General features: G+C 32.0%; 1 protein-coding gene across 1 annotated transcript; it reads right to left on the bottom strand.

Moving 5' to 3' along the window:
- Positions 1-46,760: 46,760 nt before the first annotated feature.
- Positions 46,761-54,426, bottom strand: LOC129319577 (adenosylhomocysteinase-like). The gene is made up of 5 exons (XM_054964677.1): positions 53,890-54,426; positions 53,598-53,756; positions 53,258-53,549; positions 46,950-47,222; positions 46,761-46,834 (listed from the first exon to the last, which is right to left on the bottom strand). Exons 1-5 carry the CDS (start codon positions 54,424-54,426, stop codon positions 46,761-46,763), a joined length of 1,335 nt encoding a protein of 444 aa, XP_054820652.1.
- Positions 54,427-72,089: the final 17,663 nt, after the last annotated feature.

Here is a 72,089-nt window from a genome sequence, read left to right as displayed (position 1 = left end):
TACCCGTAAATTTTAACTATCACAACAGCTTATCACAAGCTTCCTTTCTCAACTTACAAATTCAATATGCTAATCTAAACACATTTGGCACATTTTAGTCATTTGGTTAATTTTGACTAAAAACACATATTTACTACTTAGGGCTATATTTAACATTAAACTCTTTTTCATTTATCCATTCTAGGTCTATTACTGCTCAATTACTACTTTACATCACCTCAATAGGTCTTATTTCACTTAGATCAGATTCTCACCCCTTTTTCTCTAAAACTTAGGGCCACATTGAGCCTACAGGTTTAAAGCTTTACCGTTCAGCTTTAAACCAATTGGAAAGCTCTAATTTAACTTTTGAGAACCTTTTTATTACTACTAAGAAAGAATCAAACCCCTCAAATTCCACTGATTCAATTTTCCTAGAACTTATTTTTAGAGAAATTTGTGTAGAATGGAAGGTAAGAGTTATATGTTGCTTACTTGCTAGGTTATCGATCAAAAGCACCTTCCAATGACCTAAAATAGGTTGCCCTAGCTCCTCAACCCTTCTTCTCTCCTTCTCTCGTGTGTTTCTAAATCTCACTCCTCTAAAATTTTTAAAATTTCACAACTTAAAAAGTCATTTTCTAGTCCATGCACCGCGGCACATGCAGTACAAGTTGCGATGTATGGCATAATAAGATTTATTCTCACTACATGTACTTGCTTTGACCTAAAACGCTATCCTTCCATCATATTTGTTCATATAACATACCAACAAGTCAAACTATCGAGTAATCATGTAAATCTCTAATCCCATACTAATTGCCACTTTACCCTCAGTTAATAGCTAATTACGGGATTAAGAAATTCAAGATGTTACAGATCTCCCCTCCTTTGAAGAATTTTGCCCCCAAAATTCATAAAATATATAAACACATACCTAATGAAATAGGTAATGATATTGTCACCTCATTTGATCCTTTGTCTCCTAGGTAGCATCACCAGGAGCTATGCCTTGCTAGAAAACCTTAACCATTCATATGGTCTTGTTTCTCAGTTGCTTTTCTTTCACATCTAGTATCCACTCTGGCTCAGCCTTAAAGGGGTCAAATTCTCTTAGAGTTCAATCTCCTCCAATTCTATCATATGTGAAGGATCAAGCTAGTAATTCTTAAGTTGCGACACTTAAAACATGTCATGCACACTAAACAACTTCGATGGCAAAGCAATCTTATAGGCAATTAGTCCACTCCTTTTTAAAATCTCGAAAGGACCAATGAATCAAAGAGTTAATTTCTTAGCTCCTATCGACCTCCCAATTCCTGTCACTGGCGTAACCCTTAAAAATACATGGTCTCCCACCAAGAATTCTAACAGCTTCCTTTGCCTATTTGTGTAACTCTTTTGCCTACTCTGAGCTGTCAACAACTTTTGCTTTATAAGTTAAATCTTTTAAGTCGTCTGATACACAATATTAGGTCCCAATATCTTCCTTTCACTCAACTCTGTCCAACAAAGAGGCGACCTACATTTTCTCCTATACAATACTTCATATAGTGCCATTTGGATACTGGAGTGGTAACTGTTATTGTCAATAAAATCAACTAAATGGAGATGGCTATGCTAGCTACCTTTTGACTCTAATACACAGGCTCTCAACATATCCTCTAGGGTCTATACAATCCACTTTGTCTGCCCATCTGTCTGTGGGTGATATGCCGTATTAAATCTATACTCAGTACCCATGGCACGCTACAAAGCTCCCAAAAACTTAAAAGTAAACCTTAGATCTCTATCAAAAATTATATTCTTCAGCACACCATATAGCCTCACTACTTCATGGATATAAACTTTGCCAACTTCTTTAAGGAATCACTATTCAAATCACTAGGAATTGAGTTGATTTCATGAGCTTATCGACTATAACGCAAATGGCATCATATCTTGATTGAGTTCTTCGCAATCCAGTTATGAAATCCATAGAAATACTATCCCATTTTCACTTAAGAATATCCAATAGTTGCAATATTCTTGCTGGTCTCTGGTGCTCTATTTTAACCTTTTGACAGGTTAAACACCAAGTCACAAACTCTGTAACATCCTTCTTCATACCAGGCCACTACCAATATCGCCTTACATATTGGTACATCTTCGTAGCTCCCGAATGGATTGTGTACTTACTACAATAAGCTTCACTCAATATAACTTTCATTAGGTCTATATCATCAGGCACACAAATCCTGTTCTAGTAAATTACAAACCTATTATCATTGAAACTAAAATCAATAGCTTGATTATCTTTGATTTCTTTTCAGATCCTCAGAAGACTCTCATCTTCTTATTATTCCATTCTCAATTCTCTCCAAAAATCATTATTGACCTTTGTAGAATAGGCACCAACTAATGCCTTTAATGGCGTATCTTGCTGCAATTCAATAAAAGACTCCACAATCTGTACTCTCGCACCATTAGACTTGCCACATGTATAGTCTTTTGAGTTAATGCATCAGCAACCACATTAGCTTTACCTGGATAGTACTTTAACTCAAAGTTGTAATCCTTAAAAAGCTCTATCTATCTCCTTTGCCTTATATTCAGATCCTTTTAATCTACCAGGTATTTCAGACTCTTATGATCTCTAAACATAATGAATACTGCAGGTAATGGCACAATCTTTATAGCAAACACCACTACTGTAAGCTCTAAATCATATGCTGGATAGTTTTCTTTATGCAGTCTTAATTGCCATGAAGCATAAGCTACAACCCAACCATCTTGCATAAAAACACAACCAAGATCTCTCAAAGACGCATCTACATATACCTCGTAAGGTAACCCTGGATTAGGAATAATTAACACTGGTGCTATGGTTAACTTCTCTTTTAGCTTCTAAAATGCCACTTCACACCTGTCATCCCATATGTAAGGCTGATCTTCCCTTGTTAAATTAGTTAAAGAAAAACCTATTGAGGAAAATCCCTAGATAAATCATCGATAATACCCAACTAATCTCAAAAAACTACTTATCTTTATGACTGAACTAAGACATTCCCACTTCAACACTGCATTAACCTTATGCAAATCTATAGAAATTACATCTGCTGACACCACATATCCTAAAAATCATACTTCCCTCAACCAAAACTCACATTTACTGAGCTTGGCATACAACTTCTTATCTTTTAAAATCTGGAACACCATCCTCAAATGCTTCGCATGCTACTCCTCATTCTCAAAATAGATCAGAATACCATCTATAAAGACCATTACAAACTGATCCAAGTATGGCTTGAATATGTGGTTCATATAGTCTATGAACACTATGGGTACATTAGTCAAACCGAATGGCATAACCATGAACTCGTAATAGCCATATTGAGTTTTGAAAGCTGTCTTGTGTACATCTACTATACTAACTCTCAACTGATGATGCTTTGACCTCAAATCAATCTTGAAAAAGATTGAGGCACCATCCAATTAATCTAGAAGATCATCTATCCTTGGTAAAGGATACTTGTTCTTCATAGTTACCTTGTTCAACTATTGGTAATCGATGCAAAGATGTAGATTACCATCCTTCTTTCTCATAAATAATATTGGCAATCTCCAAGGTGATACACTAGGTCTAATAAATCCTTTGTCCAGTAAGTCTTTAATTTGTCTCTTTATCTCACCCAACTTTGATGGTGACATTCTATATGAGGCCTTTGATATTGGTTTAGTTCCAGGAACTAAATCAATTGAGAACTCAACTTTCTTTTTAAGAGGTAATCTAATCACTTCATTGAAAAATACCTCTTAGAACTCACTTACTACCCTAATGTCTCGATTCCACCATCATACACTATGCTAGTTGCAAAGAATACCATATAAGAATCATAACCTTGCTGAATCAACTTTTTATCACTCACTACTGAAAGGAACTTAAGCTGTTTTAAAGAATCCATTCCTGCACCTAACACTGGTAGTGAAACTACCTTTTTAGCACAATCAAGCGTACATTTTTCACTGCTAGCCAATCCATGCTAATGATTACATCTATTCCTTTAATAAGAATACAAATTAGATTGATCTTGAAAACTCTGTCCTCAAACTAAATCTCCATATTCTAACAAGCTTTACTCATGATATTAGACAATCCAGAAGGCGTCATCACTCTAATGAACACAAGAAATTCTTACAATGACATACTTAATCTATCCACACATTCCTTAGACACAAAGGAATGAGTGGAACCTAAATCAAAGAATGCCTTTACTTTATGATCACTAACAAAAATCATACCTCTAATCAGGTTTGAAGACACTCTGGCCTCTTTCTGTGTGACTGTAAATACTCAGCTAGGAACTGTAGATCTCTACTTAGTCCTCTCAACTCTACCCTCCAAGAACTGTCTAGTTATATAACCTGACTTGCCACACTTGAAGCAAGCCCAATATCTTCCCAAATGAGATCTATTGTAAATGTTACACTGAGTATCCTTCCAGTACTTAGAATTAGAGTTGGAACATTTGATGCTTGCCTCAAAGATTATGGAGACCTAATTCTCACATCCCCATCTCGCTGCATTGATTCTCTCTATATAAGTTGAGACTGAGATCCTCTACTAAAATCTCTCCTTTTAAAAGAACTGAAATTGCCTGCACTAAACCAAAGTCTCTTTAAAATTCTGCCCATTAGACCCAAAAAGGATGACAACCTTCCTATACCATCTTGTCTCCTCTCAGCATCTACCATGCCTAGTCTGCTACTCTTAGCTCATGGCATATCTCCTCATAAGTCGTCATATCAAGCAGTGTTATTTGCTAATGATACTCGAGTCTCATCTTTTCCATCAACCTCTCTACCTTCCACTTTGAATCACTGTTATGCTGGAGATATGTGGAATAAGTCGATAGCTCATTAAACCTTTGGATAAATTCTTCCTCGTCGAGATCTCCTTGCTTGAAAGCATGAAATTCTTCATCCTTCTCGATTCTGAATGAGATTGGAAGTATTGATTGAAGAAAACCTTCTTAAATCCATCCTAACTCAATCGAATACCACTAGTCGACCTCATAAATTCCCACCACCTCTTAGCAGCACTAACCAACTACATTATGGCTAGGATAATCTTCTGCTCAGGGGTATAGATTACCATGTCAAAGATGGTTTCCAATCATTCTATCCACAACTCTACTTCCCCCTCTCTTATGCTACCATCAAATGTTGGCAGGTTAAACTAAACAAACATCTTCCAAGCACGATAATGCCAAGAATCTCTTGCTTGCTATTCAAATCTTGATACGGTTTAGGTCTATTATGCACTTCCTTATGTACTAGAATATTTTAAGCCTCAACTCTATCTTCTTGTTCTCTTCCTCTTAGGATCGTGTTATGATCCCTAACAGTGTACCCTATATCTACTACCATATCTCTGAGCTCCTCAAGCAGCTCATCATGTCTATCCCTTCACAATTAAACTGGTTAAACTTTTAGTACCTGATCCTCCTCAACAATCTATCTAAACACAGCACTAGAATGAGTACCTTTCCTCACACTATACTATTTTCTCCCCTCCTAAGGACGAAAATAAGAAACACAAAGGACATTGGGGAATGAGTTGTGTAAGGGACAATTTTAAATTGTCATATCTCTAACTGCATGCACCAACCATAATTAGGTCTCGAAACTAGATAAACTAATACCAAAATTGTAACGTCCTCCTATATTCACTCAATATAGGAAAAGATTAACAGAATCATCACATCACAAATTAGCACAAGAATCAAATATTTTATTTAAAAAGCTTTGGCCAAAGATTTATTTATAAAAGCCATCCAAAATCATACTATATCAGAGAATACACAGTGAAAGTAAATTGCACATTTGTATAATGCATAGTGGACATAATCCATAAGCATTCTTATATTGATTGCATGTATTTAAATCACAAAATCAGGTTGAGAATTGGTTCGTGCACTACAGCGTGTAATACGTGTGCCGTGGCATATGGCATAGAGCCACACTTTTAAAATAGTCTTCCTTAATGGACATCTACTTAAAAAAGTGTACATGACACAACCTGAAAGCTTTATGCATCTAGAGGACTCTGAAAAGTGTTCAAGCTTCAAAGATCCATTTATGGATTATGGCAAGCATCTCAAAGCTGGAAATATCATTTTGATAAAGTAATCAGAGAGTTTGGATTCATTCAAAATATCGATGAACCTTGTATTTACAAAAGGGTTAATGGTGGCATAATTATATTTTTAGTGCTATATGTAGATGATATCCTACTTATTGGGAATGACATTCCTACCTTGAAAAATGTCAAATCTTGGTTAAGAAGGTCTTTCTTGATGAAGAACTTAGGTGTAGCCACTTGCATCCTAGGGATTAGGATTTATAGAGATAGATCTAAGAGGCTGATAGGCCTAAGTCAGAACACATATGTAGGCTCAGCATACAAGATTCAAAGAGGTGTTATGTAACATCCTAAATTCCTAACTCTTGTATTAATCCTAATTTAGGGGTGAGTTAGTAATTTATGTGACATTAAGATTTGGATGATAAAGTAGTATTTTAACTCTTTAGGATGTTATATGAACAGATGGAGTGGCATTGTGAAGTAGAGCGAGCAGATAAGGATTACTGTACTTAGAATTCTGGTGCATAAATACGTGAGGGCTTGTGAAAATAGAAAGAAAATAAAGAAAAGAAGCACAAGAGGGAGAGGAAGAATGGAGGCTCTTTTAGGGCAAGAAATATCGGGAGCAAGGATGGCATTTTTGACTTGTTACTTATCAAGTAAGTCTCGTACTGCCTTAACCTCTAATTCTACCCTATTTTCTTATAGTTTGAACTGGTAAGAAATTGAACTCAAAAGTTTTAAGGAGTTGATTTCTTACCCCATAGTAATAGAAAGGTTCTCTAGAGTTGAACGAAAATGTTGTGACTTGTTTGAATTTAAACAATAAAGCTTTAAAGCTACAGGCTCAATTAGTTAGATTTAGAGAGAAAAAGTGGGTAAGATTTGAGAAATAAGAATGTTAATGTTTGTATCTAGTGGTGATTAGGTATGATAGGTGGGAATGGATTGAAGATTAATAGTTAAGATTGTTTAGGCACCTAATTGTTACAATTGGCGCTTTTAGTCAATAAAGTAATTGACTCAAGATGCCAATATTATGTAGATTGTTATGTGATTCGTGAATCGAGTAGAAGGAGTACAATTGATCAAGTGAATCATGAGTAACCCTTTCTTGTTAACAAAAGGGTTAAGATATCCATATAGTTTGTTATGTTTATTAGCAATTATAAATGTGTAAAAGTAAATGTGTAATTATGAATTCATTGCTTTATAAGTTTTCTATGCATGACTTTGTAATGTAAATGGTTTTAGCATAATTGATTTGTAAAATGAATGTTGAATGATTACTGGCTTTGATTGATATATATATATGGTATAAAGTATGAAAGGTGGTGCTTTTATATGTGTAAGCATGATCATAGGGGGTCAAAGTTTACCCAGGGTATGTATGGATATGTGCGTGTAGAGATATGAGTGAATAAATCTATATGATTAGGCTGGCACCATAAGACATCTAGTGTAGTATTATATTGAGACTATTACCATAGGACATCTAGGCTGTCTGGCAACTCCTTAGTGCTTGTTTGGGTGCGGTTAGGAGTCAACGACATCTCTATCACAAGTGTGTGAGATGAGGGAAGCCATAGTCTAGAGGTAGGATAGAATACCTTTAACTTGGTGTTTCTACCACTGAAGGTGTACTTGGGTCAGTATGCAATTGATCTAATAGAACTTGTAGTTTTAAGTTGTGGAGCTTTAGAGGATTGGTGGATAGATGATCATGCTAGTATTTGAGAATATGTGAAAAAGGTTTCAAAAGAGAAAAGCTATAAAAAAAGCTTTGTTATAATTAATAGATACTATTAATTTATTTTGTTTACTTGAATACAGTTATTTATGTTAATTAACTTTAAATGAGCTATTTGTTTAGTGAGATTTTGATCTCACTTATGGTTATTTACATTTTTCAATCTTTGGTAGTAATGGTACGGAGGGAAAGGAATTGGCTGAGAGTTGAGATTTCTCTAAAAAGCCCATTGTAAGATGGTGTAATGAATTTGTATGATAGTAGTTAGGTACTTGTATATATATAAGTTGAGGTGTCATTGACTCTAACACCATATCACACAGATACTAAGGACTCTCAAATCTCCAATATCGTACCTCAATGGGCACTAAAGAGATTTTCTCCAACACTTATGGTTATTTACATTTTTCAAGCTTTGGTAGTAGTGGTATGGAGGGAAAGGAATGGGTTGAGAGTTGAGATTTCTCTAAAAAGCCCATTGTAAGATGGTGTAATGAATTTGTATGATAGTAGTTGGGTACTTGTACATATATAAGTTGGGGGTGTCATTGACTCCAACACCATATCACACAGACACTAAGGAATCTCAAATCTCCAATATCGCACCTCAATGGGCGCTAAGGAGATTTTCTCCAACACTATACCTTGAAAGGCACTAAAGAGGTATAATTCTCCAATACCACACCCTGTCAGGCACTAAGGAGAATGTGCCATATGGTCTTATCACCATCTCTTTACTCAAGTGAACTCCCACCCTTATGATCAAACTTTTGAACTATTAAGGTCCCTTATCACCACTTTTCATTTCTTCTCATACATAACACATATAGATATACCAACCATATGAAATCATATTTTTTAATCCTTTTATCCAGTCAAAAGTCATTTCATGCAATATTCATAAAATGCTAAATCATGCTTAGTTGAAAACTATTTCTTGTACTACTTAGCATACTCACACACATTTACAATAAATAGTCAAACATTACCTCAACCATTCTATTAATAGAAAGATTACTTGTGGATTTCAACCACCACTATAGCTTATCACAAGCTTCGTTTCTCAACTCACACGCTCAATATGTCAATCTGAATACATTTCGCACAATTTAGTCATTTAGTTTAATTTGACTAAAAACACATATTTACTATTTATAGTTATATTTAGCTGTGTATTTTTTTTCATTTATCCATTCTAACTCCATTACTACTTGATTACTACTTTACATCACCTTAACCGATCTCATTTTACTCAAACCAGATTTTCATCCAAAAATCTCTCTCTCTTAAGGCCAAATTGAGCCTACAGGTTCAAAGCTCTATCATTCAACTTTAAAACCAGTCGTAAAGCTCTAATTTAACTCCTGAGAACCTTTTTATTACATTAGGCAAGAATCAAACCCCTAAAACTTTACCGATTTAATTCTCTATAACTCATATTCAGAGAAATTTGTGTAGAAGAATGGAAGGCAAATAATATATATAGCTTACCTACAAAGTAATTGATTAGAAGCCCTTCCACAACTCTAGAATCTCTTACCCTAGCATACCCTTCACTTTTCTCCTCTACTTTCGTGTGGTTTTTTAGATTCTCCCTCCTGAAAATCACCCAAAATCCATGACTTAAATGGTCATTTTCTGGTCCATGCATCGCAGTGTGTGCAGGAGGAGCCATAGTGCATGGCATAATAAGAAGAATTCTCACCACGCACACTTGGTTCAACCCAAAACATGATCCTCTCACCTATATCTATTCATATAACATCCCAACAAGTCAAACTATCAAGTAATTATCCAAATCTCTAATCCCACACTAATTGCCACTTTACGCTCAATTAACAACTAATTATAGGATTAAGAAATTTAGGATATTACAATCCTCCCCTCCTTTTAAGAATTTTGTCCCTAAAATTCACAAAACACATAAACATGTACCTAAAGAAACAGGCAAGGATATTGTTGCCTCATTTTATCCTTTATCTCCTAGGTAGTATTACCAGGAGCCATGCCTTACCAGAAAACCTTAACCAATTATATGGTCTTATTTATCAATTACTTCTATTTCACATCTACGATCCGCTCTGGCTCAGCCTTAAATGTCAAATTCTCCTAGAGTTCAATCTCCTTTGGTTCTATCACATGTGAAGGATCTGCTTAGTACTTCTTAAGTTACAATACATGGAATACATCATGCACACCAGACAACTGTGGTGGCAAAGCTATTCTATAAGCCATTAGTCAAATTCTTTATAGAATCTCAAAAGGATCAATGAATCAAGGAGTCAACTTCTTGGCTCTAATCGACCTCTCGATTCCCATCACTGGTGTAACCCTTAGAAACACATGGTCTCCCACTAAGAACTCTAATGGCTTTCTATGCCTATCTACATAACTCTTTTAGCTACTCTAAGCCCTTAACAACTTTTACCTAATCAACTTATTAGGTCCTAACATACTCCTTCCATTTAACTCTATCTAACAAAGAGGCAATATGTACTTCCTTCTATACACACCTCATATAGTACATTTGAATACTGGAGTGGTAATTATTGTTATAAGCAAACTCAGCCAAAGGGAGATGTCTATTCCAATTACCTTTCAACTCCAATACACAAGCTCTCAACATATCCTCTAGGGTCTTTATAATCTGTTCCATTTGCCTATCTAACTATGGGTGATATGCCGTACTGAATCTCAACTCATAACCTATAATTTGCTGTAAAGCTCCCCAAAACTTGGATGTAAACCTGAGATCTCTATCAAAAACTATACCTTTTGGAACACCATACAACCTCACTACTTCATAGATATAGATCCTACCAGGTTTTTCTAGAGAATGACTTATCTGAATTTCTAGGAAATGAGCCAATTTCATGAGTTTATTGACTATAACCTATATAGCAGCATGTCCTGACTGAGTTCTCGATCTAACTCAATTATGAAATCCATGAAAATACTATCCCATTTCCAGTTAGGAATATCCAATGGTTGTAACATTTCTACTAGTCTTTGTGTACTATGTTAACCTTCTGATCTGTCAAACATTGAGTTACAAACATCGTGACACCTTTTTTCATACTAGGCCCACCACTTAATACCGCCTCATATCCCGGTACATCTGTATAGCTCCCAGACAGATCATGTACTTGCTACAATGACCTTCACTCAATATCACTTTCATTAACTCTATCATTAGGCACATAAATCCTATCCTAGTAAACCACAAAACCATCATCATTAAAACTGAAATCAATGACTTGATCCGCTTTAATCTCTTCTCTGGTCCTTAAAAGACTCTTGTCTTCTAGTTGTGCCATTCTCAACTCCTTCCAAATTCATTACTGGCCTCCATAGAATAGGGACCAACCAATACCTTCAAGGGCGTATTCTATTACAACTCAGTAAAAGATTTTATCAACTTATACTCTTACACCATCAGACTTGCCACGTGTAAAGTCTTCTAGCTCAATGCATCAGCAACATGTTAGCTTACCCTAAATGGCATTTCAATTCAAAGTTGTAATCTTTAAGAAGCTCCATCCATCTCGTCTGCCTCATATTCAGCTCCTTCTGATCCACTAGGTATTTCAGACTCTTATGGTCTCTAAACATAATGAACACTACACTATACAGGTAACGACACTCAATTTTCAAAGCAAACACCACTGCTGCAAGCTCTAAGTCATGCGCAAGATAGTTCTCTTTATACGGTCTCAATTGTCAAGAAGCATAGGCTACAAACCGACTATCTTGTATCAAAACACAACCAAGACCTCTCAAAGATGCATTTATGTATACCTCGTAAGGTAACCTTGGATTAAGGATAATCAATACTAATGCTGTGGTTAACTTTCTTGTAGCTGCTGAAATGCCATTTCACACTAGTCATCCCATATATAAGGCTAATCTTTTCATATTAGTTAGTTAAAGAAGAAGCTACCTAGAAAAATCCCTAGATAAATCATCAATAATATTTAGCTAATCCCAAAAAACTACGTATCTCTATGACTAAACTAGGATGCTCCCACTTCAACATTGCATCAACCTTATGCGAATCTAAAATCCTATCTGCTAAAACCACATGTTCTAAAAATTGGATATCCCTCAACCAAAACTCAAACTTACTGAGCTTGGCATATAACTTTTTATCTTTTAAAATTTAGAGCACCCAAACCAGATCTCAGAACTAATGAGAATGAATGTAATAGACACATCACCAAAATGAGAAACTAATACCAAAATGTAATATCCACCTTGACATTACCAAAATCACCACCCAATCACAATAAACAATTATAATTAGGAGCAAGAATTGCTCCTAAGCTCACATTATCCATATAAGAGTTAAAACTAATAATCTTTTAAAAATAATTATGAAATAATTGGAATCCCATGAAAACCCTTTAAATTGATAGTTTGAGCTTAAACTTAATGATTTATAAAGGTATTGGAAGCATGGAAAAGTTTTGGGAAGCAAACCACTTCAAAACAGGGCCAAAAAATGTCATTTTTGAGTATTTTAGTGCATATGCCGCCACTCGTGTCCATACGCCACGGCATGTGGCATAGAAAGACAAGTTTCCTCACTGTACCGTGCACGTGGCTTGTGCGAAATGCGCCGCAGCGCATGTGTCCATGACAGCATTGCTGTCATGGTAGCTTTTCTGGATAAACTTTGAACACGCGCCATTTTCACGTCCGATGTCCGATTGGAATGATTCAAGCACCCACGCAAAGCTTATTCAATAAGCTAACTAATGGTACAAGTTTGTTACAATCTGACACCGTATGAGAATTTTAGACACTCAGATGCAGAAGTTAATTTTTAAAGAAATTTTCAACCATCCAAGTACCCAAAACTCATAACTAATACCATTAACCCATTGTGAGGCTTAAACTAAGTCCAATGGACCAAAATACACTTAAGTGACCAATCAAACACATAAAAACATACCAAACACAAAATTTGGCCACTCAATGGCCATTTTGCCTAATACATCCAAAGTACCAAATCAATATCATATATGCTATTTGGCTTCTATTACCACATAATACATTACATATACCTTGTCACCACATAGATAAAACATTCCTTGCACTTGTATTAGTATTTTAGCCCATCACCACAAAAATTCCCACATATTCACGTCATATACAATATTGGGCTAAAATACACAATAACATAGTGTGAAACAGTGCAACAATCAAAATGATATGCATTCCTAGTTGGCAACATATAATATCATATAACAAGTTTATGTACACCGCTCAAACTAAATCAGGCATTAGTATTTGATGTAGCAAATCTACAAATCCTTGCCCGGTTCCTTCCTTCCTGGCACAGTCTCACTGGTGACACCTATAAAATGTTAACCATGGGGTGAGATAAAAATCTCAGTAACTAAGATAATCTACATTATTGATTAACAAGCTAAGTTATAAACAAGCATTAAATAAGTAACATAATCACATCATATAAGATCACCGCAAATTGCATGCATGATCCCTAACCATCTGGTCCTCTAATACTCCCACCTGAAGTAGTAGGTTATTTCACAGAACCAAACCATATGTATGGTCCCCAAGCTCCCCATTTATGGTAGGACTACCCAGCCAAGGTGTCATAAACCACTTCTGGACTACTGTTTCCCCCTATTACAAGTAATTGGGGTGTCGTTACTCCAACAACCCACCGCATCCTACAGATGCTAAGGAGCATATTCTCCAACTCTACACCCTTTTGGGTACTGAGGAGACTAAGTCTCTAACACTGCACCCATATCCGGGCACTAAGGAGAGTAAGTGCTGCACCTAGCGTCCCGAGGTGCCAGCAATGCCATATGGACTTATTCTTCACTATCTCCACTAGGGTGACCTCCCACCCTCTAATATGCCACAATTCACTACATATCTCCACTTGACCATGCGTAAACAACTTTCCAAATAAATATAACAAATTTTATCATTTACTTCAAAAATATAGAATTTTACAAACCAATACTCCACTCATTTTGTAAAATAGTTAACCTTTAAAGAATTTATGCATATATACTCAACAAATCATACAAAAGCAACTTGAGAATAACTTATATAAGGTAATAAACAATGCAAATTATCTAGTTACTTAACCCTTTTGTTACTAAAAGGTTTACCCATGATACTAAATTTCTTTTGTGTCAAGATAAGTCTTCCCACACTACAATCTACATCAACAAGTACTATATATTAATTTTCAATTAACACAAGCACCATTAACTAATAATAACCTCCCAATTCTCCCACTTCTCACTCAAATTCTCAACAAGAGGCTTGTTAAGATTAAAATTTATTCACCACCATCCCTTTTAGTCTCTTTCTAACTCTATCAAAATATAAAACTTAGTATCTCAACTTATCACACTTCAACACCTTATAATCAAGTTAGGGCTTAATCTAAAATTCACCAAACAAGAAAATAGCTTCCGATTACCACATATCCAAGATCAATAAACCTAAATTAAACCTTTAGAGTCAATAAAAACCTTCAAAACATTGACTCATGGCTTAATCCAATCAGACCAAATTCTCACTCTCCAAATCCCATGAAAAATGAGATGAAAAGGTAGAGGAGAAGGTAGGAAATTTACCCAAGAGTTTGGAGACTCAAATTATCTTCAAAATCCTTCCAAAATTGATGCCTTAGCAGTGCTCAAAGTTTTTCCCTTCGTGCTTTAGGTTTTCCACCCCAAAATCTGCTAATTCTGATCATTTTAAAAATTTAAGTTACCTGTTGTGTCGTGCGCCGTAGTGCATGTCACACAAGCCGTGGCTCATGACGCAGCAAGTAACAAGTGGATTTTGCTCCCCTCGATGTCTCCCGACTTGATCCGACTTTCATCCTACTTTCATCCTATCTCAATTTAGAGCCAAATAAGACCCAAAAATCCAATTAGCCACCCAAAAACATAATTAAATAAATTAATCATATTTTTAACTAATTTATTCCTTAATTAATCAACTTTTCTATATTTAAGGTTTTAGGATGTTACAATCCCCAAGGTGATATACTCAATCTAATAAATCCTTTATCTAGCAAGTCTTCAATTTGTCTCTTTAACTCAACCAACTTCGATGGCGACATTCTATACGAGGCCTTAATATTGGTTTCAGTCCAGGAACCAAATCAATTGAGTATTCAACTTCCCTTCTAGGAGGTAATTCAGTTACTTCATTTGAAAACACCTCAGGGAACTTACTTATTAAGCTAATTTTCTAGATTCCACCATCATACACCATGCTAGCTATAAAGAATACCATTTACGCCCCACAACCTTGCTGAATTAACTTCTTTGCACTCACTACTAATAGGAACTTAGATTGCTCTGAAGCATCCATTACTCACCTAACACCAATAGTGAAACTACCTTTCTAGCACAATCAAGCATAGCATTATTCACTGTTAGCCAATCCATGCCAATAAGTATGTCTATTCCTCTTATAGGAATACAAATAGATCGATCTTGGAAATTCTATTCTCAAATCGACTCTCCACAACCCTAATAAGCTTTACTAGTGATATTAGATGATCCAGAAGGCATCGTCACTCTAATGAGCACAGGTAATTTTTATAATGCAAATTCATTCTATCCACAGACTCCTCGACACAAAGGAATGAAGAGGCAGTGGCCCAAATCAAACAATGCCTTTACTCTGTGATCACATGCAGATCAGAAATCATACCTCTGATCAAGTTTAGAGACACTTTGGCCTTTTCCTATGTGACTATAAATACTTGACTAGGAATTGTAGATCTCATCTCAGTCTCCTTAACTCTACCCTCCAGGCACTGCCTCACTATATGACCCGACTTGCCATACTTTAAGCAAGCCTAACATCTTCCCAGATGAGATCGGCCGTACATGTTACACTAGGGTGTCTTTCAATACTTAAAGTCAGAGCTAGAACATTCGACACTTGCCTTGAAGATTGTGGAGGCCCAATTCTTACACCCCCACTTCTTTACATTAACCCTCTATGCATAGGTTGAGATTGAGATCCTTTACTGAAGCCTCTCATTCTAAAACAACTAAAACTATTGATACTATACCCAAGCCTATTTGAAATTCTGCCTGTCAAAACTAAAGGGGATGAAAATCTCCCCATACCATCTCACCTCCTCTCGGCATCTGCCTTTTTACCACGTCTTACTACTACTCTCAGCATACGACACATCTCCTCATAGGTTATCACATCAAGCAGTAGTACTATCTGCTGCCGATACTCAGGTCTCATCTTTTCCAGTAACCGCTCAGCTTTCCACTTTATATCACTACTATGCTAAGGTACGTAGAGTGAGCTGATAGGTTATTAAACCTTCAAATAAACTCTTCCTCATCGAGATCTCCTTGCCTGAAAGCATAAAACTCTTCTTCCTTTTCGGTTCTAAATAAGACTGGGAAATACTAATAAAAAACATTTTTGAACTCATCCTAGCTCAACCGAATACCACCAATCAGCCTCACTGACTCCCACCACCTCTTGGCAGTACTAACTAGCTGCACCGTGGCCCAGGATATGCTTAGGGCATAGATCACCACCTCAAAGATGGTTTCCAATCACTCAATCTATAGTTCTGCTTCCCCTTCTCTCATACTATTGTTAAAAGTAGACGAGTTGAGCCAAACAAACATCTTTCAAGAACGATCAATAGATGGATTAGTGCCAGGAATCTCTTGTCTACTACCCGAACCCTGAGATAGTCCAGGTCTACCATGTGCCTCCTCACGCACTGGAATATTCTGAGCTTCAACTCTCTCTTCTTACTCTCTAACTCTCATGATAGTGTCATGATCTCGAACAATCTGCCTTATGTCTACCACCATATCTCTAAGCTCCTCAAGTAGCTTGTTATGTCTATCCCTTCATGGCTAACCAGTTGAACTTTTGGCTCCCACTCCTCCTTAACAATCTATCTAGATACGTACTAGCACGAGTGCCTCTCTTCATACTGTACTATTTTCTCCCTTCCAAGGACGAAAGTAGAAACATAAAGGACATCAAGGAAAGAGTTGTGTAATGAAACAATTATAAGTTCCCATATCTTTAATGAATACATCAACCACAAGCAGGTCTCGAACTTGAGAAACTACACAAAAAATGTAACTTCTCCCCTATTTACTTGATATAGGAGAAGATTAACAGAATACCCACTTAAACACACTAATCCATAATCAAAGAACTCATCTAAAAAGCTTTGGCCAAAGATTTATTTCATAAAATCATTAAAAACCATAATACATTTGAGTAACACATAGTGGAAGCAAATTACAAATTTGTATAAAATGCAGTAGACACAACCCATAAGTATTACTATCTCAATTACATGCATTTAAAATTATAATATCAAGTTGGAAAATCATCAATGCACTACGGCGTACAATGCATGCATCATGGCATGTAGCACAAAGCCACACACTCAAACTTTCTGTGACATGCACTAAGGCATGTGACACTATACACCGCGGCGCCATTATTTGAAATTTTTGCTATCATTTTGATAACAAAATAATAAATTTTTCGCATGCACTGTTTTCACCTACAACGTCCAATCGAAGTGATTCAAGCACCTACAAGAAACTTATCACATAAGGTAGCTAATGAGACAAGTTAGACATAATCTAACGGTCTGATCAAAATTTAGATACCTGGGTGCAAAAAGTCACTTTTTCTAAAAATTGTACGCACTTAAGCATTCAAATCGATTTCTTTCTCTCATTATACCACATAAGGCCTTGAATCAAGTCTAAAAAGACTTAATATACCTAATTAACCATAACATATCACAATTATGCAAATATATCAAAATTTGACCCCTTAATGGCCAATTTTCACATTTCATATTTTTTTGCAATTTGCCATTACTTGGCACAACTTGGCTCGCTTAGGCTTTTTTCAACACATATTCACATAAAATCACATTTACTACTCAATCTTAGCCCCAAATTACTCATTTCATCATAATTTCAAACTGGGCTTAAGATTCACCGACATTTATAATATTTTTAACACATACACATCTAAATCTTAGCCCTTAATTCAATTTACCATATATATACACAATTGGGCTAAGATTCTACAAAATCACTACTTAAAATATGCATGCAACACCATGGCAACTTAAATACACATTATCTATAAGAATTTTAGTTCATTACACAAACTCAGGGATTCACACGGCTTCTCAACTCTGAGCCAGCCTCAGTAATAAAATAACTCGCTCCTATTAACCAGTACATGCAACTTTATGAAAGTAAAGCATAATATACCATTCAAACCTTATTAAAATAGCATTTATATCACATATCTCATTTCAATTCATATCAATATAGCACATGTAATCACTTTCATTGCTTTTCAGCACTTTTCTAACATAAGCATGATCTCTACTGTTGGAACCTCCAAATCACCCCGACCTAATACTATAGGCTCGCCTTAGACTAATGTATACTCTCATTAGTCTTGAACTCACCTTAAGTGGTAGGATCACCAAGCCAAAGGTGTTCTATCTCACTTTAAAACAATAGTTTCTCCCAATACACATAATGGGGTGTCGTTGACTCTGACACCATATCACACAGACATTAAGGAGTCTTAAATCTCCAACACTATACCTCAATAGGCACTAAGGAGATCTTCTCCAACACCACACCTTAAAAGGCACTAAGGAGGTATAATTCTCCAACACCGTACCCTGTCGAGCACTAAGAAGAATGTGTCATATGATTTTATCACTATCTCTCTACTCAAGTAAACTCCCACCTTTATGATCATGCTTTTCGAACCATTCAAGGTTCGTCATTACCACTTTTCATGTCTTCTCATACATAACACACACACACATCTATATACCAACCATATGAAATCACATTTTTCAATCCTTTTATCTAGTCAAAAGTCATTTCATGCAACATTCACAAAATACTATAAATCATGCTTAGTTGAAAACCATTTTGTGTACTACCTGGCATACTCACATACAGTTATAACAAATAGTCAAATAAAAAAAGTTATTTAGTTACCTCAACCCTTTTATTAATAGAAAGGTTACCCGTGAATTTCAACCACCATTATAGCTTACCACAAGCTTCATTTCCCAATTCACACGCTCAATATGCCAATCTAAACACATTTTGCATAATTTAGTCATTTACTCCAATTTGACTAAAAATATATATTTACTATTTATGGCTATATTTAGCCGTGTATTCTTTTTCATTTATCCATTCTAGCTCTATTACTACTCAATTATTACTTTGTATCACCTCAACCAATCTTATTTCACTCAAACCAGATTTCCACCATAAAATCTCTCTCTCTTAGGGCCAAATTGATCTTATGGATTTAAAGCTCTACCATTCAACTTTAAACCAGTCACAAAGCTCTAGTTTAACTCTTGAGGACCTTTTTATTACTATTAGGAAAAAATTAAACCCCTAAAACTTCACTGATTCAATTTCTCTATGACTCATATTTAAAGAATTTGTGTAGAAGGAAGGTAAGTGTTATATGTAGCTTACCCGCTAAGTAACTAATCAGAAGCACCTTCCATAGCTTACGAATCTCTTCCCTATGTGCATTGTATGTGAACTTGAGAAAGTTATTTAGGATGTGAATCTTGGTTGTATATATAAATATGCTATTACATTGTGCTGAGGTTACCCCTGAGGAGGGTGTACGGGTAGGCTAAAATATGAGACAAGCAAGTATATGTTGTATTATAACTTGTTCCACTAGTATATATATGTGTTGAATATGGTTGATTGTTGTGAATTGAATGCGTATTGTGATATGAAATGTGAATTTGACACAAATAGCAAGAACTTGACATAAATGGTAAGGGGAGCCCCATTTAAAAGAGTCGATTACATTTATGATTCCCAACTACATGGTGAGGTAGAGCCTAATATGTAAGACTCAGAAGGTTGAAAGTGAATCAAGTCTAGTTTTATATATGAATTTATGCTATATATGTGATTTCCTCAAATAAGACCACAAGTATGTAATGTGACTTTGAGAGACCAAAATGGGCTATTGATGTGATAAATGTGAAATTGTTATGTCAATTAGGTGTATGTGATCCTTTTGGACTTAGTTCAAGGCCCGAAGTGGTCTAATGGAATAAGGAATGAGAATTAAGCACTTAGGGTGTAAGTTTTTAAAAGAAAAAGTGACTTTTTACACCCAGGTATCTAATTTTAGATTGGACCATTAGATCGAGTCTAAAGTTATTCCATTAACTAGTATATATTATATGCTTTGTGTGGATGCTTGATTTACTCCAATCGGATGTCGGATGTGAAAATGGTGTACGTCGAAAGTTTATCATTTTTGCTATCAAATAACAGTAGAATTTTAGACAGGCACGCCGTAATGCATAGTTCTGTGCCACATGTCGTGACGCACCACTATTGTGCATGGCTCAGTTTTAAGTTAAGAAATTATGACTTTTTGAGTCGTTTGATATGTGTACGCTTTCGTTAGCCCTCTTATTTGAATATATGTTTTTAAGAAGTCAAGATCCCATAATTTTGAAAATAAATAAAGGGCTATTACTCTATTTTTTTTATTATTGATTGTGTGGTATAGAATGGTAAAGCATGAGTTATGACAGGACTTTATAGTTTGGACCTAGGGACTTTATAATCATGCTATATACTCATGTTAGAAAAGTGATGAAAAGCAATGAAAGTAGTGACATATGCTATATTAATGTGATTTAAGTGAAACTTATAATATATGTTATTTTTAACAATATATATATGCTTTACTTTCATATAGTTGCATGTAATAGTCAATAGGAGTGAGTAATTTCATTACTGAGATTTTTATCTCACCCTTATGGTTACATTTTTACAGGATAAAGCAATGATCAGGGCAAGGAAAAAGAGTCAGGATCGGCTTAGAGTTGAGAAGCTATGTGATCAGAGACTTTATGTAATGAACTGGACTTGTAAATAATGTGTAAATAAGTTGCCATAGGAATTACATGCATGCTTTGCATAGTAAAATAGAGAAAATGTAGTGATTTTATGAATTCTTAGCCTAATTGTTGATATATGTGGTGATATGAGAATTAGGGGATAAGACTTTATTGTGTATGTGTTGTGAATGTTATGAGTTTTGGTGAATGTTAGCCCATATGTGATATTATGATGAAATGAGTAATTTGGGGCTAAGATTGAGTCAAGATTATGTCATGGATATGAATAGATGTGATTTTAGTGAGAAAAGGGTCAAGTGGGCCAAGTTGTGCCAAATTGTAGCAAATTATAAAAAGTTGAGAAATGTGAAAATTGGTCGTTAAGGGGTCAAATTTCAATATGTGTGTGTGTGTGTTATGTTGTGGTATGCAAGTGTGTTGGGTTTATTTTGGACTTGATTCAAGGCCTTGTGTGGTCTAATGAGAGAAATGGATCGATTTGAGCATTTGGATATGCAAAATTTTTAAAAAAAGTGACTTTTTACACCCGGGTATCTAAATTTTGATCAGACTATTAGATCATATCCAAACCTATCTCATTAATTAGATTATCAGATAAGCTTCGTGCAAGTACTTGAATCACTTCGATCGGATGTTGTAGGTGAAAACGGCACATGCTGAAAGTTCATCATTTTTGCTATCAAATAATAGTAAAAAATTCAAACCGACGTGTAATGCCTTCACTGACATTTCCATACGCTCTACTGTAAAATTTCTAATTACTTCGGATATTTGAGTTGAAATTGTTGAAAGCATTGGGATACCAATAAAATATTTTTAGAAATCTTTATATAATTTATACAAGTATAAATCTTATTATACACAGCGAAAGCAATAAAGCATTGTGCATCAAAGATCTAGAAAACATGTACATCACTAAAAAATAAAGTAAAAATTGACACCGTGCACCACAGCTTGTGTCACATGCGTTGCGGCATGCGAATACATACGCCACAGCACACACACCTGAATTTGCTATCAAATGGCAGTTTTTGATACGAAATTCAAATGCGCGCCATTTACACATACGAAGTCCGATTGAGATAGTTCAAGTGCTCACACAAAGCTTGTTTTGAAATCTGACTACTGACATTGGCTTCATCCCAATTCAATATTTCTATCAAAAATTGGACACTAAAGTGCACTTTAACCATTTTCTGTCAAATTTTTGTCACTTAAGTACCTCAATTTGAAACTAATTGTCATTAGCCTTTTTTTGAGCCTTAACTAAGTCCAAATGGACAAAACACACTTAATTGACCATACACATGCACAATATAACACATATATACAAATTTGGCCTGTAAATCGCCCATTTCTCCTTTTGGGCCAAATTCACATTTCATTTCTTTAATCTCATATATGACTAAAACACTACAAATAATCTCCACCCATCTCATATTCACACATAATTACATCCATCCACTAGCCTAACCAGTCATTTCATCTTTGACACATGTACAAGGGCTAGGAGTTTAAAATCACAAAACATACCATAATCATATCTTATGCACATGTACAAATCCTATATCAACTTATACATATAAAGGAGTAATATCAACCAAATTCATTATACCATATCTTATAAAGATTTAGGCAAGAGATGTCAACTCAACCTATATCCTTTCCCTTTAACTTATTAGTAGAACTTGAAAAATGTAAATAATTATGAGTGAGATAAAAATCTCAGTAACCAAATATAGTTCATTAAATGTCTATTACCACAAATAACCATGACAAAGTAACTGAAATCATCATATAGCACATATTTACATAGTATATTATAACTAAATTATCACTTTCACATATAAATCACATTTCAAATACTTTTACACCTTAGTATGATTAACTATCCACCGATCCTCTAAAGTTCCTTGACACGAAACCATAGGCTCTTCTTGACCAATCACTTATTGATTATGGTTAAAACACCCGGCCAAAGGTAACCTATCCCATCTATAGATTATGGTTTTTCCTCTTCACACACTTATGACAGAGGTGTCAATGTACCTAACTGCACCCTAACGGGCACTAGGGAGTTAGCAGACGGCTGGATATCCCATGGTAACAGTCCCATAATATGTTGTACTAGATTACCCATGGTAACAGCCTGTATAATGCTGCACCAGATCTCCCATGGTGTTAGCTCAACCATATGAATTTTTACACTCATATCTCCACACACATACAACCCTACAAATCCTAGGTGAACTCCTACCCCCTATGGTCATGCTCTTTTACAACTTTCACTACTTATGCACCTTTCCACAACATGTGTGTGTGTGTGTGTGTTGTGTGTGTCTAATGAAATCAATAACTTTTCAAATTTATTTCACAATACAAAATTCGTACTAAAGCCATTTCAATAACAATCATGCATAAAACTCATAAATTCACAATTTATCATTTGATATTCACTTCTACAAAGTTGTAATAGTTAATAAACATAATAAAATATATGGTTACATTAACCCTTCTATTCGATAGAAAGGGTTACCCATATAACATTAACCCTATTCAAGCTCTTTTCTCATAATTTATGCATCACATACTATAATCTACACAGAATTAACATCCAGAGTCAATTCCTCTATTGACCAAAAGTGTCAATTATCGCATTTAAACACTCAATCGTTATCAAATCCACATTTCATACTCGATTATGCACATTACCACTAATCACCCCTCATTTCAAGCTTTAACATTTTCTAGCAATTTCTTTCACTACTCTCTCTCTAAATTAGGGCACTTCTTGCCTAAAGCTTTAAAACTTTATTGTTTCAACTACAACCAATCACAAAACACTAGTTTAGTTTTAAAGAACATTTTTATTACTATTGGGTAAGAAATCAACTCCTTAAAACTCCTGAATTCACTTTTCTTTGGTTAAAACTAAGAGAAAATAGGGTATATTCAGAGGTTAAGGCAGCACGTGACTTACCTAATAAGTAACTAGTCAGAGACACCGTCCTTCCTCCTGATTTAGCTTGTCTTAGTAGATACTTTTCTCTTCTCCACACTAAACCTTCCCTCCCATATTTATCCCTTCTATTTTTTGAGTTGGACATATCCCTATTAATTTGATTTCTGCTACATGCATCGTGACGCATCTATCACCCGCCTCAGTGTATGGCATAGTGAGGGAAATCCTCACTATGCTCACACGCTCTACTTCTAAACTCTGCTCTTCTGCTCATATCTATTCATATAACATTCCAATGAGTCAATATAAAACTTCACCACTCAAAACCATAATCGCACATTAAATTACTAATTCATCCCTAATCAGTCATTAACGCAAGATTAGAAATTCGAGATTTTACACAACGCACTGCGATGGTGTCACATGTCGCAGCACATATACTGAATGCTGCAGCGCATAGCCCATATTCCAACTTGATTTTGTAATTTGAGATGCATACAATTGGTGCTATGAATGCATGTGAATTGCTTCCATTGTGTATATCTCAAATGTGTTGTGATTTTAATAGTTTTGCAAAATGAGTCTTAGGCCCAAGCTTTTCAAATATATTCTTAATTACTTATTGTTATGATTAATATGGTGATTGGGTTAACTTTCTCCTGTATTGAGTGGATATGGGAGGGGGTTACAGAAACACCAAAGGTAAGTATCATACACCTTAATCTCTGATTCTCTTTCTCATTTATAAAGTTTTCTTGTTAAGATTTGGTAATGGGGGATGATTTTTGATCCATATAAGTTATGGATTTGAATCCATTAACTCAAATAGAGTTAATGGGAGTATATTTGAGTATATAATGCTAGAAATATTAAGTTTTTATATCTTTAGTTGTTGGACCTCATTAATATGTGAAATTTGTAATCATAAGGGTTGTTAGACGAGTAGTAATGTCATTAATGAGGGTTTAATGGCTCATTAATGTTATAAGAAATTAAAGAGAGTTAATAAACCTACTAGGTAAGCCCAAGGGTGAAAATTATGAATGTTGAGTATTGTAGAAGTGGAAAATGAGAGTGAAAATATTGATAATGAAGCTTAGATTTGGCTACATGTAGATTGAGCTCTTACACACCATTATGGAAACCTTTAACCTCTTAAAGATTCGAGGTAACCGGGAGAACCCTACTCTAGGTAGTTATATGTTAATTGAAATGTGATGTGACTTATTTGTTTAAAAAGTAAATTATGATTTTTGAATATGTATAACATGCTATGAAACCATATGATTATGTAATTGCTTTGGGTTGAACTAAAGATGCAAAGAGATTTTGAAATGAATTTTTGAATTTCATTATTATGGTTAATTAAGTTATTGATAATGATTGAGAATGATAATGATGAATGTGCTATAATTGAAACATGGGTAATATTTGTGATAAATGTAAAGATGAATGAGATTTGATGCTTACTTGTATAGCACATGATCGTGAGCCCAAAGTGTTAATTTGAAAACAAAATTATGAACAGTGAGTGAGCATCGTACATGGCATGATCAGTGGGTGGGAGTTCGCTTAAAGAAAGAAGTAGAGAAAATTCATATGGTATTTTGGCTACTCTTTGATACACAGAGGTATAGCCTTGTCCTATAATTTATTGAGAGACTAAAACCTAGCTAAGTCCACCAATTTATCAAGGAGATTAGCTTAGGGTATACGACACCTAAGAGATTCGAGAAGTGGGAAAGTCATGGTTTGAGAGTGAGTCATGTAATCTTTAGCCAAGTCACACCTTATAATTAGTGAGCTTGAGTAGTCCAGCTACACGAATGGAGCCCTATTTAGTATTATAGCCCATGGTTTCAATCGAAGGAAATAAGGAGGGTATAAGGATGATTGATCATTACCTATGTGATTGTATAATGTGTCACATGATTAAGTTATTGCAAATCGAGTTAATATATTGGGTCATGGTCACATGTCTGAATGTCTTGTGACAAGATACCTTGTGTTAAGATGAAAATAAGCTAAATGAGTAATGATAAGTTGTGTGCTATGTGTTCAAGCATGTCCTAAGAAATTTGTTTCATATCCACATGTTTATTACAATTGATATATTACTGCATAGGATAGGTCTTACCTTAGCTACTAAGTGGCTAGACTCACCCCTTTCCTTTAACATCTTATAGGCTCTAGCTCTGGTGCAGAGAGGGACAAAGCTCAGGAGGCTTAGAAATCTATGCATTCCTAGTGTAGGCTTTTAAGTATTGTTTATTTTATGTAACAGAATTTTATTTCCAATTCTAGGATGTATTTTCTTTATACTTGCACTATAAAGTTGTTTAAGGTGTCTAGATTATATTTTGGGCCCTGAGTAGTTATGTATGATTAGTTATATATGTTGGTAGGGCTAAAATGCTAATACAAGTATAGAAAAGATATTTTAATCATGACATGATTGATTTTTAATCCAATGCACTGAAATTACCTCCCCTTTCTATCTTTAGGATTAAAGGGGTTGAGGAGTGATTTTGTGCTATACTAGTATTTGAGTGTATGTGATGTGTTGTACTAGTAATCTTAGGTCCAATGAATATGATCTAGGTGTTAGGAATGGCTTTTGGAACTTGTTTTGGGTTTGGGACACCCTTTTATGTGAAAGTTGTGAAAAGTGGTATAAATATGTTTGGGTGTCCAACTTCCTGGTGTGATATGGGTTGGAAGTAAAATCCATGCCATTAGCTAGATTATGAAAAAAGCTTTTCATAAACACTTAGATCATGGCATTTAGAGTCGGACAAAGAATTAGGGCACATCAAAAGTTGTCTGATTCTACTGTCATGAAAACATGCAACACGTCGCGATGCATGGCACCTAAGCCATGGAATGTGGCACAGGGAGTAACAAGCCACCACATGGAGTGCACAAACCACAGCGCAATGCTCTGTTTTCCAACAAACTATATGTTTTTGAATTGTTTTTAATTTCTTTCACTCCTCTAATGTATCCTATGCTTTTATAACTTGTTTTTACTCTGATTAGAGAATTAATGGATAGATTTGACTCATTTTAACTTATGAAAAATTAAGATCCCTATTTTTCTTAAATCATGACTTGGTAATCTATTATGAGTTAATTACTTGATTACCATGCTACATGGTTTTAATTGGTGTACGGATAAGGTGGATATTGCAAGAGCACTTTTGAAGTACTCCTATAGCCAACACTCTCGTGTGCACAGGAGTACTTTTAAAGTACCCTATAAGGTGGGCCTATGGAAGCACTTTTGTTTCAAAAGTGCTCCTGTAGTCATCATAAACAATAACGCAAAATAAATCCTTACAAGGCCTACAAGAGCACTTCTTTACAAAAGCGCTCTTATAAAGCCCTACAGGAGGGCTTTGCATTAAGGAGCGATTTACCTAAAAGTGCTTCGATAGAACTACCATACATGAGCACTTTTATAGAAAGCTCTCTAATATGTCTAATATTTCAAATTGTTTTTAAATTAGAGTGCTCCAATATGTTTTGCTTCTTATTTAGGAGCACCTTTACATATAAGCGCTATGAAATGGATGCTCTTAGAAGTATTTTTTATAATAGTGATCGTGGCTAGCATCAAGCATCCTACATTTATGAAGTCATTGAGATCCTTAGTATAGGCATTCCTTTGGGATCTTAGAGCACTTGGTTCAAGCTCCTTAAGAATGGATTTAGTTAGGCCATATGACTTTCTCTCTTACTTGAAAACAATTCTTAAGTTCCTAAACTAGTCAAGAAAGTTAGTCCTATTGAGTTTGTCCTTCTTAAAGACTAATCACAATAATAATGTAATAAAGTTATTTGTTGACATGGTTCTACAACAAAACAACACAATGTTAATTTAATAATTTTCCATTACAATTGATAACCCTCAAAATATAACAATTAGTGGGTTAAGATCCATATTTCACTTAAGTCTATGTTTGCTTTGGAAAGATGTAATGTCCTACATTTCAAGCATCAGATTAAGGTATAAAGGTGCCTAAGTATAGTACTATTTACTATAAAGTAAGTTGCAGGTGACTGCACTCTTCATGAAAAGTCTCTAGTGCACATAATGATGAGTAAAATTAGTAGTGCACACTTTATGAGGTAAGAAATTAATGAGAAAAAAGAAAAGATAATTTAATGAACGTTTTACAGTACAAAAAGATAAGTATTTATGTGCAAGAATGAGAGAAATAAATATTATTTTAATGCATATAATATAAGTACACATTTTACAAGGCATCCAAATCTTCTGATAAGGACTTAAACGAGTATAGTTTTTGGAATGCAAAATGAGGTGAGGTCCAGCTTGAGTAGAATGTCCAACAAAAATTATCCAAATTAAAATTTATGAATGTAATGTAAAAGTATACATCTAGTGTGCATGATTCCCAATGAGTACAATAAAAGATAACAGTTAGCCCATACTTGATAAGTGTTCCAAGAAGTTAAAGTGGACCCTACAACTTGTATAAGGACATACCACATGTCATTAAATGAGTAAGGTAATTCAAAATTCATACTTAAACTAAATAAAAGCAAGTAGGAAAAAGGATTAAAAGAAGACACCTTGCAAATCAAAATACAAAGTATGCCATTAATGAAGCTTATCAAGGAAGCCTTGTGTCTTGAAGAGAAGATCGTTTCTTCTTCTCCCATTATCTATTTTCATCTAGCACCTTAAAGAGAGAGGAAGAGAGGGTTTTAGAGAGAAGGAGAAAGTGGGAGATATTGAAGCTCTAAGTCAAAACTCAAAGGTAAATCATGATTTTTTTTTTCAAGTCATCTTTTACTTTCTCTTAGTTTCCAAGTATGCATGTAAGCTTTGCTAGCTTGATAGCTTTCTCCACCATGTTAGGCATAGGTTTGGGTGATGGAAATTGTAGACAAGTATGTGTTTAAGTTGTATATGGCATTGCATGTTGAGAATCTTGGTAGAAACCATAAAATTATAAGCTTGCATGTGGTTTTTGGCTTGGGTGTTATTCTATCTAAAATCTCTATTATATTTTTTGGAATTTATTGAAGTTTTGAGATATAGGAAGTGTTTTTTAATGTTAACTCATGTGTGCATTTAAGTCTATAAGTGTCTAAGAAAATGTATGAGATTTAAACCCTAAGTTAATCTGAGATTTAAATACAAGTTCATCACTATCCAAATTCAAGTTTGCATTATTACATGGTGGATTTATAAATTTATATTTTAAATCTCACCACTAAATTTGTGACATTAACAAAGGACATGTAAAAATTTAAAATAGTCATATTTTTTCTAAATCAATAATGTATAGAATTAGTATGGATTTTACAATTTAAGGCTAAAAATTTGGAAGTGACAGGAAGAGATTTTATAAAATTGAAATTTGCATGCTATTCTAAAAACATATGTATAATGGATTGTCTACTTTATATTTTTCTCAAATAATTGAGCTCATGGAGTTTAAGTGGACACTAGAATTATTCTCATATGATTTTTAATGAATACATTATGAATTTTCAAATTTTGGGTTGGAAATCTAGAATGAATGTATGTGCAAATCTAGAATAGTGTGATTCTCAAGATTTTAAGTTTTTTTTTTTACGCACAGGTTCTCTTGAGAATTATTTTTCCTTTGAAGAGGATTTCTCAAGGATTAATTAGAGACCCAGAATAGGCCCAAATGATGTTTCTAGAGTTAATTATGTTTTTTTTAAGTTAGAGTAAAGTTCAAGAAAAAATGATGTTATGTCTTGAGAATTCACTAATCCAAAGTTAATGGGCTTAATGTTCCATAATTTGGCCTAGACTAAGCTTGAATTTTAAGGGCATTTACTACTACCTAAAGCTAGTCTTGATGGACTAAAGAAGTTAAGATGAAGTTAAGTTCCCTTTAAGACCAATGATCCAAGGAAAGTGTGTCATGAATGTTCTACAATAAAGTTACGTAACCTCAAGAATAGTATCCTAGAGGCCTAAGGAAGTTGTGCAAGAGATTAGTACATGACATTTTCTAGCATTAACTTGAGGTTAAAATTTATCTTTTCATGGCTTCAAAAGTTAATGTAATACATGCAAATTCATGTGTGAGTCCTGTGAGAGCTCTAAGGGGCCTAAGGAACAAGTACTTGGCCAAGAGCATGAGGCCAAGATTATGATTTCTAAAGCTTTTTCTATGTTAAAGAATGTCTATATATTGCTTATGTTATTGGATTGTGGGTTATTAATGAATGATACCTAATCTGATCACTTACAGCATGACAAGCTTGAAAAGCATGTAAGAGAATTTTAATAAGATTATAGGTTGAAAGAGAACTCTCCCTTAAATCCATGTGCTACCAAATCAATTGCTAGTTAGAATTAAATTTGTAATGTCATGTTTAATCTCATGGTACAATCAAGTATCCATATGCCTGTATAGGTCACCTAATTTAGTCCTTAAGTTAAGTAAAGTCGAGGTAGATTAGGGTGCGTTCTTTAATTATTAAAGAATTTTTATGTTAATGTTAACCGTAGTATTAAATTCTTATGAAAGGATTTGATACTTGTGAACATAACTTGAGGTTAGAGACTTAAGAGGAAGTAGCTGAGACCGGTAACAAACTATTATGAAAGTCTTGTATTTATTTCATGAGTATGTTATAAGATGATATACTTGCCATATATGATTATGAATGTTAAATTCATAAACTGTTTGTGATGATGATGATATGTTGGATTCCTTAGCCAATGTGATGTTCCATGCTATGATTATGATCTATATCTACATGGCTTTGAATGTTTATGAAAAGTATATCAAGCTTTAAATACTTGAGTTATATAGTTTACTGCTAAGATTCCCTCAACTTTCACCCCTTCTAACTAACCATTCAAGCACTAACGGGACTAAAAAGGAAAATTTTGAGCTATAAATTAGGTGGCTTGTAAGCAAATAGGAGTCTACTAATAGCTAAGTTTGTATGTAATAAGGGGACAATTAGTCTACCTATCCTTTAGACACTAAGGTGCCATATAGTTTATAGCATAAAGATGTTATGATATTTATTAATGATTGTATCTTTGTGCATAAGTATTGTAATGCCCTTTACTGATATTACCATACACTCGACTACAATCTTACTAATCAAACCAAAATCATTTACTTTGAAATCTTTAGGATCCTACTAAAAGATTTTCAGATATTTTTTTATAAATCACTTGAGTTATAAAACCCCACACACAGTGGAAGCATTAAGTACATGTGCATTAAAAACTAAGAAAACATGTGCAAATCAGAAAAACAAAGTGAAATTTAGCACTGTACACCATAGCTCATGCTACATGCACCACAACATGTGGTATAGGGACTACAGCCATTCACTCTATGCTGTGCCCCGTGGCATGTGGGTACATGTGCCATGGTGCACACACTTAAAATTGCTGTCAAAATGTAGATTTTTGATATGAATTTCAAAGTGCGCCATTTCTACATCTAATATCCGATTAGGATGGTTCAAGCAACTACACGCAGTTTGTTTCAAAATCTAACTAATGACACTAGCTTCATCTCAATCTAATATTTCTATCACAAATTGAACACCCAAGTGTATTTTGACCATTTTATGCCAAAACTTGGTTACTTAAGTGTCTCAATTCAAAATCAAATGTCATTAACCATTTTTTAAACCTTGACCATGTTTAAATGGACAATACACACTTGATTGACCATACACATACACATATTTGGCCTGTAGACTGCCTATATCACACTTTGGGCCAAAACAACATTTTCATTTCTTAATCTCATATATGGCCAAATCATCACACATACTCTTCGAACATCTCATATCCATACATAAGCATATTCATCCACTAACCAATTCAATCATTTCACCATTTACACATATACAAAGGGCTAAAAAGCTTAAAATCATCAAACATACGATAAATATAACTTTATGCACATGTATTGAATCCTATGATAACTTATACACATCTAAGACTAATAATCTACAAAGTTATTACACCATATCTTACAAAGACTTAGGCGAGAAATGTCAACTCAGCCTATGTCGTTCCCCTTCAATCCACTAGTATCGAAACCTGAAAAATGTAAATAACCATGGGTAAGATAAAAATTTCAGTAACCAATATAATTCATTAAATATTTATTTCTACAAATAACCATACCAAAGTAACAAAACTAAAATAATATCAATTATATATCAACATATGAAATAATTTCATCCTTTCAAGGATTTCCATGTAATTATACACTAGCATGATCATCTAGTTGCCGAACCTCTAATGCTTCCCGACACGAAACCATTGGCTCTCTTGGATCAACCACTTTTTGACTCGAACACACTTTAGGTGGTAGAAATATTCAACCAAAGGTAATCTAACCTACTTACAGACTATGGTTTCCTTCTTCACACACTTATGATAGAGGCATCGTTGACTCCCAATTGCACCCTAACGGGCATTAGGGAGTTTCTAGACTGCTCGGATGTCCTATGGTAATAGTCCTCTAATATGATATACTAGATTACTCATGGAACCAGCCCATATAATATTGCATCGGATGTCCTATGGTGCCAGCCCGACCATATGGATTTTTCACTCACATATCTTCACACACACACACATCCCCACATATCTTGGGTGAACTCTTACCCTCTATGATTATGCTCTTTCACAATTATCACTACTTTTCTCCATATTTTCATAGCATATATATATGTATATCAACTGAAATCAATTAACCTTCCAGATTACATTTTACAAACCAATGTGCATGCTAAAACCATTTTCAGTAACAAATCATGCGTAAAACTCATAAAACCATAATTTCTCATTTGGTATTTACTTCTACATAGTTCTAATAGTTAATAAACATAATAAACTATATGGTTACCTCAACCCTTTTGTCCAATAGAATGCTTTACCCATGTAACTTTCTTACTCAAATCTATTTTCGCTTATCTACTTGTCACATACTAGAATCTACACAAAATTGGCATTCAAAGTCAATTTTGCTATTAAGAAAAAGTGTCAATTATCACAATTAAGCACCTAATTGCTATCAATTCCATAATTCACACTTGATTACATATATTACCGGTAATTACCTCTCATTTCAAATTTTAACCTTTTATAGCCAACGTTCTCTTAATACTCTCTCTCTCTAAATTAGGAAAAATATTGCCTATAGCTTTAAAGCTTTATCATTCTAACTCAGACCAATCACAAAGCATTAGTTTAGTTTTGAAGAACCTTTCTATTTCTATAAGGTAATAAATCAATTACTTAAAACTCCCAAATTTAATTTCTCACTAGTTAAAACTAAGAGAAAATAGGGTACAATTGGAGGTTAATGCAGTACGAGACTTACCTAATAAGTAACAGGTCGGAAACACCATCCTTACTCCTTATTTTGCATACCCTAGCAGATGCTCTACTCTTCTCCATGCCAAAACTCTTCTATCACATTTCTCCCTTCTATTTCACTAGCTAAACATGTCCTTATTAATCAAAGTTCTGCACCATGCACCACAACGCATCTATCCCCTACCGCGGCGCATGATATAGTGAAAGATATCCTCACTATGCTCATACACTCTACATCAAGATTCCACTCTTTTGCTCATATCTATTCATATAACATCCCAATAGGTCAAAATAATACTTCACTATCTGAAACCCTTATCCGTTAAACCACTAATTCATCCACTAATCAGTCATTAACATAGGATTACAAATTTAGGATGTTACAAGTACACCATAATGTTATAAGATGATAAAGGTGTATGGTGAGAGAAAGAGAGTGAGAGGTCACACTAAATCATGAAAGAACGAGATAAGAAAGATAAGGATGAAAATCTCACTAAGGCTTAAAGGACATGATTAAAAGTAAAAGAAGAGTTCTTTTTTAAAATTTTGTCTTGAGCTGGCCAGTGATTCATTCTTCTTGTCTATCTCCTTTGTGAATTACATGCATCAAAAGATGTAAATAAGAGTTTTAATTAATCCAAAAATAAAAGGATATAGTTTTAAAGAGCAAATAAGCAAGAAGTTTATTTTAAAGAGTTTTGTTGTATATGCTTGTAAATGCTTTTACATTTAAAAATGAAAGAAGTGTTCTCGTTTAAAATGTTGTGTGAGCTAGATGTAACTTGGACTAGCTCAACTATGAGAGTTATAGGTTAAGAGTGGTGAAATTAGGGTGCATTTTATTTAAAAAGTACTTATGTTAAGTTGAGAAATTAACATATGATATTTACTATTGTAGATTGAGATACATGGAACCTTTTTAAGGTTCAAAAGGAGATAGTAACAATCTTATACTATAGGTAACCCTTTTAGTAGCAAAAATGGTTGAGGTAACTAGATAATCTATATTATTTATTAGCTAGTAAAGTTTTCAATTAAAGCTGGTAAAGTTGCTTACAAGGGAATAGCATGCGCATATTAGATAATTTTTATGTGTGTGTGTGTGTGTTTTACAAGATTGGGGAGTTTTTGAAAAAGAGTAAAGTTGCATGATATAAATTATGAATAAAGTAGAAGTTATAAACATCTGTTATATATGATTTTAATTTTAAGAGCATATCATGACATGTTTTTATCTAATTATGTGGTGAAATTATGTAGTTATATAGTTACTTTATTTGCATGATCTAGTAGTAATATCAAAATGCATAAGTTGTGAAAATCATGATATAAGTGGGAGTGTGGTGACAAATCTATATGGTCCAAACCGCTCCATAGACATATGACCGTTATAATATGTACTCTACATTCTTGATAAAGTTTAGAGATTGAAGGATAGGTGGCACCCCTTGAAGAGGTTCGGGATGATTCGTATATATAATACCCTAATTATAGTATTAGAGGAATTCGTACTCTAAAAGTGAGAGAGAGCCTTTGGCTGAGAAATCCTCCACTGAAGGTGGGCAGATCAGATAAGACAAGCTAGTTCTTTGGTGAAACCTATGTATTTAATCAAAAGTAGTAGAGGTTCGGATACAAATCATGATCATGCATCTTATAGTAATGATATGACTCCTTACATGTATATGTGGTTATTTATCAATTAAAATTCCTTGTTTATAGCTTTGCATCTTAATTGATAATGTAGATTATCTTGGTTACTAAGATTTTTATCACATCCATTATGTTGAAGACCAACAAAGTACAAGGGAAAGAGCGAGCCAGAATTGGGTTTCTAGCTATCAGTTGTAATGCTCGTGTACCTTTTGATATGTGTATATTTTTGTAAATATTTAATAGCTTGTTTTACTAATAAAGAATCATGTCATTTTGATAGTTGCAATTGTATGTTATTATGGACATGTTGTATTTTAGCCCAAGTATGTATATGTAGTGAATATGTGGTGATTTTTATTGTAATAGGCTAAAATATTAGTATAAGTGCGAGGGCTGTTGTGTATATATATATATATATATGGTGATAATGTAAATTAAGTGTGATATGTGGCATTAAGTTGACCAAGTAGTGATTGTTAATGATTATATGAAATTAGGCTTTGAGAAGCCAAATTTTGTGTTTGATGTTTTATCTTGTATTTAAATGTCCAATCAAGTGTATTATGGTCCCTTAGACTTAGTTCAAACTCCATTCTTATAAGGTTTAGAATTTAGGTACTTCAAAGTATAAAATAGTTTAAAATTTGACTTTTTGCATCAAAATGTCCAAAATTCACATACAACATCATATCACAATAATCAAATTTCATTTTAAAAGCTTCGGCCGAAGATTTATTTTATAAAATTAATCAATTCACAACACAATCAGACAAATCGACAACGAAAGTAAATTATACATTCTTCAAATATGTAGTGGATATAACCCACTAGCATTCCTATCCCGATTGCATGCATTTCAACAAAAAATAAAACTGAGAAATGGTATGTGTGTCGCGACGGGCAGTCCGTGCACCATGGCATATGGCATAGAGCCACACACTTGCCCTTTCTGTGCTATGCACCGCAGCATGTGTTACCATGCGTCGCAGCACACCTATCTAAATTTTTGCTGTCATTTTGATAGCAAAAATGACGAACTTATGATATATGCCATTTTCACATACAACATCCGATTGGAGTGATTCAAGTGCCTACAAGAAGCTTAGCTTGTATACTAACTAATAAGATAGGTTTGAATATGGTCTAATAGTCCGATCAAAATTTAGACACTTAGGTGCAAAAAGTTACCTTTTCTAAAAATTTTACGCACCCAAGCGCTCAAATCGATCCCTTTCTTTCATTAGACCACACTAGACCTTAAACTAAGTCCAAAAGGATCTAATACACCTGATTGATCACAATTAGTCATAATCACACTCATATATTGAAAATTGACCCTTCTACAGCCAAATTCTATAATTCACTAACTTCACATACTTTGCCATTTTTTAGCAAAACTTAACCCACTTGGCTATTTCTCAACCCATACATATACAATCATATTTATAATATAATCTTAGCCTCTAAATTTCTCATTTCATCCTAATTTATCCCATGGCTTAAGATTCACCAACACAACCAACCATATCAACACAAACATACTCAAATCATAACCCCTTTGTCTCATTTCAACACATATACATATAACTAGGCTTGACTTCTCAAAAACTCAATTCAATACATGCATGCAACCCTATAGCAACTCATATACACTTATATATACAATCTTTCAATTTAGCTCATTACACAAACTCAAAGTGCACGATTTCACGACTCAAGCCGGTCCAGACTCTCTTCCCTTAGCCTGATCACTTCTTGACCCTGTAAACATGTAACCATGAGGGTGAGATAAAAATCTCAGTAATAGAATAACTCACTTCTATTGACTATCACATGCAACCATATGAAAGTAAATATAGTATATCATCAAAACCTCATAAAATAGCATTTATATCATACCTCATTTCCTTTCTCAACTTTTCCTCAATCACAAAGGATTCCATGTTATCTCAATATATTTCATCATATCACATAACATGCGAGCATGATCTCTACCAACCGAACCTCTAAATCACCTTGACACAAAACTATAGGCTCTTTTCAAACTAGTGTACACTTTCATTAGTCTTGAGCTCACTTACAATAATAGAATCACCTAACCAAAGATGTTCTAACATACAATACGGACTATGGTTTTCCCCAGTACACATAATAGGGGGTCGTTGACTCTAACACCGTATCACAAAGATACTAAGGAGTCTCTCAGTTCCAATACCATACCTCAATAGGCACTAAGGAGATCTTCTCTAACACCATGCCTTTCAAGGCTCTAAGGAGAATTATTTCTAACATCGCATCTTAAAGGGTACTAAGAAAACCTTGCCATATAGTCTTTATCATCTTCTACACTCGAGTGAACTTTCACCCCTGTGATCCTGCTTTTTCAAACCATTTAAGGTTCCCATTTATCATTTAACACCTTGCACATAACATATATATATATATATAAAATACTTTTCATTACAAATCACACATTTTTGTGCTATTTCAATCAAAAGCCGTTTCACACAAAACAATCACTCAATGTTATAAAACATGCTTAGTTTCAAATCGTTCCATGTACTACGTAGCATACTAATATATAGTTACAATAAACAGTCAAATAAAGAAAATTATTCAGTTACCTCAACTCTTCTATCATTAAAAAGGTTACCTGTGGATTTCAACTATCACACAAGCTTATCTTAAGCTTCCTTTCTCTACTCGCGCATCCAATATACCAATCTGAACACATTTGGCACATTTTAGTCATTTGGTCTATTTTGACCAAAAACTCATTTTTACCACTTAGAGCTATATTTATCCGTAAAATATTTTTCATTTATCCTTTCTAAGTCCATGACTACCCCATTACTATTTTACACCATCTCAACTGGTCTTATTTCACTTAAATCAGATTTTTGCCATAACTTTCTCTCTCTAAAGGCTAAAAGTGAGCCTATAGGTTTAAAGTTCTACCATTTAGCTCTAAACCAGTCGCAAAGCTCTAATTTAACTTTCAAAAATCTTTTTATTACTATTGGGCAAGAATCAAACCCCTCAAATTCCACCAATTCAATTTTCATATACTCATTTTTAGAGAAATTTGTACAGAATGGAAGGTAAGAGTTATACGTAGCTTACCTGAAAAGTTATTAATCCGAATCACCTTCCACTGCTCCAAAATAACTTGTCTTAGCTCCTTAACCCTTCTCCTCTCTCTGTCTTGTGTGTTTCTCAATTTTACTCCTATGAAATTTCTATATTTTCATGACTTCTGAAGGCAATTTTTGGTCCATACACCACGGCACATACAGCATGAGCTGCAACACGTGGCACAGTGAGATTTATTCTCACCATGCACACTTGCTTCGACTCGAAATGCACTTCTATCACCCATATCTATTCATACAACACACAAGCAAATCAAAATACCAATTTATCACCTGAATCTCTAATCCCACACTAACTTCTACTTTACTCTCAATTAATCTCTAAACTTAAGATTAAAAAATTTAGAATGTTACATGTACAGCAGTGCAAGAAGTACATATCACAGTGCATGTACCACTTGCTGGAGCATCTGAGTCAGAATGTGAAAAATTGACTTTTTTGCCCTAATTTTTTGTGGTTTATTTCTTGTTATGTTTCCATACTTCCTATGATATTTTAAAATATTTGTTTGAACTCAACCACCATTTTTTGAAGGGTTTTATCGAATCCTAATGTTTTTCAAATAAGTTTCTATGTTAATTCTTTAAACCCTTATATGATTATTTGAGGCTTAGGAATGCTTAGATTCCTAATAGCTATTAAGGTGATTTGTGGTAATGTTGAGGTAGACATTACACATCATACTGAATTTCAAATCAATGCCCATTTTCCTTTGCAACACTCCCTGAAAGGTTGATATGTACCTCAAACCATGATTAAAGACAATATCCTTAGGCACCCTATGCAATCTCACAAGTTCCTAAATGTAAAAACTTTGCCAACTTTTTCAACAAATCATTAACTCGCATTACTAAGAAATGGGCTAACTTTAATTTGTCAACCCATCTCCAATTACCCAAACTAAATCTTGACTAGACTATGTCTCTAGCAACCTTAAGACAAAATCTAAAAAAAAAAAACTATCCCACTTCCACTCTAATATGTCTAATGGTTGTAATGTTCATGTCAATCTCTTATGCTTGATTTTGACCTCCTAATAAGTCAAACATTGAGATACAAAGTTTGCTATATTTTTCTTCATTCTAGGCCTCTACTATTGCTGCTTCATATCCTATTACATTTTTTTCATTCTAAGATAGATCATATATCTACTCTACCTTCATGTGGTACAAAAACCCTATCCCAATACATTACAAATCCAATATCACTAAAACCTAAGTATGTGGTTTGCCTTTCCTCTGCATATTCCTGATCTCCTAATAGATACTCATCCTTGAGTTGTGTTGTCCTTGACTATACCAATTCTAAAACATAATTTTACCAGGGGCTCATCTTAACTCCTACTTCTAACTACCACACTTCACAAAGCCACTTGCCTCAAATCCAAAGAATCTAGTTTAAGATATTAGAACCACATGTAAAACTTAACACATGGATTCCAAGCTGTTTTAACTAATACCTAAACTTCTCTCTCTAAATTATCAAGAAAACAAGGAGTAGAAGTGGAGGAAAGAGATGGAAATTTCACCTCTAAGTTGTGACGTGCAAATCAACTCCCAAGCACTTGAATCATGATGCTCTAGTAGAGCCTCCTCTTCTCTCCCATAATCATTCCTTGAAATCTCACTTCTCTTCTATTTTCCAAAGCTAATTCATGACTTATAAATTTTGAAAATGTGCCATGCACCACAATGCAGCATGCACCAATTGGGGCCTATGACTCAATGAGAAAAGTCTCACTTGTCTCATGCCATCTCATCCCAATCTAATCTAAACTCTGTTTTAGCCTGACCCTAAAGCTACCCAATAGTTTAAAACACCTATTAGCAATCCAAAACATGATTAATTAAATTAATCCACTTATTTAATAATGCTACCTTTAATTAGTAATTAAACCTTGAATTAAAAATTTAGGATGTTACATGGCTTATCTAACCTATATTCTTTCAAGCCAATGAAAGGATTTTCTAAAAGGAAAAGGAAAAAGTAATCAAATTCTTAGATTGAATATCTCATGTGGTTAACATTTGATAATTTCTTTCCTTATGTCATGCCTTGGGCTATTGAGTTCTCGTTTAAAAAATACATTAACTTTGATGAAAAAAACCCCAACTTACATTTAATGGGAGTAAGGTAAGAAGAGAATATACATCAAGAGAAAATAGAGAAAGACATAACGCGTAGGCTATATTTAAAAAGACAAACAAAAAATAAAACCATTAAGGCTAGGTTTAAATAACCTAAACAATTCTCGTTAACCCTCTTTAAGCCAATGGATTTAGACCCATAGCCATTATAGACTAAAATTCATCCTCCTAACATAAACCCTAACTTAAATCTCCAAGAAAATAGAAGAGAAAGAGAGGAAAGGAGTTTAGGAATCTTACCTAAGGTGTTTAATGGCTTAGAAATGCCCTTAAACCTCTAACTTCACAAGCCCTAGCAGAACAATTCTCTAGCTCTTTGTTCACTTTGTTTCTTTCTCCATTTTTGAATTCTGACATAGCTTTATGATTGTAAATTGTTGACCATGCATCGTGATGCACGCACCACGTGTCATAACGCATGGCACAGAGAGATCCCTCCTTTATTGATGTCACTTGTGTAGTGCAACAGAGGTTATGCAAGCCACGGAAAGTGGCACAGTCCTATAATTCTCTAATTTTTCTCACTTTTATGTGTTCGGGTGACCCAACTTTGCTTCATAATTGAATCTAGGCTAAAACTACAACTAAAACACCTATTCGACCTCTCTAGCCATACACCACATCAATTTACTTAATTACCCTAGTTAGGCTTAGTTAATCAAGGCTAAATTTCTAGGATGCTGTACACTCATTCTGAGATAAGCGAGTTTTAAGAAATTTAAAACAATTGCTTTCACTAGAATACTCAAGTATGCATGCATCCCTTTTAAGACAAGCATGTGTTAGAAGGTCAGTGAAAAATAATGTTTCTAGAATATAAGACAAGCGAGTTTTGGTTCCAACACAGGTGTGAACTAAATCTAACTAAATTCTATGACGCATTCTAAAGGCTGAGACACACGTATGTCTGATCCAAGACATGTTTGCATTAGACATTAATCAAGGAATGCATTCTAAGTATTTTGAAATGGAGCTCTATGGCATATGAGCCTATGATCTGTTCTAAAAGAACATTTTCTTACCATACAAAGTATGAAATTGCTCTTAATATAGTTTTCACAATTAAGAGAAGATAAAATAAATAAATTTATATAAGCTAAGTCTTTTCTTGCTCTTTATGGTCTTGAGATTTTGTCACTTAGATTAAGATTAAATAATATACATAAGTGACAAATCCCTTTTTCTTGGTTTTGTAATTATCAAAACTTATGGTTCAATATCGTTTGTCATGATGCATGACACAAAGGGCACTAGTCATGTGAATGTTCATTATATCACAAGCCACAATGGATGTTGACAGTCAGGGCTAATAGGAGCAAGGGGGAAGGTAGTCAAGGCAAGAAGTAGACAAGCTCTGCTTCTTTATAAATGCCTTATTAACTTTTGAGTTAAATGCGCAACTAAATATATATTTATGTAAACATTGCCAACTAAGAAAGCATGACCATTTTGATTGCACTTACATGATATAGATGTTGTGGTCATGTAATTTGGCCTGGGAATATGAGTTATGTGCTAAAGCTATGCTATGAGACCAAATTATTAATGTAAGTGTATATTTAGTAGTATTGAACTTGTTGTAGTGATTAAATAGATATTTTGATTGGCCAAGTGATATGTTGAGAATTTACCTCTTTTTGTGATTTATATTAGGGTTTATGCTTACAATTTGCATCTATAATGTGTTATTATCTATGTGAATGTTTCATTAGGTGAATGTCAGTCCATTTGACTTGGTTCAAGTCTCAATGGAAGCTAATGGCATTTGGTGTGGGAGGAAGGCACTTAGATGCATGTTAATTTTGGAAAAGTAACCATTTTGCATTTGGATATCCAACTTTCAAATAGGTTATCATTTTGGAATAAAACCAATGCCATTAGTTAGAGTTGAGTAAGATTCATGTGAGTGCTTGAACCACTCCAATCAGATGTCAGACGGGAAATAAAATATGCTAAAAGTTGGTTCCAGGATGCTGTCATAACTGTATAATGCATGGCGGCGTATGGCAAAATAAGGAAGTAATCCCTTTATATCATCTATCACTGCAGATGGCACTTAGCTACCACACATGGCCCCTTTTTAGGGGGAAAATACAATTTTGCCCCATTTCTATTTATTTCTTTTTTATTTAATCCATGTACTTCTCATGTATCTTAAGCTTTGATTTTTATCACATGTTAAGCTCAACCAATGTTTTAAAAAAGATTTTTTGTGATCACAGATGGTATTAACTACTGTGAGTTATGGAGGAGGAAAACGCCCCTTATGGGTTATACCGGATGAATTACTACTACATGGGAAAGGAGTCAGGAGAAAAACTCAGTTTGGATTTACAACAAATGCGCACACTCAGAGAGAAGAGAGCAAAGGAAGGAAGTCTGTTTTGGGAAATGCCCAAATTGGCTTCACATATAACCCACCACACGTTGTGGTTATTTGATCGTGCATGCAACCCGAATACTGTTCACAGTCAGTTTCAATATGACAATGGGAACAGTACACTTATGGACCCAGGCTTTCTTATATTCTGATAAAACCCGATGTATTTATATTGGAGCTGATCCAGCCACCGAAGATGGATAATCCAACAACTACATTTAGTCCCCTGGATCTCATAATAGCTTCTTTCTAATAATTTTGGCATCGCGCCACGTGTATGTCACCCGTGGGTGTGTTTCTAACTTTCTATTATGGTACTATAACTAAATGGTTTTAGTAACTTTGTGGGACTTTGAAGCCCTGAGGCACTTAATGGTTATATGTACTTATTGCTTGAACAGCCTGTCGCTTTTCAAATTGTAGATGAAGTTCTTTTCTACTCATTCATATTATGTGTGTCTAATATTATTGGAAAGTTATCATATTAACTTGCCAGAAAATTTCCCAAGAATCATAGAAATAGGCATATCTTATTATTACGCTATTAATATTAATAAGCCATGCCTCAGTTCAGATTAATTCCATTAACACTAAGTTGATATAAGCAATTACTCATTTCAAAAATTCTTGCATGGACTTTGGTGTACCATGTCACTCATTGTCTGTCCAATTAAAATATGCTATATTAAATGATTGTAAGCATAAATTTATTCTAACCATTGATGATGACAAATAGAAAATCCTTAGGAAAATACTTCCTCATTCATGTGCTCAAGATCATCCAAGTTACTTCAAATCTTCGGATTTATCTACTAAAATATGCTTAATCCGTGCTATGGTCTTTAGCTTATTTATCATCAAGCACTACATATATATTCTTGTAATGGAATATGCGTCATTAACGAGCAATAAACGGAGATCATGGAGCAAGCTTCTCCAGGGATAAATCTCTAAGCTTTTCAATGGGTGATTAATGATGTACAAATTACCAGCTTCCATATCTTTTCTTGCCAGTGACATTTTTCTAGGTATAAATCACCACAAACAAGCGTGTGTGCACATAATATATTCCCTCTTTTGTTAAATATATTTTTGTTTTCTAATGTCAAACTGTTCGGTATTTAAAGCCAACAGTTCTGACTAATCTGAATTCAAGCTGAGTTGGGCCTCAAACGGGGAGTAACTTTTTCAAGAATATTTTCTCCATTTCTATCACCCCAATGATTGAACCTAGAAGCTGATAGTTAAAGAAATCGGACCCCCTTATTTATGATTCAATATGCGTTGGTTTTTATTAAATTATTTTCCTTCGATGGAACACAGCGCAAGTAAAAAATCACATGCTCCCTAAACCCACGTGAATCTTGCACTAAAATATTTTCTACAAAATTAGGAGGTGCGGTAACTGTCATAATATCTTCACGTCCACCTCCTCGAACTCCCTCCATTAAAAATTATAATTTATTTTTTATTGAATTATATTTTTCAATACATTAATTATTTTAAAATTGATATTATTTTTATATTTATTTTTATTTAAAAGTGTCTCTCTTTTTGAAGGTGAATCATAATTGAGTGATTTATTTATTAAAAATATTTTTTAAAAAAGATAGTTTAATTACCCATTGAAAGAAATTAAAAGTGCACTATATTTTAAACATCCAACCTAAAATATATATATATATATATATATGCTTCATACACTAGTGCAAAATACTATTTTAATAATACAATTTTCGTGACTACAAATAACTGTGAAAATAGATTAAATGAAAAATTTATAAATATTGATTAAAATTATAGTTCTTATGAAGAAAATCACCTTAGAGTGTTATTTCCATAATACATTTTCTTTAATATTATGAAATTTAAAAAAATTATTTTAATTTTTATATTTAATGTTACTCTTGTTTAAATTGCAATAAAATTAATAATGTTAAAATATCTAATGTAATAAAAATTTTGTATTATGTAAATTAATTATGTATATTGTTTATTAATTAATATTATAAATTATTTTTTCATATTTTAATGTTTAATTGCATTTTTATTTTTAAAAAATTGAAAACACCTTCCAATCCAAATATAAGCAGCTTTTAATAATAACTCGCATACCAATAAAACTTTTATTCCATTGAAAATTTATATATTGTTTTGGAAAAATTACCATATTATCTCTCCTTAATTAGAAGGGAAATTGTTTAGAGGAACCAAGACCAATTTAAGGACAAATGCCCAATCACCTTGCACCTCAAAGCCTATATGACCTTGCATCCCAAGCCTATGAACTTGCACTCCAAGTTTATCACTTTGCACTCCAAACCTATCACCTTGCATCTCAAGCCTATAATCTTGCACCTGCACCTATTACTTTGCACACCAAGCCTATGACCTTGCACAACAAAGTTACATGTTAGCCTTCAAAAATGCTATATAATTTACATGCTTGTAGTCTGAACAATTTGTTGTTCATATTATTATTTTCTTGAACAGAATGTCACTTTCAGGATAATAGGTTATATTTTCATGAAATTTACATCTTTACAGTGTGCAAGGTCATAGGTGTGGGGTGCAAGGTGCTTGGAGTGGAAGATAATAGGCTTAGGATGCAAGGTGAAAAGCTTGAGATCCAAGGTCACATGCTGGGTGTACAAGGTGATAAGCTTGGTGTATATTTGGTCCTTAAATCACTACAAAAAAAAATAGCAGATTAGCGATGGAATAAATTTGTCACTAATTTAGCAATGAAATTTATCGACAGAATGTTCTATCGCTAAAATTTTATCGTTATTCTATCACTAATCTGTCAGAAATAATTTACCGATGGAATCTATAAAAAATTTCATCACTAATAATTAGGATATCTTATTCCAATTTAATGACAAAATTTACAACGGAAGATTCCATCACAAAGCTTTTTGTCATAATTTCATCGCTAATTCCATCATAAATTATTTTAAATTTAATTTTATTATTTATAACATATATTTATATATAATTAATTTAATAATTTAAAAATTATAATTTAAAGTAATTTATTATTTAAAATTATTTTTATATTATTAATAATAATTCAAATGTATACTTAATTATTCTTATTTAAAAATAAAATAAAAAAATAATTATAAATAAAAATTTAAAATATTATATATAATATAGATACAAATTATAATATAACATATAATGATAATAAAATATTTTTTCAATTTAATATTAAATTTATTATCAAAAATAAATCTTTTAAATAAAATATAATAGATATAATTATTATATATAAATTAATTTTTTCATATTAATAAATAAATATAATGTTAAAAAATAAGTAAATTTAAATATTATATTTAATAATAATTTAAATAATATATTTATTAATATATGTGTGTGTGTTTAAGTATTATATATTTAATTTATCAATTAAGACTGAAGATTCCTTTCAACTCAACAAGGTGGACACAAAGGCACAAGAGAATATGAGGTTGCAAGTTCAAACCTAGCCAAGGCACAATTGAAGGTAATAATATTTGACATGGCAATGATAAATGATGTGGCAGTGACGTGGCGATGAGGTGGCATTGGGTTACTAAGGCGTGGTGGTGACATGGCAATGAGATGGCACTGATCCACTAAGTGACTAGGTAGTCGTGAGGTAGCATTAGTCCATCGGGTAACATGGCAATGATATTTTGGTCCACCTAATAAATTTGCGATGGAATAAGCCTATTGGAAAATTAGTGATAGATTAGCGACAGAATGCATTCCATCACAAAGTCAGAATAACTTTATCCTTATTTAGTGATGCAAAATTTCTATCACTATTCTATCAAAAATTAGCGACAGAATGCTACTCCGTCACTAATTAGCGACGGAATTACAAATTTCGTCGCTAATGAATTAGTGATGGTATTTTTACTAACGAAATATTCCGTTGCTAATTCGTTCAGTGACAATTTTTACTAATTAACAATAAAATTTTTTATCACTAATTAACTATTTTTCTTATAGTGAATTGGTCTTATTCCCTCAAAACAATCACGGGAGAAGGGATTTTATGGCAATTTTCTCTATTATTTTTTCTTTTTACCTTCAATTCTAATTTATGATAAATTCACATTTACAAGAATATAAATTAATAAATATGAGGTAAAATTATATATTATGGAAATAGGAGCCTATCGCAATAATGCATTGGTGTGTACAGCACCTGTCACCATAATGTATCTGCTCATTAACCAAAAATAGAAGTGCGGTCCATTATGGCGACGCCTTTCTTTTATCACACCTTCGGCTCTCGTTCTCCCCACGCCCTCCGCCCTCAGCCCTCAGCCCTGCTCAAGACTCTCCATCAGCTCTCATACCAGCCCGACAGTAACCTTTGCTTGGGGATATTTATTCCTTCGCCGCCGGTAAAGCGGCACCTACCCCTGTCACCGGACGACTCACCTCCGTCGACAGTGAAGTCCAAAACAGCTGTGTCGATTACGGACTTCCTCTTCCCTTGGTTCTCGAAAGGTCTTCTAAGATTGTTGATGGTCCCATAAACAGTGAACCATTCGAGAGAGCCAAAGCAGCGTCTCTGGTTCACATTGGAAGCTTCGAAAAGCCGAGAAGCCACTCGAATGATTGACACCAAATCGTCTCTGTTGTTCCGAATCAACTCCCATCCATTTCTGTAAAAGTACTCGGGTTTTGTTCGGAGTTCAAGTACCTCCGTACCTGCATGGAGGTCACAATGCAATATTCTGAGGTAGATTAAATGAATATATTGTGTCTATTCGGCACATATCAAGTTAATTTTATTTTTCTCATTCTTTACAATATATATATGAATGCTTTTAATTAATACATTTAGCAAACCTGAATTTCTCTCAAATTTTCACTGGAAAAAACACGCATGAAAAAGCATTTGCTTCCTGGTATCCTTTTCCAGAATATCTTTTATTCCGAAACTGATTGTCCCTTTTTTGTTTTCATTTCTGAAACTGAAAGAATAATTGCTTGCTGTGATTGTCATTGCCAGGGTATTTATAGTGAATCTTGGAGACATGCTGGAGCGCTGGAGCAACTGTATTTTCAAGTAATAAACTTTTCTACTGCTTGTTATATGTCTGAATTCTACGCAAGTTAGATATACTTCTTCCATTCCAAATAGTAAATGTTATGCAATATAACTGTTTATTAAGGAATGACGCGTGCATTACCTTTGTAACTCCTCAAATAGTAAATGTATTAGATTTGCGTTACTTAAAAAAATAAAAAATAAAAATTGAATTAATGATTTGAAATATTGTTTGCCATCATTTTGAAATTGTTGTAGCATCTGTTAGTGGAACATCATTGAAGGATTGGTCAAAGACTTTAGAAGTACAGTTCAGGAAAAAGGTACCATATCAAAAATATTAACAAGATCATTTGATTATCTGCTGCCTTCTAAAATTTAGCTTACTCTTAATCCTAATGTAATCATGGTTTCAGATTGATTTGTTATCAAAAGTGAATCACAATGGAACACTCTTTGATTTGATATTGCGAGGAAGAGGAGCCTTTCACCAGAATGGTGGTTCGTTTTTGAATATGCGCCCAATGGAATACTCTTTGAACATTTACACGGTGAGTGCATATAATTTCAGTTGTTCTATTACACAGAAAATAGTCTGAAAGTATCTCAGTTTTTAACTTCTCTTTTCGCTTTGTTGGTCTTTCTTAATTGCTTATCTAACGTGATGGGATATGGTCACAAGGTTGCTCATTTCTAAACGTTTATTCAATGTTATAATGATCTGATGTTTGCTAGTTATTGTATTATACTTCTTCTGTCCCGAATTATAAAACAAACTAGTACAAGATTCTGCATACCAATGAAACATGATAATGAAACTTGATAAACTTGCTTTCTCAAAAGAAAACTGTACGTGAATTTTCAAAAATATCTCCACACATTTAATCATTACGCTGTAATATGATTTCAATTCTCTCTTCATTTGAAGGGTAATATTAAAAAAATCTCATAAATAAAATTTTATTTTTTTTAAAATGTCTTATATTTTAGAATAATAAATTTGTTTTTAAGTTTTTTTATAATTTAAAACGAAAAGTGTATATTATAAAGAATACTCAAATTCATGGAGAGCGATCTTAACCATTGGCTTTTGGGGATCTAAAAAAATTCTGTTGCATTCTAGAACTTAGAGAACAAAATGTGTTTTTTAAATAAAAAAAGAAAAAAAAACGAGGCAATTATGGCCAGAGTTGTTTATCACAGCTGTCGTTGTAATTGACCTATCATGGCTACAGTTCCGTGACCGATTGCAGTGAAAATAAATTATTATTATTATCATTACAGTTATTTCTACTGCATTTCATATTGTATCGCGAAAAATTAATTTTAACTATCGTGGAAATTAGTGTTTGCACTAGTGATATTTTTGAACGGTGCAGTATAAGATATTTTTAATTAAATTATTTTTTTAATAAGTTAATTATTTGTAAACTTATACATCTTTTGCATGTTTATCTTCATTTAAAATACTCACTCCATTAAAAAATATAAGATATTTTTTAAAGGTTTACATATTTAAAAATACAAAACATTTTTAGTATTTTAAGGTATAATTAATGTGCTTTAACCAAAAGTGCCCCTAATAAATAAGTTACTTTTTATTTATTTTAATGTAAAACACCATATTAAATAGGGGTAAAATATAAAAAGATAATATTAGTTAGAAGATAACTAACTACTTTATTGAAAGTTGTGATTTAATTAAAAATATCTTATATTTTTTTTAAAAAAAGAGTAGTGTTTCAACTAAAATACCTTTTTTTTTTTTGCCAAAGGAAAATACTTGATTAATTACTCCTCTAATTAAAGGTTTTTCTGAAATTATCTTTATTAATTATACTTTGATAGACATAAAAATGTCTAATATTTTTTAACATGATACTTTAGAAAATTGTTTTATAATACTAAACTGAAGATTTAACTATACATACACACATAGAGAAATAAATAATATTCAATTGGATGCATGTGAATCGTGATATATATAGTAATTTTTGAATAAATATAAAATATTGTATTTTCTAATGAATAATTTATAAACTAAGCGATAAAATGATAAAGTACATTTAAGGTTTTTTTTCAATTTAATTGATTTATTGTAACATTGATTAAATACTAATAAAATGAAGTAAATTTGATTTTTTTTTTTGGCATTTTCTCAATACTTCTGCATTTGATGCATGTGAAAAAAAGTGAAAAGTACTACTACGTGTCTACGCGTAATTTATAAAAGTGAAGTAAAATTTGCATAATTTTTAACCAATGTAATTATTTTATTTATTGTTAATTATTTTGAAATATTTCTACGCAACAAATAGGTGGTTAAAAATATCTGTGTATGTATATATATTTTGCAATGCAAAAGCAAGCAACAGCTTGAAATAATGAAACAGAACAACAAAAATCTAGGACAAAGCTAGAGCCTAAAAATAGATAATCATTAGGCAGTGATTTCCTATCATCCCAGAAAAGTTGTTCACGCCCCATGGAGTGAGCATGGCGTGCTAAATAGTCAGCACATCTAATGGTAGTTATTGGTGAGAGAACAATTCTAACATCCCACTGGTAGGAATCCTCTTATCTCTGAAATCTCCTCTTAGTGGGTGGTCAGCTGAACAAACCCTTAGTAAAAGATTGTTAGTAATTAGGAGTGAGCAAAACTAAACAGAAACCAAAAATTGAACTGAATCAAATCAAGTTCAATTATTCGGTTCTTAGATTCTTTTTAAAAACAAAAAATTGATTGATTTGTTCAGTTAGGTTTGCAAAGTTTAAAATGAAATAGATTGAACTGATTGAATTATCATTCAAATATATATACACAAACTTATTAATTTATATATAAAGTTTATTACTTTATTTTAATATATTTTTTCTTTTTTAATTTAAAAAGTTAAAAATATATGAGCCTTGTTTGTATGTTCTTTTTCATTATATATGATATGAATCCGATTCTTTAGTTAAAAAAAAAAAAGCAACATATGTCCAATTGTCTAAGCAGTCCAATATGAAGTACAAAAATTGAATTAATCAACTTAACTGAATTGTTAAATTTTAGTTCAATCCTTGTTCAGTTTGATTACCTAGTTCGGTTTAATTTGATTCATATTATTAGTTTTATTCAGTTGATTGGTTGTGTATATTTTGGCACTGAACTAAACAATACTCACCCCTAGATAGCATCAAGAGAGTTCATATAGAGGTGAATAGGAATGGATTAGCTTGGCCAAGGAAACAAAAATAGGAATGAATAAGAAAGGAAGTAAAAGTGCGTTGGAGTTTATACGAAGAATGGCATATGTGCACATTAATGAGTTGGTTTCTGTTTTTCCACTAGGAACAATTAAGTTTTCAACTTTTCATTTACTTTCTTCCATAACCATTCCTATTTACTCCAACATTCAATTCCCCTTTTAAAATCTTTTTTTAAAAAAACTTATAAATAAGTTGCTTCTCTCTGAGATATTTATCTGTTCCATTATGTTTGTCTTTTTTTATTAAAAAAAATTATTTCAACCGACACATGTTGAGTCGGATGAAAAAGATTTGAATTCCTTAACTATCAACTCCTAGGCTCAATCCCAAAAGCGATGAGAATGGAGATTGAAGGAATATTATAATTATAAGTAAAATAATATGCCATAAAATGGAGTTGAATTAGAGTCTTACCGAATCTGAGCATTATCCACACAAGATTGGATTGCTAGAGTCATTTCTAAAATGCACAACAGATATATCAAAAAGAGAAATGGGGGAGAGAAGGAGCGAATACTGAGAGAGAGGCGCTTGCTTTGGACAAGTTCTTCTTTCAGCCACCCACCACTATTTATTAGTGTTGGGAGGCTATCACAAAAAAGAAAAATCTGATCATCATAATTTGTCCCAAAGTGGAGGGAATTAATGTGATAGAATAATCACAATGAATGCGGGGAAAGACTTTTTTTTTTGAACCAATCAGGAATTACTTCTCATTAATTAGTGATTTTCATTCAACTACAATTAATCTGGAATATGTTAGATTTTCACCGATTGCTCTGATGTAATGACCCTCTTTCCATCAAGGGCCTATCAGTAAATTCCAACAAAGATGATGTTCTTGGAAGAGATACCTTCCATTTAGAGCTTGACTCAACTTGAATTTGGATTAATTAGTTGGAACCAATGTTATAAAAATCGAACTGACTATTAAACTAATTGAGATACTAGTTTATAGTTTAATACTCAGACCTTGGTCTAGATTGTTGTTATAACTATAAAAATTGTTGTCTTTGACTTGTGGTAATATTTTTTAACTATTGCATATTTCAGCATTACCTGTTGTCTTGGGCAATAGTTTTTTAAATTTTAGGCAATACTTAACAAAAAGTATTGTCTTAGAGTATGACAATATAGGCAACAGTTTTCACATCAATTTATTACAAAAATTTTGTATTATTGCCTTTCTTTTAGAATAGGCAACAGTTGAGAATTATTGCGTAAACTTAAAATAGACAAAATTTAATATTTCTTCTCCTACCTAAGATTTAAACTTTCAACCTCTTGAATATAAGTCTAGCCTCTTACCACTCTTTTATCATTATTATTATTATATTATCTATTACAAAATATCACATATAGAGATAATTTTTAAAATAATCTTTGAACTAATTTAATAAGTAAAATATTAAATTAATTCAATAATAAATAAAGTTATAAAAATATGTTAAAAATGGATAAAAAAAATGAAAGTAAATAGTTTTTTATATAAAGGTAAACAATAGGCAATAACTCTTAACCATTGCAAAAAGCAACATTTTTTTTTTTGTTGCCTATTGAAATAGGAGACAGTTTTTAAATGTTGTAATAAAAAAAGTTTCATGAGCAACAATCTTTATGTTGCCTAATTTAGAGTACAGTTTTAAACTGTAGCCAAATAATTGTTGCTTAAAGTGAAAATCAATAACAACACACAAAAATTGTTGGTTATTCATACATTAAGCAACGGTACTTTTAGAACTATTGCAAACCAAAGTGCTTCTAGAGGTTAAAAATGTTGTAGTAAAGGGAGTTCCATTTTGCAAAGTGGCCAGTTAGTGCTAGAGCACCAAGAATCTTAGATAGTAGGAGGAATGAATGTGACTCTATCAAACCTCCCCTTAAATGCACCGTCTCATTTATCCCCACTCAACTAAACCATAATTGGGCCGAGTTCCACCCTCTCTAGTTTAGGCTTTACGATCTTTTGTAATTAGGCTTGGAACTCTAGTTTTGGTTCAAACAACCTCTAAATATAGTCTGTCCCATATGCTCATCAATTGATGAAAACCCAAACCAAACACGATGACAAACATGGAACTGCTAATTAAATTACAAATTTCAGTCAAAGATAAGGGTTTAGATACCCTCCAACAATTCATGAAATGAAAACAAATAAAGTAATAAATAAAAATAATTTATTTCTGTCAAAATGAGAAAAGATGAAAGGCTTTATCTCCACACATGTATAACAAAGCATGCTAATTAAGTGAAAAGAGAGGAGTTCTACATCGGCAAAGCTCCAAAATCCACACACATACACTTTTAAGGAAAATAAAAAGAAAGGGTTCATGAAATCCATTCAGTGAATGTAAAATCGTGCGAGGCAATAGAAGATGAAGAAGAACCCATATCTTTGAGATGTAATGCTTCATGGTCTGTATGCTTTGTGGGGCACAAAACAACTCCATGGGTCGTCCTTGGGCTAATACGATGATGCTAGTTCCATGATCTAGAAAGACCCACTTTTCCATTTCCTGGTCCTCGCTGAGGCACTCCACACCAGGATAATCTTGAAGTCCTCGCATGTCGATTCCTTTGCCGGCGAAGCCACCTATGTTGCACACGATTGTACCGTTTTTCATACACTTCATATAGTCAACCTTGATAACAAGGTCATTGCCGCCGTGGCCAACACCGGAGTAAACAACGATGTCAAAGTCGGAGAAAGCATTTTCATGATGGGCGATCTGAACCGGCGGCCTCAAATCCCAAAAATAGATGTAACCATCCTAGACCACTGCCACATTAGCTCCGGCATTCATCAGGACAGCAGCACATTCCTTTCCGGCGTCACTATAACCCAAAAGGGCAACTTTCTTCCCCGCAACATTGCCCTTGGTGGCTCTCTTCAAAAGCCCAGGCAAGGAGTAGCGATGGCTGTGCAACTGAGGGACCTGTAAGCGAGTAGATAGAACAACACAGACATTATTTAACCTAGGTGGTTAAATTGGGTAGCAAACTGATTAAATCTTATTTATTAGGTTCACCAATAAAGGGAAAATGGCACATTTGAGTTGAAAGAGTTACCTCAGGGTCATAATTGAGACCTCTTCCATTGATAGCGTGGGACGAATTGCATGCTGCGAGTGCCAATGAGTACAAGAACTCAAAATCAGTTACAATCCACTTGTTCTCGTTCCTAAGAGTAAAATTTTCAATGATATCATGCTCAAAATCCAGAAGCCTGTCGCAGATGATCACATCAGGAGAATAAGAACCCCAATCTCGTGCAAGGTTCATAAAGAGTCTGTGCTCTTCAAGAGTCTGGTCTTGTTTAGCAAAGATGGGAATGCCCTTACAGGTGATTGCAACTACAATATCGTCCCTTATGATGGACCAGCTACCTGATGAACAAACACGAACACTTGCGCCGAGAAGAGTGAAGGTTTGGATTATAACAGCTGTTTCAGCTGTTACGTTAAGTATAAGGGTTATTCTTTTGCCTTTGTAAGGTTGGGAGGAGATGTGACAGCGACGGAAATTTATGATCTCCGGCAATCTCGCCTCTGCACGCTCGATCTCTCGGCGGTCAGAGCGTGAAAAAGACACAAATGATGGTCCCATTGTGAGTCGCACAAGAAGATTGTTTATAGGGCAACGGGCTAAGGAAGTTAAATAGAATCCAACGAAGTAACTCAAAACCCTAATCTAAGTTTTCGAGATGTTGATCCAGAAACAATACAGGCGGGTTTGATCTCCCTTTTCTGCTAAATGCTAATTAGTGGGAACCATTTGTTAGCTTTAAATCTGGATGGTCCAAATTTATGCTAAGTCAGTCCTAAGCACCAAGCTGAACTCGGTTGCATAGCACATAAGACACCTTAATGAGTAGGAAGACGAAATGGTTTAGTCGCCAACCATTCCTCCTGGAAAGAAGCTCTTACAAATCAATTCCGTCCAGAAAGTATCAAACAAAAAAGAGTTATGCCTTTGTCCAAACACCCTCTCCATAATGCATGTGTGAGGGTTGATAAGTTCAAAGGCTCCAAAAGAATCATAACTAAGTAATAAGCCTAATCTAATAATTTCTTTAACATAAGCACTAGAATCATTACAAGAGAAATTAATTAAAACATTATATCGCCTAGATTCATGTTGTGTCGTTAACTGGGCGTTTTAGTCCCGCTTGTTCTTTCATCCCCCCAAGCTCTAAACTTGCCCTTGTATCTTACAAAATAATAATAATAATAGTAATAGTAATGAGTAACATATGTCATCTTCAAGGCATTCTCATGTTTTCATCCCGTAATTTTTTTAGAAATGGATAATGTTGATTGAAGCCTTGTATAATTCTTGAAGAGAATTTGTTCAATAAAACATTCTATTTTGAATTTCATGAAAAAAACATAAACATCATTCATATTTATTTATAATTTATATTTTATTTTTAACTTTACAATTATTTAAAATTTATAAAATTTTCATTATATGCTAGCTGATGGCTCCCTAAAAAAATTGGAGCTCGGTCAAACGAAGTTCCAATTCATAGTATTTTTCAATGGGTAGCATTTTAGTAAATAAATGTGTTTTGAATACTTGAGGTTTGATTTTCCTTTTTCTTTTTCGCCATGATCTTTGTCTATTTTTATATTTATCTCCAAAACAATTTTTTTCATTATGAAAATATTTTTTAATCATTGTTATTAAAAATATCATTTGTGATTTTTTCTAAGTTTGATCATTTTAATTCAATAGCAAGATTGCTCTCCCAAGTACATGATTATTGCAAAGATTTTAAAAGTAGTTTTAAACATAGAAACATGCATTATTTGAGAGTGAAGTTTACATATCTAAAAATATATTACTAAAATATATAAAACTCTCATAAATTTTAAGGCAGTTGCCCTTTAAAAGTTTAAAATTAACCTCCCTAACCTTTTTTTACCACATACTTCCCTACTATTATTTTTTCAATTATCTTATTTACAAAAGTTGTCATGTCATATTAAAAAAATACACATAACAACTTATGTGGGATCCAATGAAAGTTGATAATAGTTTTATAAAAAGTTTATCCATATTTTTCTATTATTAGCTTATATCGAATGCCACATAAGTTGCTACATGTCTTTATTTAAATATGATATAGCAACTTCTGCTTGTAAAATAACTGAAAAATGGTAGTAGGGGAGTCTGTAGTAAAATAAAAAATAAAAAAGATGGGGGTTAATTTTAAGCTAGTTACATACTTGGGTAATCTTCCTAATCCCTCCTCCTTCCCTCCTATGTGAATTTTCTAAAGTTTGGGAGTTGGGAATTTCATCTTTCATCCTTTAAAGGGTTTTGATCGAACCCAATGGATTTATTTAAGCTAATGAGAGTTTATTTAAGTTTCTATAGCTAGGTTTCGTGATTATATGATCATTTATAGTTTGGGGCTAGGGTTTAGACGAACCCTAAGCTTAAATTGAAAGCTTGGAGTAATGTAGACCATAATTTAGTGTCGTTTGATTTATAAAAGATAAATGGAGCTAATAAAAGATTGTTCAAGATTTGGTTAAGCTAATGATAAAATTTGGAGAGCATGGGTAACTTAGTCTAAAAATGTGTATATTAGAGTTGTAAATTAATTATTAGTGTTTAATCGTCTAGATTAATTATTTTTTGGACCCTTTTAAGCTATTGGAGGCTAGAAAAGTCATTATTTTGCCATGGGTAATCTTTTTTTGTGACTAAAAAGTTGAGGTAACTTGATAATCTAATCCTTTTACTTTCTTATTTAGATGGTTGTGAGACTCTTGGAATGTTAAATTATTTATTTTAATATGCATATATTAATTATAAGATAACGTTCTTGATTTCTCAAAAATTCATATGAAGTGGGAGTGGTTTGAAAGCATTTGGACATATAATGTTTACACATAAACAGTTGCGAAAATAGCTTTCAATATTTGTAGTATTGATAGCAATTTTCAGTATGTGGTTTTGAATAAGATTGTGATTATGTTGAGAAAAATATTTGTGATGTTGCATTATTGTGAACGCATGATTAAGTTGTAAGGGTGAGAGTTCAACCTAGGAAGAAATAGTATTATAAATCCATATGGTTCCTACTAACACAATGGATGGCCCCAATGTCAATATTTCTTGTTTAAAAGTCTCAATACCACCATATAAGGTAGATTGGGCATATAACACCTTGAGTATTTGTAAAGGAAGAATTTGTAGCAAAGGTACATTCGGCCAGGCTACATCCCATAATTAGTGAACTTGAGCCAGTTTAGTCACATAGACTCTGTCTTGTTAAATTGTTAGCCCATAGATTCATTCAAAGTTAAAGCGAATGATATAAGGTGGGTGTGATTAATCATGTGTGGTATAAGTTAAAACACGCCTTGTTGCATTTCATGATTGTTTGTGTGTTTAACTTACTCACTTTACATGCTCATTTCTTTCTTAACTTACTTGTAGATAGATTAATAGATTATTTAGTTATTGAGATATTGTTCTCACTCTCATGGTTACTATGTTACAGGTGAAGGCTCCTTTAAAATCAAAGGAAAGAGCGATGCAAGCAAAGAGTAGAAGAGCTACTTGTTGTAATGCACTATTTATTTTAATGTGTAATTCAATATATATATATATATACACACACACACACACACACATATGCCATTGCCAACTTAGGACAAGCACTCATTTGGTTGAACTTGAATGAGGTTGATTATGCCATTTTGTGTATTTCAGCCTAAAATGTTGTATATGTGAAGTGATATTTGTTGTGGGAAGCCAAAATACTAGTACAAGTGTATGAGTAATATTTTGAATATGTACTTGTTGGTGGCCATTGTGATATTACAGAGTATTTCTATTGTACCTCATTATTGATACTAAGAGGGATTTAGTGGCCATTTTGTGATTGACATGTTTGGTTGAGTATGTGACTATTGCATTACGTGAGTTTTGACATATATGAGTTGGTTTGATGTTCCTTGAGCTATTAGTACTTGGGTTAGGCATTTGGATACCTCAAAGGTTGTTTTAAAGGAAAAGGTGGACTTTGTAATACCCCATGTCTCCAATTTTTAAATAGAATTTTATTTTAATTATCGTCCACATCAGACTTAGTTAAAAATTAAGAATAAATTAGAGTAAATATTTCTTATATGTAGGGCTTAAACAATATAAAAAGTTAAAGAAAAAAACTTCAAAAAAATAGTAGTTTACTCATAATTAAATTTTTTATATAATATAATAATGGCTATTTTTCTCATATTCTTAAAAATAAAAATAAAGTTTACCCAAAAGTTATTAAAAATTTTGAACTAAGGGCAATGATTTTAAATTAGTGGTCTAACCATGATTGAATTAAAATTAACTTAATCATAATTAAAATATATAAAATATTTATATATGATAATGAGAAGAGAAATATTTAAATAACTAAAACATTAATTTACAAGTAAATAAAACATTCATGAATAAATTACACATAATACAATAAAATAGTAACACAACTACTTAAGTATAAAGTTAATAAGTTATCATTTTCTTATTTTATTCTTTTAAATTTAATATAATATTTTATGCTTAACAAAATTATTTAAAAATTAAAATCAATTTAAAAATAAAGAAAAAATATTTTTAAAAAGTTTTGGGTAATTAGGCGGGCTCGAATAAGCTTGAAGCCCGAAGGTGCTAAGGTCAGATTTGGCTATATGGACTTTTTAAAAAGGATATGATACTTTAAGCCCAATCCAAGTAAATTTAGCTCAAATTAAGTCCAGCCCAATAAGCCCGGCCCGTTCAAATTATCGACTCTAAAAAATAATCACTTCAATATAAGCAATAAACAACTACAATGTTGGAAATTTACAACTTTTTTTGCCATGATAAGAACACTAATTAGAATAAAATCAAATAAAGCTATATATACAAACAACTTCAATAGGAAAATTAACCATTTGAACATGAGAAAAAGAACAATTTCAATATAAAAAATTTACAAGTGTCTTTTAACAAACTTAAATCATTAGAGACAATGAGGTAATTGTAGTTTATATTTTAATTTCATGTCATTGTCCTTGATCTACAATGAAATTTCACATTTTAAAGGGATCTCTTTTTTATTACACTTGGTTAAAAGGTTTGGACTGAAAATTTTCCTTTTTATATGATCACCTATCCGAACATGCATTTTATAATGCACACATGCACACATCTATAATAATATAAACAAAATATTTAATATGCATACAATGATGAAATCAAGATCTTGAGCCCCAAGGCAAATTCATTTACACATTAGTAATTAAAAAATAATTAAAAAATTATTTAATAATCATACATACCTTGTAAATTTTCTCAACATGATTTTATGTTTTGGAATCGTCAAACAATCAACTCATTATCAATACTTTTGAATATATTTTTTTTAATATAAGCCACTAAATAATTTTTCACAAACTTTATAGGAGAAAAATTTCTTTCTACGGTTGTTGTAGCAACGGGAAATACCATTAGTAAATGCTAATTTCAGGAGAAGATAAGTCAATAGATAAACATTACATCTTCTGGTTTTAACTAATTTTTCATTGAGACTAAATTTTTTTAAAAATTTTATTGAATAATTATTTTATAAAATAATATTAATATTTGAATATGGTAAAATTGTGGACCAAACTTTAGTAGACTTTGGATTCAAATTTTTTAATTGTGGATTTGAGTTAAAAAGTAAATAAAAATGGGTTTAAAATTAAAATATTAAAACAAGGTGGAGCAAAATATAAAAAAAACCTATACCCCATGCATATAAATTTTTTCCAAATGAGGGGAACACGTAGCCCCTCAAGTACATGTGGATAGGCATGCATAGATTGTTCAATTAGGCAGGTACTCTTTGAAGCCACTAGTTTATTTTTTAGTATTATATTTTCACGACATCATAATTAGGTCCGGGGACAGGATGCCTAGGGCCTTGGGGACGGGATGCTTAGGCCTTGTGTAGTGCTTCGCTTTCGCACATTACTTTGACGGAATGCATAAAAATAAAATCAAAAAGAGAAGAAAACATGTGAATCATGAAGTAATGATACCATGAAGGATCCATAATGGGCTGCTAAACCCCACGACAGCGTAGCACTAGCACCACAATTCAGGGACGTGATCAGTAGACTCCGTAATTTAATTCAAATTTGACGGGTCAATCCGGACCTGTCCAAAAAATTTAAGAGTAAATTTAAAAAAATATTAAATTTTTAATATTTGAATTTATTTGGACAGCCTGAACAAATTCGAAGAAATTCAAACCCTTGAATACCTGAATAAAAAAATTTAAAAAAAATATATAAAATATGATAAATATTAATTAATTTTTTAAATTTTATATTATTTTATATAAAAATACTATATATATTTGAGTGTATTACTATAGTTATTTTTTAAAGCAAATTAAAAATAGTTATATTTTAATTTTTTATTATTTAATTAATAAAATATTTTAAAATAATATTTTAAATATATTTTAATATTATTTTTTATATTTTAAGACACAGTTTTTTTTAAAAAAAGTTTTGAGTCCTATACATCATTACATATAAAAAATTAATTTTATATTTTTTATAAAATAAGATAATTAATTTCAAAAATAAAATTTAGACATATAAGAATTCCTAACTCTATTATTAGATAAACATAATAAATAAAATAATATTTTTAAATAATTACTTGGTTATTGTCTATGCTAGATTTGGTTAAAAATTAAGAATAAATTAGAGTAAAAATTCCTTATATATAAAGGTTAAACAATATAAAAAATTAAAGAAAAACAATTCTAAAAAAATAATATTTATTCATAATTAAATAATTTTTATTTATATAGTATAATGATAGTTATTTTTTTATATTCATAAAAATAAAAAGTATAATTTACCCAAAAGTTATTAAAAATTTTGAACTAATTGGGACAATAATTTTAAGTTAGTAGTCTAATCGTGATTGAATTGAGATCAACTTAATTATAATTAAAATAATATAATTTAATTAAAATATATAAAATATTTATATATAATTATGATAAGAGAAATATTTAAACAATTAAGATATTAATTTACAAGTAAAGAAAATGTTCATGAATAAATTACACATAATATAACAAAACACAATAACAAAGCTATTTAAGTACAAAGTTGATAAGTTATTTTTTATTTTATTCTTTTAAGGTTAAAATAATATTTTATACTTAATAGAATTATTTAAAAAATAAAATTAGTTCAAAAAATAAAGAAACAATATTTTTAAAAAGTTTTAGATATTTGGGCCAACCCGAATAAGCCTGAAACCCAAAGATGTTAAGGTCAAACTTGATTATATAGGCTTTTTAGAAAAAGTAGGATACTTCAAGCTCAATCTGAATAAATCTGACCCAAATAAACCCAACCTGCCTGAATTATTGGCTCGAGTGACCAAGGATGAATCCAGAAACTATAATATGGAGGGGTTATGTTAACATTTTATCTAAATGTGGGGAACTAACACTAATTTTTACATTTTTTTAAATAAAATTAGACTTTTTTAAAAAAAAAATTTCAAGTATGGAGGGCCACAGCCCTATTCAAAGGAGGATACAGCAATTAAGTCAGTCTTGATGATGCAGAAAAGTAGTGAAGACTGGAGAAGCCAATGAGGGTTGGTGGAGAACTGGAGATTAGAAGCATGTGTTTGGTTATCCTAATTTGCTGACCCCACTTAGATTCGTTACTGGATGGAAATCACTTTCAGTGCTCATCACATAATAAATAATCTGAATCGTTCATAACTTTAATCTGAATAATTCAGATTTTTATATTTTATTTTATATTTAATAAAATAAAAATTTTAAGCGTTAATAAATCTGCTATATTATCAATTTAAACAATATAAATTTAAGGAAGAATGACAATTAAGGACCTGCTAAGAACATTAATCCTAATTACGGACCGTGAAATTTTAAAATCCTAATTAAAGACCATGGTCCTTAACTATGATTAAAAGAATGTAATTTGTGAGATGAGATACATTATTGCCACTTGAGAATTCACTAACCCAACTTGAGAAAATTTATAACATATATTGTGAAAACATAAAACCTCACTTGAAAATAGAATGTTTAACAAAAAAACGCCACTTGAAAATTTACTAACTAGACTTGAAAAAATTTCTAACATATATTGTGAAAACATGAAATTTCACTTGGGAATCGATTGTTTAATAAAAAATATCAATTTGGATAAGTCACTTTTTATTAATGATTCTCAAGTAGGGTTTCATTTTTTCACAATATATGTTAGAAATTTTTTCAAGTCTAGTTAGTAAATTCTCAAATGGCATTTTTTATTAAACATTCCATTTTCAAGTGGGGTTTCATGTTTTCACAATATAAGTTAGTAATTTTCTCAAGTTGGGTTAGTGAATTCTCAAGTCGCGTTAGTGAATCCCATCTCACAAATTACATTTTTTTATCACAATTAAGGACCATGGTCCTTAATTCTGATTTTAAAATTTCACAGTCCGTAATTGGGATTAATGTTCTTAGTAGGTCCTTAATTGTCATTCTCCCTAAATTTAATCTAGATAATAAATTTAATATTAAATATTCTTATAAATTTTATAAATTAACTATCCAAATATATTTTGGACAATCTGGATTTAAAATTAAATTATTTTTAAAAATATTAAAAAATTTATTTTAATAAATAAATATTGAAAATAAAAATAAAGATAATATCAAATTGGAGCTTTTAAAAAAAGAGGAAAATATAATTTAAAAATTTAAATATAGACTGTTCAGAGTATATTGTGATAGTCAATTTATAAAAATTATAAAAATATTTAATATTAAATATATCATTTAAATTAAATTTGTATTGTCGAGATTAACGGTAGTATAGATTTATTAAAATTTATAATTTTTATTTTATTAAATATAAAATAAAATATAAAAATCTGAATAAATTTGAATGGCCCAGATTACCCATCATGGGATGCGCACCATGATGTAGCAAAACCGGTCTCTTACAGGGCGTGACTTGACTGTCTCCTCTTTTGTCTTTTTACCCAATTGCCATGTTCGCACGGAGGGTCTATTGTGCGTGCCTGTGCGTGTAGAATTGGGTGGGAAGGAAAATTATCTTATCCGTATATTGAATAAAAATATATCATACTCCTGCCTTCAAAAATAATACAAGGCATTTTTTTATGAGATAAAATATTTAAAACATAAAATTTTTAAATTTTTAATGTGTAATTAATAATATTTTTTTAAAAATATCCTTGATAAGGGGTGTAATTAAAAAGATTTTTAAATTATTAAATAAGTAGTACAGATATTGAAAGAGTACGTAATTTTAATTTAAAGATAATTAACTAATTTATTAAAAAAGTAATTTGATTAAAAATGCATTATAGTTTTAAAGTCATCCTATAAATATTTATTTTCTATATGTTAGTTTTTTACTAATTGTTGGAAAAAATATTCTCGTTGAATAAATTATTTTTAAAAATTGAGTACTTACTTAAATATTTTTTATTATTTCACTTGCATATAGCATTGGTTAATATTAGTTTAAGAGGGTGGTGCGGCCTAATTAATTTTTTATCCATAAGTTGTTGGATTTCTTGTTTACAATATTCTAATAATTCTTGATTCATTTGTATTGGTCTTGCTTCAGTAGGGATTTGTTTTTCATTAAAATTGTCTTCGTATGGTAAATCTATAATATATTTTTTACGATCCCAAAAAGCATTAGGATGATCAGAACAGAGATCTTTTTCAAATTTTTTAAAAAGATTTTCTATTTTTTGTTGTATTTGATTATTTTTTATTTGTTCTTCTATTCTTTTATAATGAATTTCTTTATTTATAAAGTTTATTTGATTTTGTTTTCTTTTTATAGTCAAGAGGGTGGTGCAGCCTAAACTTATACAAATAAAGAATAAAATTGGAAACATAAATTAAAAGAAAATTGCATAAAACAGAAAACAAATTATTATTAAAAGAGAGAGTGGAGCGGAATAGCTTACAATGGAGGAGAGTGGAAAGGGAAGAGTGGAGTGATAGGGAGGTAAGGAAGATATAGAGAGAAGAGGAGTTACAAAAGAACCTGATGATTCGAATAACTAAGAGCAACGGAATTTATAGAGATATTCCGAACTCTAGTTTACTTAAACCTCAGGTTATTTACAATGGTTGGGTTAATTTTTCTAACCCGTGAAACCTACTTTTATCGTGGATCCATAATTGCTTTAACTTTATCTTTTCTTTTTCTTCTTGTCTTTGCTTTCTCGTGATTTTGCCTGTCTTGTTGTCTGCTTTTTCGTCTTCTTCCGCCTTCTTTCTTTCTTGTTGTCTGCTTTTCCGTCTTTTCTATCTTCTTTCCGCCTTCTTTTATTTGCTTTTTTCTTTCGGTGATTATCTTTTTTGATTGCTATTTCTTTCTATAGACGACGAGTTGAAAGTCTTCATAATCGGCGCCGTAAAGGTCTTGCTCTATGTCTGTTTCTTCATTTGTCTCTTCTTCTGTATCATTTGGATGAGTGGATGATGATCCGACTTCTTCTGATGCTACTTGAGAAGCCACATCATTGATTAAAGATGCCCACTCTTCTTTTGTTTTTGCTGCTACTAACTGTGATATTATCTTTGTTTTTTCTGCTTGAAAGGATGTTGATGCTTCCACCTTTTGCTTTACTTCTTAGGTTACTTGTTTCAATAATCTTTGAATTTTTCTTATGACTGCTTCTTTTCCCGCATAATTTTGAATGTATTTATCCTACCATTTTACCTTGAAAATTCTGACAAGATAATAAATGGAAGGACAAGGTGGTCTTTGATCCATTACAGAGAAGCACCAACTCATAATCCATGGCACTCTCATATAATAGAAAAACCAAAAAGGTTTTTCTGCTTCTTTCATATTGGAATTTTCTTTGAAATAATTATATCCTTCTTCTACCATTTCTGGTAGTATTTTCTTTACTGATCCAAAAATATGGAACCATTCATGGAACCATTTTGGAAAAGTGTTTGGACACTTCTGGTCGAACCAGAAAAACCAGGAGTGATTATAATTTTTATAATATAAAACATTGAACCAGGCTTCTTTATAATCATAATAATTATAAACCTGATCCTTGTAATTTTCAGGAAAATTTTTTGCTGTATACGGAGAATACCCCCAAGTGGTAGGAGTAAGAACCTGTAATATTTTTATTTGACTGTATGGATTTCCTTCAGATTCTTTGTGCGTAATGGTTATGGACTTGGAGGCTACAAGAATATATTCATAATATATTCTATCTTTTTTGGAATGTTGCGGAATAAAATTCCAGTTTCCTTCAATTGGGTGAGAAGGAAATATGGCTTGAATAGTATCGGCTATATTTTGTTTTCTGAATTCTGGCTCTACTGGGCAGACATTCATAATGAATTCTTTTGGAATATATTGGCTGTACTCTGTTTTCTTTGAGGAAGTGGTTGCTTTTTGACTTACTATTTGGTCATATGTCTTTGTTTTAAGAGATTTGTCTGATACATAATCTCTTATTGTCATGGGTCGATTTGGCTTTTGAGGAGTATTTGGCTGTATTGTAGCTTTTCCTTTTCCTTTATCCTTCTTACTCATCTTTTACTTTTCCCTGTAAAAATTTCCTTGTTAAAAAATCTGGTAAAGAATTTTCTTTTCCTTTTATAAATTGTATTTCAAAATCAAAACAAGATAAAATTACTTGCCATCTAGCAAATATCTGTTTTGAAACAAGATTTTTAACATCTTTTTGTAAAACATCTTTTGCTGCTTTACAATCAACTTTTATTAAAAATTTTTGATTTATCAAATCTTCTTGAAATTTTGAAACACATAAAACAATTGATAAATTTCTTTCTTTATGGTGGAATATCGCTGTTGAGACTGTGACCATACTCCAGAATGAAATCTCACTATTTTCTCTTTATCATTTTCTACTTGTTTTAAGATTCCTCCATATCCTATTTCTGACGCATCTGTTTCTACTATTTTAAAAGCTAAAGGGTCAGCAATTCCTAAGCAAGGTAAGTTTTTTACTTGTACTTTTACTTGTTGTACTATTTTTGTCATATTCTCTATCCAATCTGGCGAATTCTTTTGAAGTCTTTTAAAAAGTGGGGCAATTATTGTCCTAATTTGTGGCACAAATTTGCAACATAATTAAGACATCCTAAAAATCTTTGCAATTGTTTTTTATCTAATATTTTATCAGGGAATTTATCAGCAAATTCTATGACTCTACTGGTGGGGTTTTAGACTTCCTTGATAAATTTCCATACCAAGAAACTTAATTCTATTCTGAAATAATTTCATTTTCTTAGCTGATATTACTAAACCATTTTTCGTAATAATTTCAAAAATTGATTTAAATGTTTAAAATGATCTTCTATTGAATTTGAAAATACTAATATATCGTCAATATAACTATTGTAAATTTTGTATAAGGAGTAAAAATGTTATTCATTATTTGCTGAAATTCTGATGGAGCATTTTTTAATTCAAATGGCATTACATTCCATTCATAATGTCCAAAAGGGACATTAAAAGCAGTTTTATATCTACCTTTTTCATTTATCAAAATTGATAATATCCAGATTTCATATCAAATTTTGAAAATATCGATGCATTAGATAATCTTCCTAATAAATCTTTTTTATTAGGAATAGGATATCTAATTCATTTTAAAACTTTATTTAGGGGTTTATAATTTATTACTAATCTTGGAGCTCCTCTTTCAATTTCTGCAGAATTCTGCACATAAAAAGCGGAACAACTCCAAGGGGATTTACTTGGCCTTATTAATTTTTTATCCATAAAGTTGTTGGATTTCTTGTTTACAATATTCTAATAATTCTTGATTCATTTGTATTGGTCTTGCTTTAGTAGGGATTTGTTTTTTCATTAAAATTGTCTTCATATGGTAAATCTATAATATGTTTTTTACGATCCCAAAAAGCATTAGGATGATCAGAACAGAGATCTTTTTCAAATTTTTTAAAAAGATTTTCTATTCTTTGTTGTATTTGATTATTTTTTATTTGTTCTTCTATTCTTTTATAATGAATTTCTCTATTTATAAAGTTTATTTGATTTTGTTTTCTTTTTATAGTATTAATCCTAAAGATTGATTCTTGTTTTAACATTTTGATTTCTTTACTAATTTGAGGACTTATCCATTCAAATATTATTTTCTTTCCAGCTATTTTAGTAATTATACCTTCTATTCCAACTTTAAAAGGTATAATTTGTTCCAAAAATGGAGTTCCTAAAATAGCGGGTTCACTTAAAGTTTTTACTAACATGAATATGTTTTTAAAACATATTCCTTGGTTACAAATATGTGCATTAGATAATTTATATTTTATCAAGACGGGAATTATTTGCTGTTCCAATTTTCTCATAAGTTTTTTCATAATATTTTGTAGGAATTAATCCTTCTTGTATACAATTCATATAAGCTCCTGAGTCTATTAATACTACTAAAGTTTTAGTAAATTCTTGATTTATAACTAAATTAATTTGACAATACCATTTCTGTAAGTTAGTTGGGATATTATATTAATATATCTATCTTGATTAATTTCTGTTGAAATCTCATTAATATCTTCATTATTCTTTTCGATATCATTTATAGTTTGGTTTTCAATTATACTTTTTATTTGTAATATCTCGATTTCTCTTTGTATTTCATTATTTTTTATTTCTTTAATTTCTTGTTTAATTATTTTAATTTCTTCTTGTAACTCTTTTATTCCTACAGGTTTATTATAAGAGTTATCAAATCTTTTTATTATTTTATTTATATCAAGGGGTTCATATATTTGAGAATTATTTATTTCTTCTTTATCTATAATGTCTTTTATTTTTAATAAATATTAATTTTTTATATCTTCATCTTGAATTTTATCTATTATTTCTATTAAAAATTTTAGATTTTTTTTTGTCTAAGGTATTTATTTGTAATTTTTCTGAACAATTACAAATTTCTTTACCTTGACATTCATCTTCAGAAGAATATTCTGAAGAGGATGTTTCTATATTTATATTAAAAATTTTCTCTAATTCTTCTTCTTCTTCTTCAGACATTTCTGAATTAGATTTAGAAGATTCAGAGGAATTTTCTTCTAACATTATTCTAAGTAAGTTTTGTTTATTTTCTTCACTTATTTGTAATTCTCTAATTTTCTTTTCTAATTTACACTTAGAGGCATAATGACCAAATCTACCACACTTATAACAAACAATTTCTTTATGTTTTTTGTTTTGAATTTTTTCTTTTTTATAGGATTTATTTTTATTTTTTCTAGGAATATATGTTTTTCTTTTATAGTAAGGTTTATGTTTTTCTATATGATGATAATGTTTTTTCTTCTTTCTTCTTGAAGGAGCTTGAATTTTTTCAAAACCATATTGTTCACAAAAATCTCCTAATTCAAGTTTTCCTTGTTTTGTATCATTATATATTTTCTTTTGCATTTTAATCTCATTGCATAATTTTGATCCTGTTATATTTATAATTTGTATTATTTCTCCATACGTTAAAAGATTATAATTTATAGTTCCTAATCCTTGTCTTATTTTTATTTTATTTTTAACTTTTTCAGCAAAAAGCTTAGGTAATCCGGAAATGAATTTTTCTTTCCAGATTTCCGAATTAGCATCTTGCATTTGAAAAAATTTTGGAATAAAATTATCTTTGTACCATCTAAAATCTGCAAGGGTTGGACATCGCAGATTCATTAATTCAGTTAAATATCTTTCTTGTATTCCAGTTGGTTCTCCTACAAAATGTTTTATTATTGCGTATATAAGTTGAGCAATATTATCTAAATAAGTAATTTGAGTTTCTCCTTCTATCTTTACAGAATGCCATGTTTTAACTTGATATCTATCATTTTCTGTGAGAATGTTTTCCCACCAACCTTTTAGACTTTCTGTGAAGCCTTGGGTTATTAATTCAAATATATTATTGTCATTTACTTTATTTATTCTATAAGCAGCTACAGCCATAATTATTTCTTGAGCTACATTCATAGTTTCGTATTCACTTAACCATCTATATTCCATTCATATATTGAAGAGCCATCATAATGTGATGCAGACATATTACATCTCTCTTCAAATTGAAGATCCGGGAGTGTTGGTCTCGGATAATAATTTTTGTATTTTTATATTTAGTTTTTGGATTAAATTTCATTTTATTTATTTGGTTTAACGGGAACACCACTGCCTAATCCAATGGACTTACACTCACTGTCAGGTACGGGCTCTTAGGTTTACCAACGTTTCCACCAGAGAAAAAGCAAAACAGTAATACTTAAATAGTTTAAACAAATATAGAAGCAGATTAAAAATAATATAGGCTCTGATACCAAGAGGGTGGTGCGGCCTAAACTTATACAAATAAAGAATAAAATCACATACAAAATAGGAGAAACAAATATTATTGCCTCTCCCTTAAAACTAGTTAACACTCAAGAAAATAAAGAACTACAGAAAATTGTTCAACAAAACAATTATTCTAACATAGCTATTCACAGCATAGGACAACAATTAGATAGAATAGAAGAAAATTAGAAAATAATAGTAATATACAACAAAATATCCCTAAAAAATTAGCCATAAATCCTCAAAGACCAATATTCAAATATGAAGCTATATCATCAGAACAAGCTAAAAATATGACTTTAAAAAAATGGGATACAAAAGATAAAACAAATAGATTTATTACAGGAGATATTCGTAAAAAATTAGAATCTTTCAAATTGAAGATCCGGGAGTGTTGGTCTCGGATAATAATTTTTGTATTTTTATATTTAGTTTTTGGATTAAATTCATTTATTTATTTTCATTTCTTCTGTTTGTTTAGTAATTACATTTATTGTTTCTTTAAAACTTTTGATTTATCAAATCTTCTTGAAATTTTGAAACACATAAAACAATTGATAAAATTTCTTTCTTTATGGTGGAATATCGCTGTTGAGACTGTGACCATACTCCAGAATGAAATCTCACTATTTTCTCTTTATCAATAGTTTAGATAAATATATGGACTGGATTAAGAAGAGATTAGGATCTGATTCTGATAAAGGAGATAGGCTAAGCATTAAGAGTATTAGTCTTAGAAGCAATAAAGAAATAAATGAACCTGACCAATTAGAAGAAATAAGTGATAATCAAGTTTCTGGAGAATCTGAGATTACTACAGAAACTATACAAGAATTATTGACCAACTGGTCAATGCCAACATTTAAAGAAAAGGAAATATATAAGGTTACCACTTTTGATTTCTCATATGTTACTCAAACAGTAGAAAAAGAAATAGGAATTAATAAAGAAAGACATATTTATATATATATATATATATATATGATGAACCTGATGAAACTATAAAGAAATTTAAAGAAAAATATAACTGGATGCATATAGGTATGATACAGGTTGCTGTCAAACCTAATTTTCGATTAGGATTAGACGAACCTATATTTATATGTTTAAGAGATAGAAGACTTTTATTTGCTATTATATGAGAGTGCTATGGATTATGAGTTGGTGCTTCTCTGTAATGGATCAAAGACCACCTTGCCCTTCCATTTATTATCTTGTCAGAATTTTCAAGGTAAAATGGTAGGATAAATACATTCAAAATTATGCGGGAAAAGAAGCAGTCATAAGAAAAATTCAAAGATTATTGAAAACAAGTAACCCAAGAAGTAAAGCAAAAGGTGGAAGCATCAACATCCTTTCAAGCAGAAAAAACAAAGATAATATCACAGTTAGTAGCAGCAAAACAAAAGAAGAGTGGGCATCTTTAATCAATGATGTGGCTTCTCAAGTAGCATCAGAAGAAGTCGGATCATCATCCACTCATCCAAATGATACAGAAGAAGAGACAAATGAAGAAACAGACATAGAGCAAGACCTTTACGGCGTCGATTATGAAGACTTTCAACTCGTCGTCCATAGAAAGAAATAGCAATCAAAAAGGTTTTTTCATAATATTTTGTAGGAATTAATCCTTCTTGTATACAATTCATATCAGCTCCTGAGTCTATTAATACTACTAAAGTTTTAGTAAATTCTTGATTTATAACTAAATTAATTTGACAATACCATTTTCTGTAAGTTAGTTGGGATATTATATTAATATATCTATCTTGATTAATTTCTGTTGAAATCTCATTAATATCTTCATTATTCTTTTCGATATCATTTATAGTTTGGTTTTCAATTATACTTTTTATTTGTAATATCTCGATTTCTCTTTGTATTTCATTATTTTTTATTTCTTTAATTTCTTGTTTAATTATTTTAATTTCTTCTTGTAACTCTTTTATTCCTACAGGTTTATTATAAGAGTTATCAAATCTTTTTATTATTTTATTTATATTAAGGGGTTCATATATTTGAGAATTATTTATTTCTTCTTTATCTATAATGTCTTTTATGAATATTACTACACCTAGATCATTAAATAATTCTAATATAAATTATAAATTACAAGAAGTAGATTTTACACCAAATATACCTAGACCTATTTTTATAGCTGAAACTTCAAAAGAGAAAATCCTGATAATATAGAAGAAAATATAGAATTAGAAACTCAATCACAAATAGAAAAAGAATTTAAACCTTCCACAGAATACCATTCCTTAATGGTAATTAGAAAAGAAGGCTTTGAACTTAATAAAAATATTTTAAGAGAAATGTTAATAAAAATATTTTAAGAGAAATGTTTATGTCCTCAAAAATAAAGAAAAAGAAATTGGTATTTTAAAATTTTAATGAAATAGAATTAGAAAACATAAAAATGAATATTATAAAGAACTTATACAATTAAGAGAACATATAGACTTTTTTGTATGGTTAGAAATATATACTTATAATAATCAAATATTTAATCCTTTAGTAAAAATAATCATCCCTCTGTAAACATGACATCAATAAGAACAAAAAATTGGGCATGTAAAAATAATACTTCAGTAACTTCTATTCATCCCCATTAGAAGAAATCACATACAAAATAGGAGAAACAAATATTATTGCCTCTCCCTTAAAACTAGTTAACACTCAAGAAAATAAAGAACTGCAGAAAATTGTTCAACAAAACAATTATTCTAACATAGCTATTCACAGCATAGGACAACAATTAGATAGAATAGAAGAAAAATTAGAAAATAATAGTAATATACAACAAAATATTCCTGAAAAATTAGCCATAAATCC

Source organism: Prosopis cineraria, unplaced genomic scaffold, assembly GCF_029017545.1.
Source record: "Prosopis cineraria cultivar Desert tree isolate PC_DT_omini unplaced genomic scaffold, ASM2901754v1 PC9, whole genome shotgun sequence".
NCBI classification, from domain to species: Eukaryota; Viridiplantae; Streptophyta; class Magnoliopsida; order Fabales; family Fabaceae; genus Prosopis; species Prosopis cineraria.
Note: the sequence above shows the minus strand (reverse complement) of the source record. Positions and strands in the feature narration are given on the sequence as shown.

Coding starts and splice junctions, on each gene's coding strand:
- LOC129319577 (XM_054964677.1), bottom strand. CDS start 54,426: ATGGGACCATCATTTGTGTCTTTTTCACGCTCTGACCGCCGAGAGATC. Junction 53,550..53,597: donor CCGGAGCTAATGTGGCAGTG/GTCTAGGATGGT, acceptor CCGCCGGTTCAG/ATCGCCCATCATGAAAATGC. Junction 47,223..53,257: donor ACGACCCATGGAGTTGTTTT/GTGCCCCACAAA, acceptor ACCTCCATGCAG/GTACGGAGGTACTTGAACTC.